The following is a 70,015-nucleotide window of genomic DNA, read 5'->3' on the forward strand; positions in this document are numbered from 1 at the left end:
TTGAGTTGCTGCCTCCTGAATAATGTTACAGACCTCCGTCCATAGTTCCTCAGGTACTCTGTCTATCAGGTCTAATCCCTTAAATCTATTCCTCACTTCCACTGTATATTCATAAGGGATATGATTTAGGTCATACCTGAATGGTTTAGTGGTTTTCCCTATGTTCTTCAATTTAAGCCAAAATTTTGCAATAAGAAGCTCATGATGTGAGCCACAGTCGGCTCCAGGTCTTGTTTTTACTGACTGTATAGAGCTTCTCCATCTTTGGCTGCAAAGGACATAATCAATCTGATTTTGATATTGACCATCTGGTGATGTCCATGTGTAGAGTCATCTCTTGTGCTGTTGGAAAAGAGTGTTTGCTATGATCACCGTGTTCTCTTGGCAAAACTCTATTAGCCTTTGTCTTGCTTCATTTTGTACACCAAGGCCATGCCTGCCTGTTATCCCGGTGATTTCTTGACTTCCTTCTTTAGCATTCCAGTCCCCTATGATGAAGAGGACATCTTTTTTTTGGTGTTCTAGAAGGTGTTGTAGGTCTTCATAGAACCGATCAACCTCAGCTTCTTCGGCCTCAGTGGCTGGGGCATAGACTTGAATTACTGTGATGTTGAATGGTTTGCCTTGGATTCGTACTGAGACCATTCTGTCGTTTTTGAGATGGTACCCCAGTACTGCTTTTCCCACCCTTTTGTTGACTGAGTGCTACTCCATTTCTTCTATGGGATTCTTGCCCACAGTAGTAGATATGATGGTCACCTGAATTAAATTCGCCCATGCCTGTCCATTTTAGTTCACCGATTCCCAAGATGTCGATGTTCAATCTTGCCGTTTCATGTTTGACCACCTCCAGCTTACCTTGATTCATTGATCTGACATTCCAGGTTCCTAAACAATATTGTTCTTTACAGCATTGGATTTTCTTTTCACCACCAGACACATCCACAGCTGAGTGTCCTTTTGGCTTTGGCCCAGCCACTTCACTCTTTCTGGCGCTACTTGGAAATTCCCTCTGCTCTTCCCCAGTAGTATATTGGACACCTTCCGACCTGAGGGGCTCATCTTCCGGCGTCATCTCTTTTAGCCTTGTGATATGTTCCATGGTATCCAGTTTCTTGGCAAGAATACTGGAGTGGGTTGCCATTTCCTTCTCCAGCGGGCCACATTTTGTCAGAACTCTCCACCATGACCTGTCCGTCTTGGGTGGCCCTGCACGGCATAGCTGATGGCTTCACTGAGTTACACAAGCCCCTTCGCCACAACAAGGCAGTGATCCATGAAGGGGGCTGGCAAGTAAAGCAGCGATTAATTCAGGAGTGCAGAACACTGGGGCCCCCGATGCAGCCCGCGAAGCCTCCTGGGGTTGTTGCATGATCAGTCTGATTGCAGCCAGGGCAACGGCCAAGGTGAGCCAGGATGGCCCATTCATTCCGTCGCACGTTGCATCTACGACTCGGGGGTCAACGGAGGCAAACACTGGGAGGGGCGCTAGCATGAGCAGCAAGCAGGGTCGTTCCTGAGATCCTGAACATCAGAAGAGCCCTGTAGCAGAATCAGATCAGGTTTCCCCACAGTAGCCAGCCAGATGCCTCCGAGAAGTCTGAAAGGGGGACAGGAAGCCAAACAGCCCTTCCCCCACCACACCTTCTGGTCTGTCCAAGTTATTGGTCTTCAGAAATAGACTGTGCTTGAGCATGGAGGTTCCATGGAAGCTATCATGTCTAATGGGCACCGATGGATTTATCTTCCGTGGATGTGTCTGACCCCCTTGGAAAGCCAGGGCCCATTCAGCGCATCTTGTGGCAGTGAGTCCCATGTGTTAACAGTGCAGGCTGCAAAGAAGGACTTTTTTTGGCCTCATCAGCTTCATTGAAAGGTTCTAGTGAAACAAGATGGGAAGAAAGTCTCCCCACCAAGCACAATTTCATAAACCTCTTCCCTGTCCACAGTGCCCACCCCCCACCCCCTGCTCCAGCTTAGTCAACTTTTTCCTAAACTAAAAAGCCCCTAACATTTTTTTCTCTTTTCCTCATAGGGAAATTGCCTCATGGGCAAGATTCAGACAAATAGCTGAATAAGGCATCCTGTGGTTCAGCAGGGGAACTTTAGCATCCTTCAGTAACAGACACAGTTGTTCAATTGCATAATGTTTGCAAGCCATACAATTTGGGGTGACATTGGGGAGGAATTTGGCGGGGGGGGGGGTCCAAGAATTTCATACTAACACCTTCTCCTCTGGTCCACACCGCCTCAGAGAACAACTGGCAATGAAAGTAGATAATGGGTTGAATGGACCAATCGGACAGCTCTGGAAGTCCTCCATACTAAACACCATCAAGTGTCGTCCGCAGGGGAGCAAATGCTCTGCCTTTCGCACTGCGTGGGATGATGTACCTTGCAGCTCTTCTCTGGAGTGGAGGCGAGAGATGGAGGAAGGCCACGCCCAGCCCCCGCCTTGCTGTCTTGGAATAGAGGGCCATTCCCACATCGCTCCACTGCTGGCTTCCCCCACCTCCGACTTGCGTGTGAAATACGAGGGGGCATAAAACCCCAAACTAGCTTCCTCCTGGGACCGTGTGCCAGCTTTACGAGGCCAGAGCATGGAGAGAGCACAACTTTGCTATCGCGCGAGCCCTGCTATTTACTACCACGTGCGTCCAGCCTGCCACGGGTTTAATTAACGTCGGTTTAAAAAAAAAGTTATCCTCGCACGATGGAGGGCAATGAATGCAAAGGGCTGTTGTCAATAAAGACAGAGTTGCCTGTGTGGGCCGGCGTGCGGCAAGGGAGCAGCGTATCAGCCAGGCAGTCATTACAGGCTTGATAAAACATACAGCGTGCTCCAGGAAGGGTACTATATATGAGGCTCTATAAAATGTGATCACGAGCCTGGGACCGCCAAGGGGCTGTGTGGTATAGCTGCTGGAAGGTCTGGATGCCAGCAGCAGGAGAAAGTGCATTGCAACAAATCAGCACAGTGCTTTGTGTGCTCCAGAAACTGGCCCGACTTTTGAAAGCATTTTTAGGGCCCATCCATGTAGGGCAGTAGTCCAGGAAATTGCAGCCTGATCTATTCCAGTTCCACTGGTAGGAGCCATGACTTCCACTAGAAACATTACATGTATAGAAGAACAAGCTTTGCCGAGGGAGAGCCAGCAATGCTTCTGCAAAGGGAAGTTACGCTGGATAGCTATGACCATTCGGAATGGAACCTCCATGCTCAGAGGCAGTCTGCTTCTGGGCACTAGTTGCTGGGGGAGGGGAAACAATGGGAGGGGGCTCTTGACCTCAGGTCCTGCTTGTGGGCTTCCCGGCGGCATCTGTTAGGCCAGTGTCAGCTCCTGGTTTGTGACGGCCCTTGGGCAAGGCACCTTGGTGGGCTCCCTGGGCGAGTCAGCCTTCTCGCCACCATTGTCACCAGCTCCTGCTGCTCCCCTTCCTCACCATGGCTACCGCTTGCTTGCTTGACGAGCAGAGAGGGAGGGAGGGAGCAAGCAGGCTGTGGCATCTCCTGCCCCTCCTCTTAGGCCAGAGCCAGAGGCAGGTGAACAAGCAGGGGGCAATGACGAGAGAAACACGCTTGTCAGTTGGCCCCTGCTGGGGCGTGGGCCCTCGGCCGGTGCCCCACCATGCCTACCGCTGACGCTGGCCTGGCTGCTCTGGGATACAGGATGGTGGATCAGATGGACTCACCTTGTTCTGATCCGGCAGGTCTCTTCTAATGGCCTTTCATCCCCCTACCATCTCACTCTTGCTCTCAGAGCTGAGGCTACTCTCCCCTGAGCCTGCAGTCCATCCTTCCATTTTCCATTGTGGCTACACCTTGAAACACCCCCAGGCCAGCACCAGTGCAGCAGCCGGGGCTGGACTGTGGGGCCAGAGCCCCCCCAGAGCATGGCAGGCGATGAGGGCCCCAGAAGCAAGCTCTGCGTTATTCCAGTCAGCAAGAGAGTGCTCTGATTTCAGTGAGCTCAAAATGCAAACCTCAGAGGATCCTTTCCTTATCAGGGCTGGCAAACAGTTATTGTTCCAATGCCTCTGGCACACAGGAGCAGCTGGAAAGCATGGAATGGCCATTGCGGGGGACGGGGGGAGGAACGCTAGCTGTGTGCTTCACCACTCAGGCAACACGCAGGCCCTCGAAACGGGGGCCCATGAGATCATTAGCCGCTCATGCCACAGAGCCACCTGAAAGCCCACAACGGCCTCTGACTCCCGACACAGGAGATGAGGTGGCACGGTCCTCTTATGGCCCTTCTTTAGAAAGAAAGGCACGAATGGGCAGTTTTCCTGCCTGAGGCAAAGGGCAAGGTGGCTCCCACCTCCCATGTCACATGCGGATCGGCAGCTGAACCATTCTTCAGCCCTGGCCACAGGACGGCATCTCCCACCCACCCGAGGCAGCAGACCGGCCTAGGGGGCGAAGGCAGCACACAGGCCGCTCTCCTCCAACATCTCACCGCCCCCGCCCCCATAATTGGATCTCCCATCTGAGGTAGCCAGCGGGGCCTCCCCAGGCCTGCCTGCTGCCAGGGCTTGTCTGGGGGTGCCGTCACAGACCATCCAACCTTTCTGGGTGATCTCTGGGGTCATCAGGAGAGTTGCCACCTCCTACGCATTGCTGTGATAGTCCCCAGGGGCAGCTTCCAGCAGAGAAATGGATTTCTCTAAGCCAGGGGCTGGAGCCTTGGTGGCTGCCAAGACAGGTGGCTGTGGGCCCTACGTTGCCTACCCTTGCCCTAGGCTCTCGTAACCTCGGCTATTCGCTATCGGGCCAAGTTTCAGGTATTAGTACTAATGTACAAAGCCCTAACCCACTTGGGACCAGGACACCTGAGAGGGCGCCTCCTTCCTTACCAACCTGCCTAGTCACTGAGGGCATGGGAGGGCCTGCTCCTGGTGGTTCCACATGGACCTATGGCCTGGCTGGAGTCCACCAGAAGAGCCGTCAGCGTGGTGGCCCCCTTCCTGTGGAACTCCCTGCCTCTGGAGGTCAGGCAGGCGCCAACATTGTGTTCCTTCCAGCACTGCCTGAACACACTGTAATTTCAAGAGGCCTTCCTTGAGGGGCCAGCCACGGTTTATTAAATTCAGCCTTATTGGAACTTGTCTTTTTAAAAATGTTTTGACTGTTTAACGTGGTGTTTTATTCTTTCATCCTTGCTGTTCATGGCTCCAATGGACTTTTAGGTTCCTTCCAACCCCACTGTTCTATGATTCTATGATGTGGAGCGGTATATAAATATTGTAAATAATAAAATAATAATAATAACAACCTGTACCTCCACCCACCTGTGTTTCGGCCAATGTCAGGGATGGCAAACCTCCTGCCCATTGGCCGGATACGGCCCGCATATCCAGCCTACCAGCTTCTCTCCCAGGCCCCACCGCTCTCCCCAGGCCCCACCCCCTATCCCCAGGACGCTTCATCTCTTCTTGGGCATGTCCCTCTAGTCTCTGGATTAAGCAGTCTTGTGGGTCCTGATCTGGGTGGATCTTAACTGGCTTATTTGACCCCATATTTGCGTGTTGAGTAGGTGCCCTGGTGCCCTCCAGACATTTTGGACTACAACTCCCATATTCCCCACCCATTGGCCATGATGGCTGGGGCTAATGGGAGTTGTAGTCTGAGGCATTTGGAGGGCGCTAGGTTGCCTGCCCCTGCTTTGGGGAGCGGCAGAACAAGAGACTGCAAGCTGGGCAGCCTCAGAGTGCATCTCAAAACAGAAGTGACTGTTGCACCACCCTGATGGCTTCTAAGCAAAGGTGGTCTATAAATGTTAACAACAAATAATAACTAATAGCTAAGCCTCGTTTTTAATCACAAAGTCCTGCTGCTGTGTAAGCCAGTATGATGACAAATGACTGATTTATGGTTTGTGCTTTAGCATTGTTTTTCTGGCCACAGTTTATAATTTAGAAATGTCCCCTTATTTTGGACACCAGTCAATCCATTCTTAGAAAATGGTAATTTGTAGACCCCCAAATCATTACAGTTTTACAGTGCAATCTATGCAGTCTATTCAGAAGTAAGGCCCACTGAGTCCAATGCAGCTTACTCACAGGTAAATATGTAAGGGATCGCAACCTTTGTTCTGGCCATATATCTGGACTGACACACCCCTCTACCAATTCATTTTCCCGGGGGCCCCTGGGGGCACGAGGGTGAGAAGTGGAGGAAAGACCCCTGGTGCACCACAGGGGCAGTCATTGAAAGTTTGGCCCGTTTCCTTCTCTCTTAATTCATAAACCGGCTGGCGTGAGTAATATTCCCAAGAGAGCATTTAGACGGGAGCCTGAGTGAGTAATTTAGTGGGAACATTAAGACGGCACCGGATTACTTATTTATGGGAACTTCTTGACAGATCTGTCGCTTAATAATTTATACCACTCAGCATTTAGCCAGGGTCGCCAGTAAATAATTCACTTATTATAAACTAAGGGATGTTTTATGATCTGCTGAGTTATGGCCTCCCTCCTGATTCGGAGCCATAAATATGAGAAGTGACAGTGGACTGTGTAATAGCGAGAGCTCCCATCCTCCCATTGTCTGCGTCTCAGAACAATGCCACAAAAGAATCCGCCCTGATCCTTTTTCTGATCGTGGTGCATGGAGCAGCCCTCCCCGGGCCAACCCCAACATTGTGTGCTGCTGGAAAACGTCGCTTTGTTTCACAAAACCTCAGGATGAACCACACATTAACATAATTAAGACCACCTTGCACCAGGCCCTGAGCAACTTGGAGGCTCTGCAGTGCCCCTGCCCACGTTTGCATCCTGCCGATTGCTCTGGGCTTGGAAGATCAGGCCTCGCACTGCAGGAGACACAGGCGCACACGCACACGGATAGCCATGGTCCCAGCAAGGGTGTTTGAAAATGTGGCAGCACACAAGAAGCTGAAGAGCTTGCTAAGAACTTCTCAGGGTGACCTTTTCCTCTGTCTCAACGTCTGAAAGCAAGGGGGAGTGTAAACCTTTTCTGTAGCTCAGTGGTGGAGCCCCTGTTTTGCACGCAGAAGGTCTGATACCCAGCAGCTCCGGGCTGGAAAAACTCCTGCCCCAAACCCAGAGAGCTGCTGCCAGCCAGTGTCGACAATACTTTGCTAGATGAACCAAGGGTATGACTCCATATAAGGCAGCTTCTGATGTTCCTATGTGTCTATTTTAGCTGGAGGGCCAGAATCCACCTGGGAAAAGCTCACGGGGGGAAGGGGCTCATTCTGGTGGTGGGCTTAAAGCTTTCACTGCCGGTAACTAAACAGGAAATGATGGGAATCGCAGTCCAACAAATCTGGAGGGCACTGGGTTGAGGAAGGCTCACACACACACACACACACACACACAACCTGCCAGATGAAGATTATACTTCTGAAGATTATACTGAAGATTATACTACAAAAGCTTCTGCCATCATAAATGTGTTAGTCTTTAAGATACCATAAGACCCTTGGTTGATTCTGAACATTGATAGAGTTATGGAAATAAAACTCACTGTAGTATCTCAACATTGCATGATGGGGGCTCCTGCATTCACATAATAAACCGTACCATGAATGTATCCATGGTTGCTTTCCTGTGCCCGAGGGCTGGATGGCATGCAACCTTGCTTCCCTTGCCACCACTCCTACCAGGGTCCCCACATAAGGAAGCCACGTGCAAGGCTGTTACTGGTCCTGCAGCCACACATGTCATCCTCTTGCATTCCAAGGACTGGATTGGTGGGGGAAGAGAGATGTCGCACTGTAGATTATTCTGTGCTCATCCGCCCTCGCCCTGCCTGCCCCCATGGGCCTTCTCCACTCTTCTGAAGCTCAAACGGGTTTATTATCTCATCGTCTCACTGCGACCAAATTGATCAATGTTTCACACAGCTGGAAAAGCAGCAGGCAAAGAATCGGGGATTAAGCAAGGGAGAAGCATCTGATTTTGCTAAGCCTCTTCCCCCTCCCCCTTTGTGCTCTGCTGCTTTCCCTAGTCAAAGGTTGGTCTCCCTACCCGTCTGAACTCCTACAAACGGCTGCTGGATCGCGCAAGCTGTTCTTCTCACGGCTGGGCACCCATGCAGACTAACTCCGCGAAGGCTTCCCCGGAAGGAAAGCCTTCTTGCATTCTCTCCAGAAGGTGCTCAGGATCAAGCTCTGGAAAAGGGTTCCAGAATGGCTGGATGTGGAAGGTTACCACAGGTTGCCCTCAGCATTCGTGATAAGATGCAGAGAAGGAAGTTGACGCTCAGATCAAAATATGTCTGACTCTCCATTCTGGAAGCCTCGTGTGCTGCTGTTGTAGACAAAACATGTCTCCAGACATGTCCGCAGCACCTTCAGCAAAGGAATTCGACTTCTTCCGCTGTGTGCGTGCGCTTGATCTGAGCTGGTCCAGGGCCAGCATCAAGGGTCAGCATAGCCGGGCGCCTGCCAAGGGCCCACGCCCCAGCAGGGGCCCACTGACAAGAGCCCCCGCACCCTGGCCCAGGCAACAGAGGTGGTGAGAAGGGGGAGCAGGAGATGCCACCGCCTGCTTGCTCCTGGCCCTCTGCCTGTCAAGCAGAGGGAGGGGCCCATGGGAGGAGTCTCGCCCAAGGGCCCCCAAAACCTGGGGCCGGCACTGATCCAGACAATCTGATAGGCAGGAAACTGCTGACCAGTGTTGGGTGTGCGCGCGCGCGCGTGTGTTTTAAAAAGAACATTTGGCTTACACGGGTTTTATTTTCATTTTCAAGAAAAAAGGCATCAAGGGAGATGGAAACCCAAGAACTCTTGGCTGTCACCTGGGCAGCAGCATCTCATTCAGCAAAATGCCCAGAAGGAAGATATTAGAAGAGGATGCTGGCTGGGGAATCTGATGGATTGTGGAAGGGGGCCTAGAGTGCAATCACAGGAAAAATTGCAGCCATGAAATATGAACGCCTCTTGGCACGCCAGGCTATGGGAGAGCAGAATTCCTCCGCTCCACGGGTGCCTCTGGTCTCCACATCAGGAACGGTGGGAGAGGGTGATCTGGGCACAAAGGGGAGGCCACCGCTTGGCACGTGGGATGGCCCTCAGGCCTGGCCCGGGGGGAGAGGCTCCAGCACCACCCGCAAACACCAAAACGCCAGTTGAGCCATGCAATTCCTGTCGAGGATGACTCCACAGAAAGCTGCCAACTCTGGCTTCATATTTCCATGGGCAAAATGCTCCTTGGAGCACCCCCAAAAGGAGCCTAAACTGAGCAAGGCCTGACCAGGAGTCTTGCTGCTCCAGGAACTCCACAGCCATGAGTCACAAAGGCTAAATGGAGCCTCCATGCCCAGAGGCACTTCACCTTGAAATGCCAGTTACTGTGGGGTTGGGGGAGAAGGGACACTGAGCAAGGCAGATTCTCTTGTGGAGGAGGAGGAGGAGAAGGGGGGCTGATCTTTCTGCTGCTGCTCCCCAACCCAAACAGGGCTTGGCTTGGAGACTTTTGCAGCGGGGGCTCCAAATCAGGCCCTGTTTGCAGGCATCTGGTTGGCCCCTGTGGGGAACAGAATGCTCAGCCAGTTGGCCCTTGGGCCTGATCCAGCAGGGCTCTTACTGTCATGCGCAGCCTGCGTTTCCAAGTGGTTAGAGGCTCCGGGCCGGGGTTTGATGCCCTTTGGGTGGAGGGCACTGGAGACGCTTTGGCGCTCTGGAAGGTTTGCGTTTATTTATGGGTACCCAGGTTTTGCCTAGCTGGAGGCACATGGCTCAGATGCTCCCACAGACAGCCCAGCCCCACAGGTCCCACATCAGATCTCCTCAGGCAGCCTCCCCAACCTGGTGGTGTCCTCCAGATGCACTGGACGAGACACGAAGGGAGCTGTAGTCCAACATGTCTTAAGGACACCAGGTGGACGAAGGCTATCCAAAAAGAGGAAGTGCAACACTAGAAAAAGAAGGCAAATGAAGAACATGGACCTGCAGAACATTTCCATGTGCAGCTTTGTATGTATAGATGCCCATTCGGAAATAATTACCTCATTTAAATAGAAATGCACCCTGCCTTAGCGGGGGAAACTGTGAGGGGGTGAGCTGTGTGCTGCCACCTGTGGATGGGTAACTTTGAGGCCCCGGCTCCGCGCGCCCTTCTTGGGGCTTTTGGATCTTTAAACTGGACTCAGACCAGAGCACCCTTCATGTAGAGGGTGGCCCTCTTTGAAGTAGGGTACCTGGCCACCTCAGAACACAGGCTGCACCCAAGACCCCAGCTCAGCTCCCTGGCTCTCTCCCAGTCTCTGCCTAGAAGTGGGGCTTGTTCTTTGTTTCCTTCACAGACACAGAGGCAGCATCACCCTCGGCCTCAGGTCGTCGTCGTGCCGTGTCCAGAACAAACTCCACTCCGCCAAAGCGTAGCCACCGCCCCGCCGAGCTGCGGTTCGATCAGGTGGCGGGAGGATTAGCCGGCGCAATGCACTGTGCCAGGGTACGCCCGATTGTACGACAAGCTTCGAGGAGGCTCCTTCCGTACACCCCTCAGCCTCAGGTGATCTCCATCTACGTCCTGGTCCTTGTGGGCCATTTGCCTATAATGCCCTAACAAAGGAGATTCCTGCCAACTTTGCCAAGGCCATTAAGGGCAACCCTGCCCCACCCCCCATCTTCCATCCCCACCCCCATCCATGGGGGCCAGTCAGTCAATGGCTGTTTGCAAAGGTACATGAATGGCAGCCCTGCTGGGGGGGGGGGGGGGCTGGCGAAATGCCTCCGCCGGCCAGGTGGAGAAAGGGCGGGGGGGGCGCCCATGTCCTGTTTGGGGATTTACTGGAGGCCCCTGGAACGGACGTGGCTCGTGCCCAGAGCCAGCTCCTTCTCTTCCACCCTCCAGGCCTCCATTTCCCCAGCCCAGCCTCCCCAACCTGATCCCCTCCAGACGTTTTGGACTTCAGCTCTCATCAGCCCCGGCCAGCGCGGCCAATGGTCAGGCGCGGTGGGAGTTGTAGTCCACAGCGTCCGGAGGGCGCCCGGGTGGGGAGCGGCTGCGCCCGCCCATCGCGGCCATCGGATCGCGGCGCCCGCCCTGCCCGAACGGGCCAGCCGGGCCCACTGCGGCGCGCGAGGACAGGGGTGACGGCAGCGACTCGCGCGTCCCCGCCCCACCCGGGTGCTGCGGGGGGGGGGCATAGAATGGTGGGGTTGGAAGGGGCCCACGAGACCCTCGAGTCCAGCCCTGAAATTACGGACATATCCCACCCTCGGAATACCCGACGGGCCTTGCACGCGTCCGCCGCCCCCACGCGTCCTCCAGGCACAGCCACGTGTTCCCAGGCGTCAAATTCCGGGCCTGGAATATTTTTGGGCCCCCACACCGCCCCCCCAGCCGGCCCAGTAATAAAAACAACGCCCCTTCCCCACTTCGGGCACCTCACTTTCCAGTTCCATCCACAAAACCGCCCCCCCCCCCGCCCCGGAATTCAGCCCAGCCGGCAGAAGTAGCCATCAGCTCCGCGGGTCGCGGGGGGCGCAGGATAAGCACATGGATTCCCCGGGCGGGGAGGCCAGAGCGCCCCTGCAGAACCAGCCGGGCCTGCTCCGGCCCGCAGAAGAGCCGGCCGCGCGGAGGGCAGCCAGGCCGAGGGGGCCAGCTCCGCCGCAGACCCACGGCCCGCGATGGCGCGCGGCGCGCCTGCCCGAGGCACGGGGCTGGCCTGGCGGCTCCCCAGCGCTCCGGCGCGTCCTGGGGAGGAGAGGGGCCCAGCGCTTTCCGCAGCCGGCGGGGTGCGGGCCTCGAGGGGGCCGCACAGGTTCCCCAGGGGGCTGCTGGACGCGGGGAGCGCTCCTCGCGCCGACCGCCCGCGGGCCCGCGCGGCTCTTCCCTCTTCTCTCCTTTAACAGATTTTCCGCGCGAAGAGGGAAGACGGAAAAGCGGTGGGAAAACACGGGGGGGGGGGCTGTGAGAAGAAGGCGATGATGTCTGCATCCCTGGTAAAGTCCCGTGAATGCGGCAGGGCGAAGTCACAATAAAAGCCTCGTCTGGAAGCACCCAGCGACAAGAAGCGGCAGTCCCACTTCCTTCTGCATGAGTCTGGAGTGCTGTTGCTTCTAGATGCAGTTTTTATCTTTGCTTTCTCCTTCCCTCCCTCCAGGAAGGTGTGCCTGGGTGTGATCCCGTTTCTTTATCCTCCCAACAACCTTGTGAGGTAGGCTGGATTGTGCAAGAAAGAGTGTGAGTGGCTTTCCACTTGTAGGAGTTTTCTATTCAGCCTGGTGATTACAGCATGAGCTCCCCCCCCCCCCCGCCATCCCAGCCTAACCTACCTCACTGGGTCATTGTGAGGATAGCGTGGGATGGAGCCCATAGAGAACCGAGCACCCTGCCTTGAGCTCCTTGGAAGAAAGGCAGGATTTTAAAATGCAATAAAATAGGCCAGCCTCATCGGGGGTCCTGTGTCCAGTTTCGTGTGGCACATTTTAAGAAGAATCCAGACAGACTGGAACAGGTCCAGAGAAGGGCAACGGAAATCATCCGGGGTATGGAAGACAAGTCCTATGAGGACAGGTTGTAGGGACTGGATACTCTTAGCCTGGAGAAGGGGGCAGGGGCTGTCTCACAGAAGGTGGCCCTGAGTTCTCTCCTGCTCCAGAGGTCAAGAGTAGATGTAACAGGCTTAAGCTACAGGAGGGTGGATTTTGGTTGAACATTAAGGAGAAATACCCTACGACAAGGCTGCATATTGTCGCCCTGCTTATTTAACTTATATGCAGAGTACATCATGAGAAACGCCGGGTTGGATGAATCACAGGTCGGAATTAAGATTGCCGGCAGAATTATCAACAACCTCCGATACGCAGACAATACCACCCTAATGGCAGAAAGCGAAGAGGATCTCAAGAGCCTCTTGTTGAGGGTGAAAGAGGAGAGTGCAAAAGCTGGTTTGAAACTCAACATTAAATAAACGACTATCATGGCATCTGGCCCCATCACTTCCTGGCATATGGAAGGGAAAGAAATGGAAGCAGTGACAGATTTCATTTTCTTGGGCTCCAAGATCACCGCAGACGGTGACTGTAGCCATGAAATTAAAAGACGCTTGCTCCTGGGGAGGAAAGCTATGGCAAACCTAGACAGCATAGTAAGAAGCAGAGACATCCCCTTGCCGACAAAGGTCCGTCTAATCAAAGCTCTGGTTTTCCCAGTAGCAACATATGGCTGTGAGAGCTGGACTATAAGGAAGGCTGAGCGCCGAAGAATCGATGCTTTCGAACTGTGGTGCTGGAGAAGACTCTTACGAGTCCCCTGGACTGCAAGGAGGTCAGATCAGTCCATCCTAAAGGAAATCAACCCTGAGTGCTCATTGGAAGGACAGATGCTGAAGCTGAAGCTCCAATATTTTGGCCACCTAATGCGAAGAGAAAACTCTCTGGAAAAGACTGATGCTGGGAAAGACTGAAGGCAAAAGGAGAAGGGGACGGCAGAGGATGAGATGGCTAGATAGCATCACCGATGCAATGAATATGAACTTGAGCACACTCCAGGAGAGAGCGCAGGACAGGAAGGCCTGGCGTGCTATGGTCCGTGGGGTCATGAAGAGTCGGACACGACTGAACGACTGAACAACAAAGAGGCATTTTACTATGGGATGTGCTACCTAGAGGGGAGGTGAAGTCTTCAAGCAGGCTGAACAGCCATCTGTCAAGGATGCTCTAGCTATGGATTTCCCACATCGTGCACTGGGATGGACTAGATGTCCTCCAAGACTCCCTCTAGCTCTAGGATCCTATGTTCTTGGGCGAGCTCCAGATGAAGGACCAAGCCAAATGCTGTTCAGCACCCTGGATGCCGATGAACATCACTTCATGTGGTCCATAGCTTTGTACATGGGGATAGCTTACTGGGGGATGCTGGGAGATGTAGTCCAAACCTCTGGAGGGCACCAGGTGGGGGGAAAGCTGGACTAGACAGGCCTTTGAGCAGATCCAGCGGGGCTTTCCTCAGGAGCCATGGGAGCACGTGTTGCCCCCAAAGACCCTCCTTACTAGGCTAGTCTTTGCAAAATCACACTGAGTCTTAACGCTTCCTTTTAGCTCATCCAGGCTTACAGGCAAGAGAAAATGCCAGAGGCCTGTCCGGAAGCAGCTGTCGAATTCGTCTTGGCCTCAGCTCCTATACCTATGGGGCTGTCCTCGCACGCAGCCCAGGATTCCCATCTCTGTCAGACAGAGAGAAGCCCAATCTTCCACTAGACCCCACCCCTCCCCCACAGTTCCCACGCAGCCCGAAGCCGTCCGAAGCCTCTTGCAAAGCTCCAGCCGCCTGTCGTCTCCAGCAGCCACATGCCGGAGGGGTGTCGATATGTCTCCATTGCAACATCTCCATCCTGGAGGGTCGGCAGCCAGCCGGAAAAGTCCCAGAGCTGAGTTGGCGCAGAGGAGCTTGACTAAGCCGCTCTTGTGTAAGAATTCATGACTTTCTCGAGAAGAGGGTAGTGAAAGTTCTTCCGTGCCCTGGATCACCAGGGCCTGGCCCTGCCGCTACAACTCAAGACGAGTCACGCTGCCCACCCCCTGCTACACTCACAGCCCTCTCTTGTTCCCTGCCCTGGTCTGGAAGGGGGAAGCCAGAGGATAGGGCTGTGCAGGGACTCCCCAATCCAACTCAGAAGCTGCTTCGTGGCATCAGAGTCAGGCCCGATTCGGCTCGGGCTTATTCAGTGGGGCCCCGACCCGACTTGACCCCGAAGCGGGATTGGGATGCACCCCCCCAGCTCCTTTCCTTGCCGCCGCCACTTCCATCATGGCCTTCTCATTTGTTGCAGCGCCTCCTCCTCCAACGCCATCTTCTCACCGCCACCTTCGCCGCTAGGGATGGCACAGAATTCTGCCACGGACCTTGGTGAGGCCGAATGCCAGTGCATTCGGCCCCCCGAACTCCGTGTCGGAACAGCCTACCTCCCCCCCGGGACGAGACTTACCTGGGGTGGATCGTCCAGGCGGTGGCGGCTCTGCCAGTGGCGGCGGCGGCCGGTCTTCCGACCGGCGGCCGCCACTGCCATTTCCAGTGTTAAAAAAAAAAAAAAAAGACGTGATAGGCTATGTAAAGATTTACGTAGTCTATCATGGCTAGGTTAAAAAAACAAACGAACAACGTGATAGGCTACGTAAATCTTTACATAGCCTATCATGTCTGACTTAAAAAAAAAACAAAAACGCGCGTATGCAAATGGCGGCTACGGCCGCTGCCATTTGCGTTCCTTATTTTGGCCCGTCTTAGTCTATGTAAATATTTATGTAGACTAAGACGGCAAAAATAAGGGGAACGCAAATAGCGTCCGCTAGGCTATTTGTGTTCCCCTTATTTTCGCCGTCTTAGTCTATGTAAATATTTACGTAGACTAAGACGGGCCAAAATAAGGAACGCAAATGGCGGTGGCCATAGCTGCCACCATTTGCGTACGTGCGTTGTTGTTTTTTTAAAAAGTCAGACGTGATAGGCTATGTAAAGATTTACGTAGCCTATCACGGCTGACTACAGGGACACAAACAGCGGCAGCTACAGCCGCCGCCATTTGCGTCCCTGCTAGCCAGCGGCCGGATGTCCGGCTGCTGGCGGAGCCGGCCAGCGGCTCCACGGAATCCCCGCGGAGTGGAGCCGGCTGGCCAGGTTTCTGGGGGAGAGGCGCAGAGCGCCTCCCCCCCCGGCAAGGATTCCAGGGGGAGGGACAGAGCGCCTCCCCCCCCCCCCCGCGGAACCCGGCGGAGACAGGTAAGGGCAATTTCGTACATCCCTATTCGCTGCTGCTTTCACCGCCTTTGCCGCCACCTTCTCCTCACTGCCGCCTTCGCCGCCGCCGCTGCCACCACCAGCTCCTGAGGCCCGGATGCACGCCGGCTCTTATTTCAGGGAGTTGCCATTTTTAAAATGGCAACCTCCTGGAAGTTCCTGGTAGTTTCCCTTTTAAAAATGGCAACTCCCTGCATTAACAGTCAGCACGCGTCCAGGCCACCGGACCTGGTGGCGGTGCACTGAGCTTCGGAGAGCCCCCAACCCACTCTGAGTCGTTTTGTGTCCCCTTTGCTTCACTTCAGAAGGGGATCAAAGTGACCCAAAGCAGCCCGCTTCAACTCGGGGTTCAGGCCTCGGGCTGAAGCAGTACACAGCCCTGCCGGAAGAGGCACCTCTGCCCATCACCTGCACCTACTTGGGCCATCCTAGCTCCCATTGAGACGCGTCCCCAGAATCTTACTGCCCGCCAACTGTCCTTTGACACGCCTTAACAGGTACCCAGGCTGATAGCTCTACATACAGAAATCTTAACATCAGAGCATGCAGAGCTGGAAGGGACCTCGCAGTCAGAAGCACTGTGCTGTAAGGGCCCCCAAAGGCCATTCAGATCAACCCCGACCCATTGTAATACTTCAGCTGATTTTTCTACTGGTCTTAAGAATGTTGTGTGAGCTGTCTGGGAGGATGTGCATGTTTAAATAATAAGCGTCAGGAGAAACCTTCTCACGGTCAGAGCGCCAGACAAGGGGACCCACTGCCTGGGGGTGGGGCTCTCCGTCGCCGGAGGAATTTGAGCAGATACTGGGCAGGCAGCTGTCAGGGAGGCTTTAAACCGGATTCCTGCACTGAGCAGGGGGGGGGGGGGACCCAATGCCAAAAAGGCAGAAGAGAAAACAACATTCTCAGGTGCTAGAAAAAGCTCTCATGAGTTGGACGCCTTTCGGAAAGGCGTTTCCTTCCTCAGGGGTGACTCATCTTTCTCCACGGATACCTCAAAAAGCCTTGCCAATGCTCCCCCCGCCTCAAACTGCTCGAGGTTGGACTTCATGGCCCAAACGGCCTCTTCCAATGCTGTGCTTCTGTGAAACCCAGCATCCCCTCCCGCAGGCAGGCTCAGGAACAGCGGCCACCAGAGCGGTGGGGGGTGTCTCCTGGCGCGGCCTCCCCTGCTGCGGGCAGTGCTGCTCTTTGCCTCTCGGAGATCCGGGCCATCCGGTTCCTGGGGCTTCTGCGGAGGAGGAGGGATGGGGGGAAGGAGGAGAGCAAGCTTCTGTTGCATTTCTCAGGAAGGCCAAGACTTCTGTTTGTCTCTTAACCTTCCTCTGTGTGGAAAGAGGAAGGCCTTCAAAACAGTCACCCTCACATGCATCCCAGGAACACAAAATCACAGCATCACAACTGTTCAAATGATCCCCCCACACACGCTCCCCGGTAAGTGGAGGCAGGGGCGGTGCTGGCCCAAGAAGCAGAGCCCAAACGGTGTCTGCACCCGCCCATCCCCGCGAGGGACGGCGCTGGCTGCACCACTCAGACCCCAGTTCTTGCCTTCATCTGCCTTGCCGCCCTGCCCCCGCCGCATGGCGCTGCTGATCACCGCCAGCCGCAAGGCTGGGCCGGCCCCGGCTGGAGGCCCTCGACCCCTCTAGTTCTTAGACCTGTGCAATCTCCAACCAGTCCCCGTCTGAGCACAGAGCAACTGCAGAGAACTCCTGGGCATTCTGGATCTCCACCCCGCCTTCATGTGCACACCCCGGCAGATGTCACCTCCTAAGCAGGCGCATGGCAAGGGCTGCATCGTGCACAGGGTGGTCAGGGCACATGGCCAACTGGCCTCAGGCTGCGGGATGGGCCCTGCAGGGTGTGCAGAGCCCTTGCTGCAGTCCTGCAACTAAGATTTACACCACCTCGGAGTTCTCAGCACTGTGGGGTGCTGCTGCAGCAGCATTTCCATGCTCCTTGGGTTCAGGGCCATGGCGGCAGTTTGATGGCGCCGCACACAGGGGCTAAGGCTGTGGCAGGCAACCTGGCACCCTTTGGACTACAAGTCCCCTGAGGCCCAGCTGGCATGGGCAATGGTCAGGGCACATGGCACTTGCAGTCCAAAACATCTGGCAGGCTCCAGGTTCCCTACCCCTGGGCTCAAGCACTTGGGACTGCAGTCTAGATAAAGAGGTGCTGAAGGCTGTGCTGGGGGCCGGGCGGGACATGGTAGATGTTTATAAAATTATGCATGATGAGGATTGAGGAAATCTGCCCCCCACACTGGAATTTTATTCCATAATATTCCAGAATATTATGCTGGAATTTGAGCCCACGCAATGAAAGGCACTGGATTCAGGACAGTAAAAAGAGAAGCCCCGCTTCACGTAACCAGTCATTGACTGCTGCTGGCTTTTACGCCAGGTTTATTCTATTTTAAACTTCTAAAGGTGTTATATTATGCTTTATCATGCTATATTTTATGATTTTTTTGGTTTTGGCTATTTGGTTTTTGTGATCCACCCAGAAAGCTTCAGCTTTTGGGCGGTATAGAAATGACGACTCACTGCCACAACATGTGGCCATGGGAAGGGGAGGTGTCTGTCAATGGCTACCAGTCCTGGTGGCTGTGCGGAACTGCCACATGCTGGTTCCTGGGGGGCCGCTGCAGGAGACACCCGCTGCCTTCACGTCCTGCTCACCTGCTTTGGGGAGAGCACGGCCAGAAACAGCACACCAGATGAGATGGTCTGATCCATGAGCAAGGCAGACATATGATGCCTGTACTCAGATCTCATCAGGCCCACGTTCGCGGAAACGGCCTTATGTGCAGGCCCTGGTGGAGCCAGGCACATGCTGTGGGTCATATGGGTCCTGCTGAGGTGGTAGTTGCCAAAGCTGTGAGGAATGGAGGGCCAGGGTGCATTCCGGAAGCACAGACACGCGATTCGCCTGCAGGCGACTTTGGACATCTTACGTGGATGTTTGAAAAAGGTGAGCAAGCACAAGCGATGTTCAAGCCCAAACCCATGAAAAAGAGGGTCCAAGGGCTCCCTCCCTCCCTCCCCCAGCCAGAGCACCAGCAAAAGGGGATGACAGCCTGGCCTCCGCAGCAGACTGAAAGGCCTCTTTAAAAGCACGCCCCTCCGACCTGGCCTGCCCCGCATCTGGACCCTCCTTCTGGAGCCCCTCAGACTGCAAGCCCTGGGGAGGAGGCCACGGGCCCTGATCCTGACTTTGGTACAGCGCCTAGTTAACATGGGCATTCTAATAAATAAAAGGGTAATAACGGATCATAATAGTCACTTTAGATGGCAGTACACGGGTGTCATTGCACCAGTGTCTGGGGCAATGCTGCACCATTTCACAACCCATACTCCTGCTGCGACTGTAGCGTGACCTGTGTGCTCTGCATCGTCATCCTTGGAGTGTGTTATCTCCCGTGCATGCATGTATGCGTGTGTGTGTCATCCCCAGTGAGCCAGCCTCCCTGTACCCTAGAATAAAGGTAAGCATGGCCAGGATATGGCATTATACACACTGGATTGTGACTAGGGCCAACATTAAAGCATATTTACGAGGGAGACAATCCCATTGGAATCATTGGTCTACACACACACACACCCCATCCCTTTCATCTACACAGTGCATGACTACAGGAAGGAACCAAACAGAAAATCTCCTGTTAAAACCAACAGTTTATTACTGCCATCTGCTGGGCAGGTTAGAGTTCCTTATTCATTGCAGAATTGCTAGTTGCATCAACCAAAGATCTCCTTGTACACACAGGAAACACCCCAGATAATATTCTCACCCAAGTTGCAGAAAAAACTATCGGAGTCACAACTGAAGCCATTCAGGATCCCAGAGGGCCCCCACAGAGGAAAATAGGGCTATGCTCGGAACACCTCAGTGTGCATATGTATGCCAAGGATTACTTGGCATGTCCTTCTCCCTCCTACCACAATTACACAGTGCTGAAGGTTCAACTGCGATATGCTGCATTTGTCTGCTCAGCCCCAGGCTTCCCTTCCGTTGATTTAAAAGCCACGGAATTGTTTATTCTTTCGATTAAAGATGTGTTAGAAAAAGAGAACCATCCTGCAAGGGGTTGCAGACAATTCAAAATATACCTCAGCAGTGCAGTGGGTGAAATGGCCCCATGCACGCCCCATGGCGCCTTTAGTGTTTATGTGCACGCATGGATCTAAAATCTAGATTCTATGTTTTCCCCACAGACAAGATGTATCTACTCGCTCCCGCCCACATTTAACTTGTGGCACCTTAAAGACTAACGAATTTATTCTGGTAGAAGCTTTCTGTCCACTTCTTCAGATGCAAGAACTGTTCAAGCTTGCAGATTTATATACACATGCTGAGGGGAGCTGGATAGGGGGGCCGTGCTTTCAGAGGGAACTGAGATGCAAAACATCCAGACAATGCTAATCACCTCAACAGCTGCCATTCACAGAACACTGTTGGGTGGTAAGAGAGACATCATTGCTATGGTGAGCCAATTAACATATGTAGTGTGATTTTTTTTAACGCCCTTGCTCAAACCACAGAAAACAGAGTTGAATCTCGCCTTCTACCTAGTGAGACTGTTCTGACTGGCAGTAATGGCTCTCCAGGGCTTTCAGGCAGGGGCCCTTCCCAGCCTTACTTGGACATGCCTAGGACTGAATCTGGGACCCTTTGCAGGCGAAGCAGGGGCTCTCCCGCTGAGCCACAGGACGTACCCAATCCCAGAGAAGGACAACACTAGCGCTGCACATTTTAGCAGGGTACCACCAGCTGCCCAAAGGGACAAAATAAGAGGCAGTACTTTACAGGGGCAGAGACCAAAAAATAAGGGAGCAGGAAACCTGAAGGCACGTGTGGCGTCTCCAAGAAAAGCGATGTGCAATGAACAGCTGTGCTCAGCCAGGAGATCCTGAGATGCACCCCTGGTCCTGGAGTGCCGCTGCCTGGGGTTTCTGGCCCCGCACCACTGGCAATCCAGCCATCCTCTCTCTCTCTTTGGTTTTGTAGTAGGGAAACGAGGGTTTTAGCAGGTCGCATAGGGAAAGGGAAGCAGAAACACACAGGCGGGGCTTGAGAGCCAGGGTGACATTTCCGTGTCTCTCAAGAGCTGGCATCACAGCAGCCCCAAGAGGGCAATGGCGGCGGGCAGGATGACAGCTTTGGCGAGGAGGTAGTAGGACAGCAGGCCGGGCAGGACTTGTCCTGCAAAAGGAAAGCGAAGAGACGTTTCAGACTGATACTCCCCACACTGCCCCGACGAAATATCCAAGGAACGAGGCCGGCTGGCCCGGAGAGAACCGCTCTGCAAGGTGCAGGGGAGGGGCAGCCATCCCGAGGGAGCCTGCGAGGCCCTCTCAACTCTTGCCTCCACCAAATCAAGTGGTTGAGCTGAGTAGCGCAGGGGGGGCAGTGGGGACATTTCCCCTACAGCCCACCCAAAATCCCAAATACCCTCGGAGGCACGAACACATTCCATTTAAACAACCGCCGTCCTTCTGCATTGATTGGATCTTGTCCATTCAAACAATCCTTGTGGTAAGATTGAGCAAGGGCACAACTTGGCTTTCCTCCAACCCCCAGAGTGTGTTCCCCAAAGGGCATATGTGTGTGTTGAAAAAGTTGAATGTGGCAAGAATGCACATTATTCCTGAGTTTTCCATGGACCGAGAGGGTGTCTGGATTGAGCTGACCAGTCGCGTAAGTGGATGGCCTTCTACAGCTTGCAGAATGGGTTTGCTACACTCCTAGACCTTTGGAAACCGCCTCCCTACCAGGGCCAGCCCTACCATAAGGCAGGGTGAAGCATCCACCTCAGGCAGCAGATGTTGAGGAGGAGTGAGGAATGGCGGTGAGGTGTTGGAGGACAGAGCTGTGCGGGGTGACACTCAGCCTGCCCTGCACCCCCTCAGCCTCTTGTCCTTCACCTCAGGCAGCAACATTTCTTGGACCAGCCCTGAATCCCATGCATGTTTACTCAGACGCAAATCCTACTGTGTTCAGTGGGGCTTAGGTAAGTGTGCATGGGGTTCATTGCTCATTTTGGCACTCGACCTCTGTGTTGTCCCCTTGGCCAGGTCTGCGATTTGCTTTGTGACATGCCACAATGCCGTTAGATTGGAGGCTGCAATCACTTGCATTCCCTTAGAACAGGGGTGGGGAACCTCAGGCCTCGGGGCCAAATCTGGCCTGCCCGAGGTCTCAATCTGGCCCTCAGAGGTTCCCCCAGGCGGCCTCTCTCTCTCCCCCAATCACCAATCATCTCGTTGTTTCCCAGCTTTTGTGCAGCTGTAGAGCTTTACGCTACATTATGCTGGTATTTTCCGACTTCTGGGCCGCCCCGTTGCCTTCGGCCCTGCCCACCACTGGAATGCGGCCCCCGAGACCTTCTCCAAAATGGAATTCAGCCCTTGGGCTGAAAGAGCCCCCCCCGCCGCCACCACTTTAGCACGCGGACACAGCTGCTTTCGATTAGATCCCGTTTCAATCCTTTGTTGTTCTGACTGCAGCTTCCCTCCCGCCTTCGTCCTTTGCCTCCCATTTTCCGCCACAGAGCTTCTGCAAGCCTCCGTTGCAGCCTCGCGAAGTGCTACACAGACATGCCTGCCGCTGCGTGAATAATTACCCTTTTTCTTCATCAGCATCACCATGTGGCATGGGATAGCCAAATAATGACTTAAAGAACTTCAAAAAGAATTGCTGAATACCGAATAATGAAGCAAATGAATAATGCAGAGGACAACTAAAAAGCTGCTAAAGAGAGAACATTTGCTTCTGCAAACTTCAGAAATGGAGCTATTCTAAAAACCCAGCTGACAAATTCGCTTAGATCTCAAAAAATGTTAATTTGGCAAGCTATCATATTTGTTCCACTGTTTGGATTTTGTGTACCCCGATGGGATGGAGATTTCACAGCTTTCTTTAGCCCTTTGCTCCCTTACTCAACTTTAAAACATCCTTTAGGATATTTCTGTCCCTTGAAACGGCTGAGCTCTCCCTTCAGCCTGTCTGCATACTTGCCCATCTGGAGGCACGAGGCAAATTGTGAACGAGCAAATTGTGAACTGCTCCGTTCACCTCCGACGACGCCCCTTGTCCATGCAAGAGAGGTCGCTGGATTTTGCTAAACTCCGGCTGATGGAACGCTTTGCCAGGCCTTAGCTCCTCTGCGAAGGAGAAGTTGCCCTCATGTTGCCTTTCATGAGGGCAACAGCAAACGGAAAGAGCCGAATAACAAAGAGGCCTCCAGCCTGAGCGCAGCTTCACATGCACCGGAGACTTAAATCGCCTCTGGAGCGGTGGCAGGCAACCCGGGAGGACACCCAGCTGCCTAGCCCTGCCACGGGGCGTCTCTGCCATGGCAGAGCCAAGGCCGGCTGAATCATTGCCTTGACCCAGGAGTGGACGGGGCCCGTTGCCGGGACGGGGCCTTGTGCTGAGGCCCAACGAGCGGCAGGCAGAAGCCAGCCATCTCAGGCCTGCCAGTGCAGAGGCGTTGTGCTCTCTGCCAATCAGGAGGGCCGGTGCTGCCCGCCCCAGTCCCCTTCCGTGCCCGCAGAGGGGTCCAAGGCTGGCACACTAGCTTAGGTCCCCGCCCTCAGCCCCAAGAGGCTCTCGATGCCCGCCCTGCCCCCCCCCAGTCTTTACGCTGCTCATGTGGGCGTTTGGCTGCTCAGGTGGACTAGGAAGCAGCACAGAGGCACTTGCAGAGCAAGCCCGCCTCCGGCCAAGGTCTACGTTTGCATTCCCAGCCGCAACCCACCGCCAGTGTCAGACCCTGGATTTGGGGGCCCTTGGGAGGGACCCCCCCGCCCGCACTGCGTCTGCTCCCACACCGCTATGCTCACCAGTTCCTGCTGTTGCTGCTCCTCCCCTCCCCCTCCCCTCCCCCTCCTCTCCTCTCCCTCCATACCCCCTGCTTTGTGGCCACACAGAGAGCCACGGAGTGTGCGGGCAGAGGCAGCCCCTGCTTCCCACCATGGCTGCTGGCTGGCTCACTCACCCCCCACTAGAGCAAGGGTGGGGGAGCAAGTGGGCTGTGCCGGTGGAGGGGAGGGGCTGCTGTCCTTGGACCCCCTTATGCGCGGCGGGCCCTCGGCAGGTGCCCAGCCATGCCGCCCTCGGCGCGGGGCCCCTTTAAAGTGCTGGGTGCAGAGGCCTCCCAGGCGGCATGATCAGAAGCATTCCGCTGCCTCGGACCAGGAGCCCCTGCCTGCAAGACCCCAGCTCCGGGGACCCGGGGACGGCTGGAGAAGGCGAGGGTCAGCACCCCTGCTGAGACTTACCTGCAGCCCCGGAGGGCGTCCCGCCGCAGCATTTATACGGAGCGACGTCTGCAGCGCTCTGGATGCCATGGGCCTGCGCGGTGCAGGTGTACACGTCTTGGCCGCTCTCGGGGTTCATGACGACGTGGAGCCAGGCATCTTGGGAAAGGGTGACCCCTGTCACTTTGTCCTTCCAGGTGTAGTGCACCCGGGTCCTCCTCCCCACGCCTGCCTCACAGAACAAGTCAACGCTGCAGGAATGGTTGGCGAACCGTGTTGCACTGATGCTGACGTCTGCAGTGGGGAGGGGAGAAGACGGGCAAGACTCAGAGAGGGAAGGATCAGGAAACGTATCGGCATGGACAGTTCCCCGATGCCTGCGCTGGAGAGCCACGATCCCTGCCCCTCCCGCCTCTGCGTTAGCTTCCGAATGGGCTTCCGAATTAGCTGGTCTTATTTTGGAAGTCAATGCATTAGAAAAGCACTGAGTTGTAGCCAGCGTTAGTCCTACTTAGACAAGATTGGGTGAAGTAAATGGGACCGAAGTTCAATGCTGGCTCCAGGTTTTGGGGCCCCCTGGCAAAACACCCCCCGGCAGCCCCCCCCCTCCATGAGTCTACTTTCTGAACCCGTGTCACCCGCTGCTCTCCCTCCTCCGCCTCCTCCTCCTGTCGTGGCTCCGCTTGCTTGAGGGACAGAGCCAGGGAGCCAGGCGGCCGCAGCATCCCCTGCTCCTCGCCCCCACTGCTGCCTGGGCCAGAGCGAATGGCAGGGGAACAAGCCGGTTGCAGTGGGGAAGAGGAGGAGCAGGTCCGGGGCACTTGGCAGTGGGCCCCTGCGGGGGGGGGGGGTCCCGGGCAAGTGCCTGGCCATGCCCACCGTCGACGCCGGCCTTGCTTAACTTCAACTAACATTGGATAGAACCCATTGGGTGCAACCCGCTGAGAACACACTGCAGCAGCCAACACCAGGAGAACCTCTGTTGATGCCGTGGGGCCCACAGTTGCTGCAAGGTTCTTCTCGTGTCCCACGAGCATGCAGGAACAGCGCACAAAAGGGAACTTGACTGGTGCAGCTGCGTGCCTGACTTCATCAAGATGGCTTTTGTGGCAGTGGTTTATCAACATCCATGTTGTCAGCAGAAACATATCCTGAGGGTGTGTGTGCGCGCACGCGCGCACACACACACACACACACACGAGCTGGGTATACATACTTGCTCCAGTTCTAAAACATGTATGTTAGGCATTTCCCTTGCTTAGTGGGAATAATATTCAGGAGGAGTGGGATGCAAGCAAAGCAAACCCTGACCCCAACCAGAAAAACAATCAAGGGAGGAGTAACAGAACTGGGGGGATGCTCTCGCCCCCTATTCCTGCCTGACCTCTTGAACATATGCTGGAATATTAGGAGCTGCCTCATCCCTGGTGAGACTAATACAGTTGAGCTCCCCAGGGTTTCTGACAGGGATCTTTTCCAGCTCTGCTTGGAGAACCCAGGGCCTTTTGCATGAAAAGCAGGGGCCCCAGAGCTAAGGGCCTTCCCCAAACTGGAGATGCCAGAGTTAGGTGTTAACTGCATGGTAGAAAAGAGAAACAGCCACATAAGCGTAAATGCTCCATTGACAAATGACACCTCTCAGGCTGAAATGTAAAGAGTGAATTGTCTTTTAGCAGGAGGGATCCAGGCCTGTAGGGATGTGGGTCTGGATTTATATTATCCTGTTGGTTGTATTTAATATTAAGGCCTGTGACCACCGGACTTTGGTCTGACCTAAAAGCCAGATGTTTCTGGCCTTCCTTGCAAAAGACCTGTGGTGTAACAGTTATTCCTGCTGAGCAAAGACCCTGGAACTCATTATAAGTTTGCTTTAAGTTGAAGGTTGAGTCAAGTCGATAAGATCTGCAGAAGAGTGTTAATTTTAGTTCTTGCAAAAGCGAGTTTCCCCTGTCTAGCACCCCACAAGTCTTGGCTGAGGAACTGAGGATTTCTTGGAAAACCACGGACTTTAGACGTTACTAGTAATTCAGGCTGCATCTTCACTGAAAAGATTGCTTGGTCAACATGGGATTTCTTGCTCAAAATCAGGCTAAGTGCAGGCTGGGGCTGGTTGACATGATTGCTGTAGCCCACAGTGATTTATTTAAGCCATGGTGGGTTGTGGCTGGCCATTGGGAATATTCAAGCCGCAGCGGGCGGCGTGGCTCATTGTGGCATGCAGACCTGGTGCAGGGAGATTTTATTTTTATGCTAGCCATGGCAACAACCCACCCTTGCTGGGTTCACACGTCATGATAAGCAACCGCCCGCCTCAGCTTGAACAGTCACAATGGCTGCGTTGCCTTCCTTCATCCTCTCCCTCTGCAATCCACACTCTCCAGAAAGCAAGGCTTTAAGCGACACTTCTTTATTAGGTAACTAGCCCAGAGAGCTTCTGCTATTAGGTGAAATGCAATCAATCAATCAATGGCATTTCAGGAGACCCGGATCAGCTGCCGGAGGGACGGTGCCTCACGCTGCCTAATTGTAGGGCTGGCCTGTTCCCTTCTCCTGTGCCAGATTTTAGATTACAACGCCCTGAAAGGCGGGGACCTGTCTTCTTGCCCTTCACGTAGGCAGCTGCTTTAGACTAGGTCAGACTCTTGGTCCATTTGCTCAGAAGCATCTATGCCAGCCTTTTCCAACCTGGTGAACTTCTGATGTGTGGGACTACAACTCCCAGCATCCCCAGCCAGCCATGATGGGAGTTGTAGTCCAACACACCAAAAGGGCACCAGGGCGGAGGGCGCTGATCCACTCTGGCTGGGGGGCACTGGGAGTTGTACTCCAACAACCACGTAGTCTCTCTTGCAGCTGTTCTTCAGAGCTGAGAGAGGGGCCTTCTCCGGCGTCTTCTGCCTGACTTCGTTCATTAAGGATCAAACCAGGGACACACACCCCTTCTCTCTACACACACACACACACACACACACAATTCAAGGTGGGCCTAAGTTCTGACAGTTACTCATGGCTCTCAGATCTTACTTACTGAATACAAACAGCATGTATCTCTGCAGTACTGTCCCACTGGGTTTTGCCACCGTCCGGATCTCAAATTCGTAGTTTCCCCCGTCTGCCATGGTCAAGTTCTGGATTCGGAAGGAATCAATGTTTTGCTGAATGGTAATTCTTCCAGAATAACTTGGGCTTATTACTTTGAAAGATTTGTCCGGTACCCAGATAACCAATGCCTCTCCCTTTGTGGAAGACCTCAGGATAAAATCGGTGTAATTGGCCCCTTTTGGAATCACCATGGGAAAGTCCACGAAGCCACCCGACATACGGGCAAAGTTCTGGGTGGGGTCCACCGCGCCTGGGGAAGCAGAGAAAAGGGGGGGCAGAAATTGGAGGGATTGGGGGTGATGAATTCCACATCCTATCCATGGGTGCCAAGCAAAGACTTCAAGCCAGGACCTTTAGAATTATGATGCATGTTGAAATGCCTTCCTGCACGCAAAGTGTGTGTTTGCTTGTTTTTTTGAATATTAAAATTGGGTTCATCTACTGATTTCAAAGCAGCATTCACAAGTAATAAAACATAAAATATAAAACCAATACATAGAATTAATATACAGCATCTAGATTTCCACAGGAATAAAATTCAAGTTAGGCAAAATTGCACCAGGAAAGAAAGCATGCATAAATAGAAGTGTCTTCAGCACGAGCCTAGAAATAAGAAGTGTCGGTACACGCCTAATCTCTGGCGGAATATTATTCCACAAAGTAGGGGCTACCATGCTAAATGCCCCCCTAGTCTGAGCAACCATGAAGCAGACCTCAGGAGCACGTGGCCCCGGCCAGATGACCTCAAGGACTGAGCAGGTCCACAGGGAGAAGGCGCTCTCCCCGCTGCTGAGATGCAGCTGCCTGGCTGGCTCTGGCAGGGCTCGTGGAATCAAAGGCCAGCATGCTTGGCTCCCACAGCTTGGGAGGGGCAAGGGGGGCATCCAATAGGGCCGTCGCCCAAACAGGTAAAAACGCAGCCTGGCCATTTGGGGAGGGGGCGACTGCCAGAAACACAAGGCGCTCGGCCAGTCGCCCCCGCCCTCCCCAGCTGGCCTTTCTGAGCCGCATCCCCGCGCCGCCCTTGGCCTTCCGCCGCGCCCCAGATGTGCCGCGGCATCCGCGCGCGCCCTCACCCCGCCGCCGCCCCGCCGCCGCCTCTGCCAGGCGCTGCCCGGCGGAAGGGCGGGCTTCGAGCGCGCGGGAAGGAGCCCGCGCGGGGCCGATGGAGCAGCCGGCGCGGGGGGCGAGGCCCCTTGCTTGCGGGGGCGCCCCGCCCGGCCCGGCCCGGCCCGGCCCGCGCCTCGCCCTCAAACGGCCCCTCCCTCCTGCAGCGCCCGGTGGGGCCTCCGGCTGCGGGCCCGCGGACGCGCTTTCCGGGGGCGGCGCGCGGGCCGACGGGGGCGTCCGGGGGGGCCCCGTGGCGGAGGGAGCCGACGGCGGCGAAGCCCTCGGGCCGAGCGGGGGGAGCGCTGGAGAGGCCTGAGCGCCCGCGCGCCCCCCGGTAGGTCTCCGGGCACGGCGCGCGTTTTGGGGCGGGCGGGAGCACGCAGCCGAAGGCGCCGATGCCTGGCCACGAAGCCGCGAGCCCAGGCCCCGCTGTGCCGCGCCGGTGCCCGGTTTGGGGGGCCCTCGGGCGTGGTGCCCGCAAGGCCCCCCCAGGGCGTCCCCCTTCTCGCTGCCCCTGCCGCCAGCTGCGCTCGCTCCCCCCCCCCGCGCCCAGTCGCTTGCTCGACGGACAGAGAGCCGGGGAGCGCGGCGGCGAATTCGCACCCCGCAAAATCCCGGGTCTCGTCCCGTTCGCTCTTTGCACTCCAGCAGGACGGGGGGGGGGCAAATGCGGCGCCCAGCCCCGCAGCGCACAGGGAGCGGACGCTTCCAGGGAGGGGGCTCCCGGCACAAGCAGCCTGACGGCCTTTTGCAGCCAGCCCGGCTCTGGCTCCTTAACGCATTTTCTGCGTTAAGGAAAAGGATGGAAGGCGCATTAAGGAAGCACGGGGGGGGGGGGTCATGGGTTGAAGATAACGACGCCTGCCCCTGTACAGTTCCAAGAATGAGGCAGGGTGATGGCACCACAAAAGCCTCGCCTGGAAGCGCCCGAGGTCTCTGAGCATGTCAAAGTGCCGCCCCGCAAGTTACGCAGGAAAAACCACAAGTGTAAAAATAAGTTTTTTTTTTTTTTTCATTTCTGCCCAGGGATTGTCATGCAGCTTCCGTGCAGGAATTAGCTCTGAGCTCTTGCATTTCAGGGAGTAAGTGCAGGAGGGCGCTGCACTTCTTGCATCAGTAGAGAGTGCGGGATCTGAGTTGCCTTCTTCCTGCTACCTCCACAAAGGGGCAAGGAGGTGGAACTTGACCCCTCCCCATTTATTTATTTGTTTACTCACAGAATTTATAAACTGCTCTATATCTAAAAGCAGATTCCCAAGCAGTAAACAGTAAAGAAAAAATAGGAAAGAATAAACATGCTTACAATCAGGTTATACCAATAAAGCAGTGGATGGTGATTGAGGAAAAGCTTGCTTAAATGCAAATTCCTTTAGCAGATGCCAAACACGAAGCAACTTTGGTGCCTGCATGGTATCAAGAGGCAGGAAGTTACATGGAGAGGGATCCCATGCCCTAAAGGCTCTACTCTGAGCGGGCTGCAAGCGGACTGCAGGTCCATGCAGAATCACTGATGGCCTCAGTGACTGGCAAGGCCAGAGGCAGGCTGTCACGTGTCCTGGTCCCCAGTTCTGTAGAGCTCTACACCCCCATAACAAAACCAAGTTACAGCCCGTCATGAGCACCTGAGAGGCAGGGTGGAAGAGGGACTCAGATTCCTACACATCAGTGTGCTCGTCTGTGAACTGCAAAAGCTTCCTGAGCTACAGAGGGCACAGAATTATCGGCAGAGAGCAACAAAGAGCTGAATTTGACTTACTTGCAGCTTGGAAGAGGAAAAGGGAGATGAAAAAGGTGATGGGAGCAGGGGATCCCATGCTGGCGTCCTCACGGCACAGCTGGGCCCAAGGAAGATGCGTGTCGAAACTGGGCAGCCCCTTGACCAACTCAGTGGGACAACTGCCTCTTCTTTCTGTGATTCAGCAGATGCTGGCAGCAAGCGGGGATGTCAAGAAACTTCCCCATTCCTGCCTTCTTATAGCTCAGAGGCCAGGCCAACAGAAGATGTCATGCAGGGTGGGTGTCAGCGCATGTGACCGGCTAGCGTGTTCAGAGTGGCCAAAGTCCTTTGTCCTCCAGCCACAGCAAAGTTTTGGGCACCCCAAAAAGTGGAAGGAAGATCTCCATGGTTTCCGCTGAATGAAAGAGCAACCGAATGCTGGAGATGGCCTGGCACCTGGTTGCTTGAGGTTAACACTGGATGCATCTGATGAAGTGGCCAGTGGCCACAAAAAACATATCACAGAATAAATCTTTCTGGTGCCACAAGGCTCTTTGTTGTTTTTGCTGCAACAGACTCATCCAGCTACCCTTCTGGAAAATGGCTGCAGAAAGCGGAGGAGCTTTTGCCACATTTTTACTGCATCACAGAACTTGGCACAATTAGTTGTTAGGTTAACTTTGGGCTGTTTAACTCACAATTAACCATTGTGTCTGGGTTCGCATGTCATGGATCAGGCCCATCAGAGGTTGCATATTCAGAATATCAGTGGCACGCACCAGGCATGCACCACAGCAAATTATGGGTTAATTAGCCCATGATTTGCCACCGTTCCTTGCGAATGGGGCTTGTGTGTACCTTTTGTATTTGAATTCCCTCTGATGGCACAATTTGCATCTTCTCTCCCTCCCCTTAGTGAGTGCCAATTTGAGGTCAACACTTCACGTGTCTGATAAAGTAGCCAGTGGCCATGAAAACTTATGCTAGAATGAATCTGTGAGTCTTCCTGATGCCACAAGGCTCTTTGTTGTTTTTGCTGCAACAGCTAGAAACGGAAAACGGCTGCGGAAAGTGAAGGAGCCGTCATCCTGGCTCCCGAGCACAACTTTGTAGACTGTTACGGAAGTTGGAATGACAGATCCCTGGGTTTGTTAGTGCCCAGATTGCAGAGATCATGGGATAAAGCCGGAGGCTGAGCATGAGGCTTCCTAAAAAGAGGGTTCTTGGGAAGCGTAAACAGTGGCAGATTTGAGGAAGCAGCAACTATCTTGTAAAATGTGCGGTTGCTGAGAAAAAGAAGATGTGGAAGGAGGCCGTCTGCCAGAGAAAGCAAAAGATCTGGAACCAGTTGTCAGGCACTAACCTGGGATGCCTCAAGCAGCAGAGGGCTCAAAAGAATCCCCACCACCACCATGTTGTAAATTCCTGATTGAAAAACAGGTTAAAATCATCTAAATAGTATGTAAAGAGATAGAGGAAGGGGAAAAAAGGAAGTTGGAGTTGGGGAGGTGGAGTGAGCATCATTGACAAATTTCTCTACAAGATTTCTAGGTTGAGTCTAAAGCAAAGAATGTTCACAAGTTGTTTGCCAGAAGGAAAAAATACACAGATACAATAAATTTTATTAAGACAGTGAAATTTTAAAATCAAAGAAAAGCAACGGGAAATATCTCAGACTAATTCTCAATAGCTTGTTGGAACAACTACAAAAAAGGGTTCTCCTGCCTCCAGAAAGAGATCAGGGAAGAACTCGGGATTCTATAGTGCATTCCAGAATTCTATGGGACCACCACATAAAAGACCCTGCTCCTAACAGAGGAGCAGGGTCTGATAGGCAGATCTTAAGATCTGGGGAGGAGGTCTCATACAGGAGAAGGTGCTCTCTGAGCTAGTCTGTTCCCAGGCCAGGAGGGCTTTAAAGGCCAAAAGCAGCACATTGAACTTGAAATGAACTGGCAATCAGATATTACTGGCAAACATTTCACTACTGGTGCAATGTGGTCACCAGTTCACTGGAGGCAGCGATCTGTGCCAGCTGCGTTTTCCAAACCATCTTCAAGGACAACCCCACATACAGCACATCACAGTAGTCTAACCCGGAAGGCCCTAGGGCATGAATGACAGTAGCTAGGTCTCTGTCTCCTAGTAATGGCTGCCACTGAAGAACCAACTGGAGTTGGGAGGAGGGAGGGAGGAGGTACTCTGGGTTGCAGCTAATACCTAAGAACCCAGGAGCAATGTTGGATTCTCCCAAGCGAAAAACCTGCTGCTTAAAGGAAGTTTATGATCCTGTCAAGGACAGGCATTTCCTAAAGAACATAAGCACAGCCCTGCCAGGCCAGACCAAAGGCTCTCCAGCGTAGCCTCTGTGCCTCTGGGAAGCCCACAAGAAGGACAGGAGCCCAACAGACCTCTCCCGGGGTTGATCCCCAGTGCGTGGCAGTCAGAAACATGCCACCTCTGAACCTGGAGGCAGCCCATGGCCTCCGTGACAGGTAGACGCTGATAGCCTCATCCTCCTCCAGAAATCACCCTACTCCCCTGTGAATGCCATCTAACCTAGTGGCCATCAACGTCCCTCGTAGCAGCGAACACCATACGTTTCTTCCGCAACGCGTGAAGAAGCCCTCCCTTTAGTCTGCCCTGAATCTACTGCTGTTCAGTTCCATGGGATGGCCCCACTGGGTTCTCTTGTTATGAGAGAAGGAGGAAAACATAACCTCTACCCACCTCCTTCACACCAGGCACCAGGGACAGCAAAGTGGTACCTGGGGACACCAGTGCACCTCCGGATACCTTTCCTGGCACCCCGCCCCACCCCCAGTGTTAGACCGAGTGACAGCCATTCGTTAAATCCACTGGGGGGGGGAATAACTGGCTGAAAAGCCCCTAAATGGTGAATGCATATACAGAGCTGGGGTGCTGGTTTTAGTTTGACTTTTGCCTGCTTTAGGTGTAAGATGCTTGTTAATATTAAGTAAAGGTTCTGTTTAAAAACTGTCATTGTCTTCTGTGTCCAGTGTGGTCAGACAAAGCATACTCCACAATGCCAGTCACCCAGCCTCCTCCCCACCTCTTTTTTCTCTCAAAAGGATTAACACATTTTCTTATCAGCTGTAGATTCAAAGATGCTGTTTAGTATGTTAGAGCTCAGGCCTCTAACTTGCACTCAGTCATTGAGGCAGGTTATTTGTCCTTTGTGATTAGCCATGCCTTCCATGGCAGCCATTTTGTGGTGGTGCCCAGGACAGTTTCTCAAATGGCCAAACGTCCTCATGGGTCCAAAAAGTTTGCCTATCCCGCCATACTTTATTTTATACACCACTATCATGTCCCCCCCCATGCGCTTACTGGCCTTCCCCCCCCAAACTTAAAAGCCCCAAATGTTGCCAACTTTCCCTTCAGTTGCCCAATGCACTGATCCACACACACCCTCGCCCCTGCCCATCTGCTCTGCTATATCTGGACTGATTTTATGTTTATTCACTCAAGCACAAATTTCAGACACCTGGCCAAGGAAACCAGAATCTTCTTTTTTCCTGGTCAGCAGGAAGAGAGGTTGGAAGAGGAACCGGGTGGGGCAGGGAGCATCATGGGAGCCAGAATGGGTTTTGAGTCAGCAAGAAAAGGAGTTAAAGAGGAACTGCAAGTGGAGAAGTCCATCTTGTAGGACCAGAGCCTTTTTAAAGTCAGCAGGAAATGCCATTTCTAGTTGATCCCACAACAGCTCTTTCCTCTGAAACTGGTGTGATTTGTTCACTCAGTTGTAACAGAGAAAATAGATGATGTCACTCTAGAGTTTCTGTGTCATCTCCCTATTTTAAACGTACGTTTGTGATGGTTTTTCTGATGTCAAACACAGCTGCAAGCACTGGCCTGTCCAATCTAACTAGCAGTAGACACAAAAGCCTGCTGCAAAGGGTATTTATTTCTGTTTACTAAATTTGTATCCCTCCTTTCCATTGTAAATAGTGGTCAAAGCAGATAACCAAAGACAACAACAAAACTTAGGCAAGGATGTAGAAAGTCTCACCTCTTGGGGCAGGTGTTCCACATGCAGGGTCTGCCAGAGAAAAATCCCTCTTGCGTGTTGCTGACAACGGCACGTGCAAGAGGTCGGCATCAGTAGATCTCAGAAAGTGGGGTTTCCCCAGCGCTTCCTGGCTTATGCAGGCCATTTAGAGATAAACCATAAGGTACATTGATGCACATTGCTCAGAAGGTGATGAGGGGAAAGAGCTGTGGGGGTATTCGAGTAGGGAGCTCGACATCTGGGCGCCTTTGCAGTGTGCACTGCTGCTAGAAAAGGGTTGCCACCTTTTTGCTGTTGTTGAGGTAGGGCTCGTAGGCTTTGAATAACTGCAGAACAGGCAGAATTCTGAGAGGTACACACTTCCCCGATCTTCGCTCTCTCTCACACACACACACGCACAACCAGAGCACATATATTTGTATACCAGCTTCTTTTAATTTTAACATCGGAGGCAAACTGAACAAAGCAGTGTGCCAAGGAATTACCCAACCAGGCTACAATGAATGACCGAAAAGGAGGAAGGGGGGATTGTTCAGATCCATTCTGACCAAATGGAGACCTCTGTCCTAGCCAAGGAGCCAAGAGAGACCCATGGAATTGCTGAGCCTGAACTAACAGTGGAACGACAATCGTAAATGGCAGTGACGAGCGGGCTGACCCCCTCTACTTGTCCAGGAAGGCCGTGGGGATCTCTTGGGATGGGAACTGAAAATGGGGGCTGCATGCCCAACTCAGGAAGAAAGGATGCCACTCTGTAGTTGGATCCCCTGTAGCTAAATACTGCTGCGTGCATGAAAGTGTGTGTGTACGCAACTCACAGTGTGTTTTTGTTCATGCTTAGTGTCTGACCAGTCTGAACTGGCCATTTCCTCCCACCTCTGCCCTCGTGAACATGTCTCCCCCACGACCCCATCCCTCCTTCCTTCCCCTGTAGTGTGACTCGGCTGAAGCCTCTTGCTCTGCAGGCAGTGTTGACCTGCTAATGGCCTGTTGTGAACGGAGCAGAATCAACGATGGGGAGTGTGTTATGTGCGGATGGCCTGAGTGATGGGACCTGATGGATGGCCTGCTCCCTTCTGGCCCTAAAGCACTAGAAGGCTACACAGGCCCCCTTCCCTGAGCACAGGATGGGCCATGATCTGTTCTCATACGGAGCTCACTCCAGTTTTCTCTGGGGAAAGAGCCCATAGAGTTCACTTCCATCATATGACACAGTTACAAGAGGTCAACTGTGGCAGAAACAGGGCCTGCCCAGAGGCAGAATGTGACAGGAGGGATGGAAGCCGCAGAGCCAATTGCAGACTGAGTTCAGGGAGAGCAGCTGCCTCCCCCAGTCGTCAAAGGGACGGGGAAGCGGGTCCCGAAGCGGCCGGCACTCGCATGTCCTGCAGAAGAGTCCTTCCTGATGGCCAGTTCATGGTCAGGCCGGAAACTAGTCTCCTTGCGCTAGTGGACTCTCTGGTGGTTGGTGAGGTGTTCTCTGCGCCCAAACCGTTTCCCACACTCCAGGCATCCAAAGGGCTTCTCTCCCGTGTGGGTTCTGCGGTGCTTAGCAAGGTCTCCTTTGTCAGTGAACCTTTTGTCACATTCAAAACATCCGTAGGGCTTCTCCCCCGTGTGGGTTCTCTGGTGTCTTGCGAGCTTTGATTTCACATGGAAGCTTCTCCCACACTCGGGACAGGAGTGCATTTTTCGCAAGCCGTCTGCTGGAATGAGAACCAGACATAAACGCAAGTCAGCCCCCTTCAGTGGAGAGGGAAGGAGGGAGGGAAGAACCATTTAAAGACAGGAATAAGAACGGGAAGTCCCTTTGCAAAATGAGCCAGAGAAAAGGGGAAACATTTGGGCAAAACAAGCACTGAAAGGGCAACAGGCAACGTGCTTCTCGGATCTGCAGATGATACAACGTCGGGGAGGGCTGCGAGCGCTTTAGAGGGCAGGCTACAGACCAACAACAGCATGGATTTGCTGCATCCCATCTCGGGCCAGCGGAGACCGTTTCCTCACCGTGGTGCGTTATCCGATGCTGAGCCAGCCCTGACGGCTGAGCGAACCTTTTCCCGCATTCCCGGCATTCAAAGGGTTTCTCTCCTGTGTGGATTCTGTGATGTATGGCGAGGCTGCCTTTGTCTACGAACTGCTTCCCACAGTCCCGGCACCCATAGGGCTTCTCTCCCGTGTGGATTCTCTCATGGATAACCAGGCCCCCCCTGGCAGCAAACTGTTTACCACAGTGGAAGCATTCGTGAGGCTTCTCCCCGGTGTGGATTCTCTGGTGTTTCAAAAGGTTGGATTTCTCAACAAAGCTTTTGCCGCACTCCGGGCATGGGTGTTTTATTATCAAGTCACTTCCTGCAATAAAGAGGAGACAGATCCAAGTTTCACACCACTGACACTGAGGAGAGAGGGGATGGCAAAAGGGGGCAGAACAAGGATGGGAAGAAACCAAAATGCCTTTGGGAGGGAATGCAACACAGAGGCCCTGCCCAGGCAGCTGCTTCAACTTTTTCTCACAAAACCCTCTGATTCCACCAGAGTGTGGGTGGGCCTGGAAGTGAAAGAAGTGCCTCTTTCCCCGTGTTGGCCAGGAGCCAAAGCAGATTGTGCTGCTGCTCTGAGGGGGAGAGAACTGGGGCAGCACCCCTCTCTGGCTGCAGACCAGGGGAGCCAGAGGCTCAGGGCCAGCACTCGCCATCGAAGCACGACTGGACAGGCATCGTTCCAGGTGGGGTCATGCTGCTGAGTTATTCTCACCCAGGTGGACTCTCTGATGCTTGATCAGACTCTGCTTCCAACTGAACTTCTTCCCGCAGTCAGGGCACTCATAGGGTTTCTCTCCGGTGTGAATTCTCTGGTGCGTACTGAGCTCTGACCTGTGATAAAACCTCTTCCCACACTCCGGGCAAGGATGTTTCTTCTCCCACTTGCTGCCATGGCCGGCCCCGTCCTCATCAGTCATGCAGTTAGGATCACGCCCTGCCGACACGAGAAAGGAACTTTCAGGAAGGGAACCTGGATCTCCCACCAGCTGCTGGAGCCCTCTTACGGTGTGTGGGGGGGTGATCTATCCCTCCCAGTTAGCGTTGGCTGGAAGGAAAGCCCTTATTATTGGGTAGCAAAGCACCCACCAGTGGCTGGAATGTGGGGATAAGAGTAGTGGACTAATAGCCAAGATGCCCCCGCCCCACCAGTGCCATCATCCCAGCAGCCAACAGGACCAGTTTCTTCAAGTTCCCCCAGGCCCTAACAGTGGTGACAATATTTGGGGAAAACTCAATCATCATATAGGAAAAAGAGGGCTGCTCACCTCTCAGCAGTCATCAGAAAAATAAACAATGGGGCATTAATTACAAAAAGGAATAACTGTGCCAAACAGGCAATGGCCAAAGAATGACCTGCCAGCTGCAAACACACACGCCACGGCTATCCATGTATCCCTAATGTCTTATATTCTATCTTTGTGATAGATTTCAGACATTGGGGACATTAGATTTGGGGAGCAAGGTTTGGCTGAAAAACAGGATATAAGAAAAGGAAATAAAATAAATGCAGGAGGATATAATGCAAAGTCGATCCATAGAAGCTTGGGCAGGGGCAGAGCAGGAGGTGATGCGAGCAGCCCCTCCTTGGGGCAACCCTTTCTCATTGCCCCCAGGCCCACAACTGGAGCAGGTACTGTTTGGCCTGGCAGAACCCTCTTTGGACCGGATACGTCTCCATCCAGCTCTGTACAGCAAGTTGGAGACATACGACGAGTTGTGTTACAATTCTAACCCCATTTTTAATCCTCCCCGCCCCATTTCCTTCTGGATGTCACAATGACAGTTGCAAAGAGGGCCATGTCAGGAAAGACCTAAAGAAAATCTCTGCCATCTACTGGGCAGAAGGGGCTTCGTGGGGCAGCAGGAAGGAAGTGTGGTAATGGAGGCAGGAAGCCTCGCAGCAAGGCAGGCATGAGGGAGATAGTCCGTTTCAACGTTTGGAAAGTGAGAGATGTTGGGTTCGCCTGGCACCTCCGTTGTGCTGTTTTCAGCGCCAGGTGAAGACCTTTTTATTTTCCCAGCATTTTAGTACTCTAGTCTTTTAGCTCTGCTGTTTTAAATCTGAATTTTAAATCTCTGCATTGCTGCTAGGTTTTATTCCGGTTGAACTGTTATACTGTGGGTTTAGGGTTTCCTATTGTATATTGTTTTATGCTGTACCTTGTGGTTTTAATTTCTGTGAACCGCCCAGAGAGCTCCGGCTATTGGGTGGTATAGAAATTTTAAAATTAAATAAATAAATAAATAAATTGTTGCCGTTTCCTCACCCAGGTGAATTCTCTGGTGTTTAACCAGGTTTCCCTTGTCGTTGAACCTTTTCCCACAGACAAAGCAGCCATGGGGCCTCTCTCCTGTGTGCAGTCTCTGGTGTCTTACCAGCCCGGCTTTCTCCGTAAAGCTCTTGCCACACTGAAGGCACGTGTGCTTTTCCCTCAAGTCTCCTGAAGAGGGGGAACAAGAGTAAATACAGACCAGGGAAGCATCCCTACAGTGGGAAAGGAAGAGCCAGGGCTCGGACTCTGACGAAAGAGAAGCAACTGAGACTGATGCCTGACTCTGGCCACTGCACCCATCCTACTGAAACAGCGTGCGTCTTCCCCATGTGACTTGCGGGGAAGCCCCGGTCAGCTGCACAGTCGCTGCCGCAGGCCACACACCCAGTCCTGCAGGCGTGTGCCTTTCCTTTCAACAAGTGGCACATCGGAAACCGCCGTGTGCGGAGTCAAGCCCTTGGTCCGCCTAGGTCACTACTGGCTGCTCCGACAAGCAGCAGCGCCCTTCTCTGGGTTTCAGACCAGGGTCATTCCCAGCACTGCCTGCGATGCCAGGGATTAAACCCAAGGCATTTGCATGCAAAGTAGGTGCTCCACCCGTGAGGTGTGTTACCTTTTTAACACACGCAACAGAAGTCCACTTAAAAAAACCCAAACCCATCGGTCTCTTCTCCTTCATACTATCTTCAGCAAACATGCATTCCATGGCAGGTATCAAAAGGAGGGTTCATATATTTTGTCTTAAGTTTGCAGACCTCGTGGTGAAGGAACTAACTGGAATACATCTTTATGATTTATATAGGTGCGCCAAAATTGGCTTTCCTTTCTGCAAAACTGGGCACTTTGGTTTTGGTGCAAAGTGAGAACAGCCCTAGTTAGAGCACCTTCCTCACCCAGATGCGTTCTCTGGTGAATAGTGAGAGTGGACTTCTGACCGAATCTGTTCCCACACTCCAGGCACTGGTAGGGTCTCTCCCCCGTGTGGACTCTCACGTGCCGGATGAGGGAAGATGAGACAGAGAAGGCTTTGCCACACAGAAGGCATGAGTGCTTCTTCAACAGAGCGTTCCAGTTTAGTGGATCTTCACCTGTGGGTGTACAAAGACAGAGGATTGTGCCCCATGCCTGAGAAATCAAGCAGTGTTTCCACTTGGGACACCAGTTTTCCTCTGTGCACCATTAACTGATTGCCTCATTTGCTATTCTAGCTTCGTCCCGCAGGTGAGTCCCCGAACCTCCCGCGTTCGTGCCAGACCTCCCGTGTTCCTGACAGTTTCTAAACAGGAGTCTACCAAAGCCCATTCTTACAAGTTTTCAGAAATGTGGTTAATGTTTCAGCAGGTCTTCTATGGGTTTCGATTAAATGTGATAACAGATTACTATGTTTATTCTGTTGTTTATTATTTGCATTTTTACTCCGGTACTGTAAAACAAAATTAACTTGCACACTGCCTTGGTTTTCTGTTCAAAAGCAAACTGAAATAAACCAGATTGTCCCTGGTTTAAATTTCTCCTCTATCATGAGCTCCCTAGATGATCAGTGCCTCTCACCCTCAACTCCTCATCTGTAATATGGGAATAAGAACACCAGACTACGACAGCGTTGCCGCGAGGATTACAAGTGCATGGAGCGCTGTGAATGTGATTTAGGCACCACTCTCAGTTCTTCTGCACTTTCAGCTTTGCCAGCATTAAGCGAGGTCAGTAAGCATCTCACCGCCTCTGTGGGTTCTCCGATGTGTGATGAGATGCGCGCTGACTCGGAAGCATCTCCCGCATTCGAAACAGGAGTAAGGTTTCTCGCCCGTGTGTATTCTCTGGTGTTCCACAAGTTTTGATTTGTGGTGGAACTCTTTCCCACACTCTGGACACTGGTGTTTCCTCTCCCTGTTTGTGCTGTCCAACATCCTGTCACCTGCTGAGAGAGAGAGAGAGAGAGAGAGAGAGAGAGAGAGAGAGAGAGAGAGAGAATGACTGTGTCTCTGAAAGGGACAGATGTAACCTCTGAAAGGAGGTGACTTTCAGACTTCCCGGCCTTTTGGCATAAATCCACCAGAATATTCGGGATCACAGAGCCCAGGGAGAGCCTCATCTCTCTCACCTTAGCGTGCAATATCCCGCTTCTCTGTGCATCGCTCTCCCTTGCAGCTCTCCACCATCACTTCCCTGGTCACCTCTTGCTCTTACCCATTTTAGGCCTCTGAGGGGCCGGCCATTCAGGTTCCCCCTGTCCCACCCTATGTGGGTCCACCAGCTCAAGATCTCTCTGCTGAAAATTCTCTTCATGGTCCACATTCACCATCCTACCATCTGCCAAGAAAGAGAACAGTGCCTGAGCCATTCCCATGCTGGAAATTGCGAACTATTCACTGGGAAGCATTGATTTTCGTTCCAGGGAAAGCGTGTCACTGGGAACTGGGAGAACCTGCCTTCTTTGATCAAAATTCCATTAGGAGATGGAAAATCAGGGAAGCAGGAGACATTGCCAAGGGGTTAAAGCACTGCAGTGCCTGAAGGGTCTCAAGCTGAAAACAGGGTGCAGGAAACAGAAACAGCAAACAGAAAGATTGCTCACCCAGTCTTGGTGGGAGCTCGAGGTCCTCCTCAGTTCTCTGTAGCAACCAAGGAGGTTTATTGCAAGCCATTTCTGAGGAGATGGGGCTTTGCTTGTAGTGCTGGAGCTGCAGGATCCAGGGTTCTTCCTCTCTAACCAGCCAGGAGACCATCCCAGGAAACCCTGGTTACACGGGGAGATTTGAGAATGACATTCAGGAACTCCCTCGAAGGCCTGTTCCATTGCAGGCTATTTCTAACGATCTGCAATAGCTGAATTTTCCACACTAACACAGTCCTGAAATGTATCTGTTACTAAAAAAATATCCTTTCATACTTTCCCCCAGCAACTTGTGTGACCCTTCCTACACACTCATGCCCCCCTCTGATTTGTTCAGAATTCATCAGTTGGTTTATTACAAGTTGTCATAATTCCCCCCAGGAATAGAACCAGTTCAGTGTAGTTTAAGTCAAAACAGATTTTAAATACTTCCAGCAGCAAACTTTAAAAACAGTGTGATGTGAAATACAATACAAGACAACAGTCCTAGTACAGATCATCAGCTTAACCATCAACCACTTGAAAACCCCATGAATTCCTTCCTAAATTTCCAAAGCTGAACAGCAAATCTGGCCTTCTAAATATAAGAAATGTGTATGTAATAAATGTGTGACAGTCAAGAAGTAAGAACCTAAACTTATCCATATCATCATGTCTCCTGACCTGAGTTAACCATTCTCCAAGAAGTTTCTTCCTTGGCAAATCATAAATGGTCAACACCGTCGAGACATGGTAAACACCACCAGTTTCGCAATTACTGCTAGCGTCTCTGAGATGTTTTTCTCCAGAGCTATCCACTGATTTTTTTTTTGCAAGGTGGACGCAGGATTAGATGCACATTGCCAGAATTTTGATCCGCATTCCAAAATGGGGATGGTTACAAATCCACTGCAGCGTACGCAGGGGTGGCTATACCACAAGAGCTCCTGTCTCCCCAGAGTGGCCAAACAGACGCCCCTGGGAAGCCCACAAGCAGGACATGATGAAGGCAACGGATTCTCTTGTAACTTGCCCCCCTCCCCAGCAACTGGTGCCCAGAGATAGACTCCCTCTAAGCATGGAGGCTCTATCCAACCATGGGTAGACTCCTCCTCCTCCATCATCATGAATTTGTCTAATCCCCCTTTTAAACCCATTTCCATAGGTGGCCACGAACTGCAACGATGAGGGGCGGCCTTAACCATTGTCTCTCCTACCTACCATCTATGGTGGTGGTTGTAAATCATCTTGTCACAACCCCTTGATTTATTTTATTCAAAAATGGAATGACAGCAGAGATGAAAAAGAGTCTGTGTCCATGAGGTCATTGGTGTTAAGCCAACAAGGACCACAGTGAGATGAGGCATACCTGCATCACCGCCTCCCATCTACCCCCAATACGTTCTGTGCTGGGTTTGCCCCAGTCTCATCTCACCTGAGTGCGCAGCAGTTGAGAAAATGCCATGTTTATCATAGCCTGCAAGATCCAATCCCTGCTGTTCACCTGCTTGTTTTGGGACACGGACAAGGTCAGCAAAGCCTGTTTAAAAAGAGGGGATGGTGGTGAGAGGGTCTGTGGGATATCCAACTGACTGTCCTTACAGGGACCTATTTCCAATTGCCTGTCTCTGCACACTGGTCTCCGTTTTGTCTTCTGGGGAGATGCGGGGGATGGTTTTTCACAATTTCATTCATTGTGCGACATGAACACACGTGCACTAGAGTTGTCCAGGGTTCAGACTCTCTCCCGGGTCTCTGATCAGTGTGTCTCTGAGAGGGGAGGAAGGAGATGGCTATATCTTGACTCCAGTGCACATGCATCTAAACGCAGGCAAAGAGTAACAAAATTTCCTTCCGTAACCTCTTATCCAGATAGCAGATGCTGCAGGACGAGTTTGGAATGGCAGCTGTTTTCTGAAAAGGGTAAGCAGATCCAGTGTGAGGTTAAATTTTCTATTAAATATGCTTAAGTTTCCCTCTTTAAAAAATCAGGTTACCAAGGGTGCATGTAAGCATGCCTTAAAAAGAAGACACACTGCTCTTGTTTTCTCCTTCCCAGGACTGAGACTGACTTTCCTCTACCTTTGCAATGCCTTTGACAGACGTATCAAACAATGATGGTGTTGTCTGCCTTGCACTTGCCTGACACTTCTCCAGTTTCACATTTGTGTGGTGCCAATTTGTAAAATTTAAAACAGCAATAGCCACACAATGTTTACAGAGCTGAAAAACTGTTCCCAGGGAGAGAGAGGGGTTGGTGACATCACAACTCCTAGCCACTCAGTGCAGAGCACAGCCAGCTTCTGCCCCCCCCCCTCCCCCCGGTGCAGGGTTCATTTTCCTTGAGCTTGGGAAGAAGACTGTGGGGGCTTCCAGAGGAGGCTTATCTCGTGCCATCACCTTGCCTCATTCACAGAATTTTAGGGGAGGGGGTTTCCAGATAACGTCATCTTCCATGCACACTCACACACACCAATGTTTTCCCATAGTTTCTTCCATCTTTGTTCTTTCTGCAGAAAATCCATTAAGGAAAAAAAGACGGAATTGCTGCACAAGGCCTTGTGATCGGTAGTGCCAGAAGCCCTCCATCTGGAAGCACCCTCTCTGTTTGAACACAACGCAGTGAATTCACTTCTACAGAGAGCGAGATGAGAGGGTGAAGCAGGGTCGTGCCCCCTGCTCTGCTGAAAGGCTTGATTTTTTTCCCCCTCTTCCCTCCCCATTCCTTTTTCCTCTTTAGACGGCGCGCCTGTGGGCAGGGACTGGTTTGTTTTCCAGATATATGCAAGATCCTCCAGGAGCCTTTTTGGCCGAGGAGTTGGACAGAAATACCTTAAACAGACAGCCAGGCAGATGCAGTGGCTCCACAGCTCAAGGGATGCGTGCCTGGACACAGCCAAACACCCCCGCCTCGGAAAAACCCGTGCAGGACATGCTATTGCAGAGTAAATGAACGTGACAGAGATTGTCGTTGGGGCTGCGGGGTTGGAAGCTCAGGGTCATGGTGGGCGGAAAGGTGTTACGAAATGCAAATACATTTGTCCCTGTTTCCATGTGCAAAGCTTTGAAAGGTATTATATTGAGTTCTTGCTGTGTAGAGGCCCCATACTGATAACAACAACTATGTATATTTTTAGTTGGTTTAGGGCACAATCCTACGCATGTTTATTTATTTATTCATTTCATTTCTATACCGCTCTGTCTAAACATGCATAGGATTGCACCCTTGTTGGATGGTTCACCTGAGCTGGCATCTGGTGGGGCCTCCGTGTCCTCCAGGACTTGGCGACCTGGCACCCACGGCGCTTCCCCTCGTTCCAGCAGGACAATCAAATCAGGTTTTTGAGCTGGAAATTCTGCTTGTGGGGGAGGAAGAAAGAGACACGGGTTGAGGGGGTGTTCGGCATCTGCAGCAAGATGAACAGAATCAAAACGCCTTTCCCAACTCCAGACCCAGCCACTCCCTAGGGTTGAAAAGACCACGGTAGGGGTGCGCCGGATCTTTGACAAGTAGCCTTGCACTGCATTCTTCTCCTGGGTTATAAAAATGCAGCTGCAGGCTCTGAACTAAATGAAAGGGGCGAGGAGTGCACAGAAAGAGGAAGGGACCCAGGTGGGAGCCAAGGGTAGATCCACATCGGCAAGTAATCGGCACAAGTGGCTATGCGGCCCCCAAACCCTTCTCTGGGAAGCCTCTGACTCAGCCCCCCAGGTCCTATGCCATGCTGCAACTGCGTCTGTGACCAAGCCTAAGCATTTGTAGAGTCAATTAACCCGGTGGCGGGGGGGGGGGGTGTCTCCTTCAGTGGAGTAGCAGATGGGGCAGCCATCTCTTGGGGACACTCTAGATTCCCTGCATCCAACAGGGGGGTGGGCAAGGCCCTGTTCAGCTGCATGATGTGATGTGGCTGCAAAAAAGGCAAATGCTATTTGGGGCTGCATTCATAGAAGCATAGCTTCCAAATCCCGGGAAGTGCTAGTTCCCCTCTACTCAGCACTGGTGAGGCCTCATCTGGAGTACTGTGTCCAGTTCTGGGCACTGCATTTTAAGAAGGATGCAGACAAGCTGGAGAGGGTTCAGAGGAGGGCAACAAAGATGATCAGGGGACTGGAAACAAAGCCCTATGAGGAGACTGGAAGAACTGGGCATGTTTAGCTTGGAGAAGAGAAGACTGAGGGGAGGCAGGTTAGCGCTCTTCAAGGACTTGAAAGATTGTCCCAGAGAGGAAGGCCAGGATCTCTTCTCCATCATCCCAGAGTGCAGGACACAGAATAATGGGCTCAAGTGACAGGAAGCCAGATTCCGGCTGAACATCAGGAAAAGCTTCCTGACTGTGAAAGCAATACGACAATGGAACCCATTACCTGGGGAGGCGGGGGGCTCTCCCACACTGGAGGCATTCAAGAAGAGACTGGACAGCCACCTGTCAGGGATGCTCCTACTTGAATTCCTGCACTGAGCAGGGGGTTGGACTCGATGGCCTTGTAGGCCCCTTCCAAACCTATTATCCTATTATTCTATGATTCTATAAACCTGAAAGAACGGCCTGTTCCTCTCCTGTTCATCCCTGCCTGCTGTCCCCACCCCCCGCTTCCTCTGCTGCTTAGGGAGGCCAGGTGCAAAAGAGGACAGGCCTCCAGCACCTTGAGCAGTTGTGCAGAAGAGGGGATTTCAGCAGGCATAGAAGCAGGACCGGTGTCAAGGGTTAGCATGGCTGGGCACTTGCCGAAGGCCCACCCCCCAGCAGGGGCCCACCGCAAGAGCCCCCCGGAGTTGCTCCCCCTCTCCACCACTGCGACCTGCCTGTTCATCTCCCTCTTGCTCTGGCCCCGGCAACGGTGGTAGCGAGGAGGAGGAGGAGCAAAAGCGGCGGGTGATCATGGTGGTGAGAAGGGGGGCTTGCTGCGGGATGCGTGTCTTGGCCAAGGGCCCTCCTAAGCCTGGAGCCGGCGCTCCCTAGAAGGCCTGGGGACCAGCTGGGGTAGTGGACTCAACATAACCAGCCACTAGCTACCCAGGTAGATAGGATGTGGACCAAACCGTCTCCCTCCTTTTTCTCATCTTGCGAGGGAAGGGGTCCTCTCCCAAAGACAGTCTGGACACTCCGGGAGTTTCTCATCTTCCCAAAGCTCTGGGGTGGGAGGCAAAGCTGAGCTGTGGACATCAGAGGGGTCAAGAAGCCCGCTTACCCAGAGACATAATGTTCTCATAATTCTCCTGCATGACGTCCTTGTACAGGTCTCTCTGTTTCGGATCCAACCCAGCCCACTGGTCTTCCGTGAAATACACAGCCACATCCTCAAAGGTCACGGGCCCCTGAAAGAAGAACACACTCTGTGCCACAGAAGCGACCCTATCCAAGTCCCTGAGGAGGAGGAGACAGCACTTGCGAGGCCGGGCAAAGACCGTTCGACAGCTCAGGAGGGGCAGCAAATGGGCCCCACCCCAGCACGCTGAGGTGCTCTCTCTCCAGCCAGACAGCTCATTTTGCCTCCTGAGAGGCAACCTTCCACATGCACTTCTCCCCCAGCCTGGAATTTATTTAAGAAGCTGGGCAAAAGCAAAGGTCCATCTTGGCCAAGATCTGGCTTGCCACAGTGGCCAGCTGGATGCCTCTGGGAGGCCCACAAGCAGGGCGTGAAAGACGCGCATACACCCCGCTGTTCATCCCCTAGCCACTGGTACACCAAGGCAGACTGCCTCTGTCCATGGAGGTTCCATACGGCCATCAGGACTCCACAAATGTGCCTCATCCCCCTTTTAAAGCCATCTAACCTGGTGAGTGGCTATTATTGGCACATCTTGTGGCAACGAATCCCATATGTTTATTTATTTCATTTCTACACTGCCCAATTGACGAAGCTTATTCTCCACTGCACAAAGAAGAACTTCCACCTTCTGGGCGTCCCACATCTGCTGCCCTTCATTTCCACTGGATGACCCCCTTGCTCTCCCAGCCAAGTCCTTAGGTGATGAGGAAGAAAAGCGTCTCCTTATCCACCTTCCCCATCCCATGCATCCTTTCATAAATCCCTGTCACATCCCGTTTTGTTGCCTTTTTCTAAACTAAAAGGGACTCACAGGAAGTTTAGCTCAGGTTTGCCCAACCTGGTGCTCTCCAGATGTGTTAGTCTACAATTCCCAGCATCCCCCAGCCAGTAGTCCAATGCATCTGGAGGGCACCAGGTTGGGAAAGGCTGCTTTAGCCTTTCCTCCAAGGAAAGTGGCTCCAAACCCTGGATTGTTCTGGCCTCCCTTGGCGCCCCTTTCCCAGGTCTACAGCATCCTTCTTGAGGCGGGATGCGCCCAGAACGGCATGCTACGTTCCAGTGGGGCTGCACCGTAGATTTTGATGAAGGCTTTCATCGGGTAGAAGGAACATAGGAACACAAGAAGCTGTCTGACACTGAGCCGGACCCTTGGCCCATCTAGCCCAGTACTGTCGACACGGACTGGCAGCAGCTCTCCAAGGTTTCAGGCAGGATTCTTTCCTCGCCCGACCTGGAGAAGCCGAGGATCGAACCTGGGACCTGCTGCATGCAAAGCATGCGCTCTGTCACACTGAGCTGCAGCCCCTCTGAGTTACTAGCCAGCATGCAGGTCTGTCCCCAGCCCCTCCCTGAACCCCACATGAAAAGCCCCTTACCTGGGCCACCCCTGCCATGTCCCAGGGGGAGAGAGACCCTCTGGAAGTGGGAGCCATCATCGTTCCACAGCCTTTTGGGGTGTGGGGGAGAGGAGTGGGGGATTAGCCCATGAGTATCCTCGCCCCACTGCGGCTTGCCCATCCACCCACCCACCTTTCAACCACTTGGCTTCAGTACATGCAGCCAGAGGTCACCCAAGAGGAGCTTCCCCGCTCCAGGACACCCCGTGAGTGAGCATGGCGACTGTGTGGCAGGAGACAAACTCACATCCAATGTTGCTTTCTCCCCCCCCCTGCCCCCGCCCTGCACCTGTGAATCTCTCCTTGGAGATGAATAGCCACAGGGGCTGCTGTGAAAGCCCCATGCACCATTGCCCAGTGAAAGCGGGGGGGGGGGGCTGCCAGAACAAGCACCGGATGCAGCCCCTCTGATCTAGGAAGCAATTGGAGGCCTTGGAGCTGGGAGAGAAAGAAGGAGCGAGAGGAGATGCCTCTGTCTCTGGCAGCATCCCACGGGCAGAGCCATCTAGCGGCCCCAGCCCAGGGGGGCCCGATCCTGCCATGTGCAAATCTCCTCATGCATAGAGAGGGCAAAAAATGTGAACAGCTGGAGCGGCCTTGGGCTAGAAGCTAGGAGGGCGTCTGGACACTTTTCGCCAACCTTTCATTTCATTAAAGAAACAGCGACAACCCAGCTGTCCCCCTTTGGGTTTGATTTGATGCTTGGCTGCGCAAGCCACCTTGAGAACACTTCTGCGCAAGGAAGGAGCCCAGCAGGGCAGCTCCGTAATTTTAGACCCTGGGCCTGTAGACAGGCATGGTGTACTACTTCCGTTGTGAATCCCACAACTAACATTTCCTTCTCGCCCCGACCCCTCGACTCCATGCTTTACAACTGCTTCCACAATCCTAGTATGTCAGAGCAAGAAAGCCAGACTAAAAAAAAACCCTGATGAGAAAGCCCAGTGCTGTGAGCATGTGCAGTTGTGCATTTTAAATTTATTTAAACCACAGCACCATCATGACTGTACAGGGACACCGCAGGATTTGCTTCTGTTGCACGGATGCGAGACACCATTACTTGGGAATAGGCACCACTGTGTTGGGGGGAGGGGAATACAATTTTAAATTCAAAACAATAACATGAGCTGGCTGCCCCGTGATTATACAATGTTTTTAAAAGTACGAAAGGAAGGAGGCTGCAGCAAGCACTGTCAGTCCCCGTGGGCCCTCACGGGCCCGGGTGCTGGCGCTAGGCACGTTTGCCGCTTCCGCCCTCCTCTGGCATGCTCTGGGTGGCCGTTTGGGCCGTCCCTGGGTTGTGGGCCCTGGCTTCAGCTGTTCCACTGGAGTGGCCTGGTAAGAAAGAAGAGAGCAGCCCTCTTACACCTTCTTTTTTTGTACTTGGGTAGAAGAGGGAATGTCAGGAGCTGCAGCCTGTCATGCAAGCTGCCACACCCGCTGAAATTCCCTCTTCCACACAGCCATGAGACGTGCAAGAGCCCTGCCCTCTTCTTTGGTCCCCGTAAGGGTATAGATCCGTTTAAAATAAATAAAACCGTTGACGCTAGCAAATAAACAGGTGCATGTGTTTTGCACCAAGTGAGTACACAAGAGGATTTTTTTTTATGGCTGCTTTTTGCACCTTCCAGCAGAATCTAATATTCTAATTGTTTTTAGCATTAAAAACAGCATGCATTTGTGAGTGAGTGAGTGTGACAGGAATTAATCTCAGCCCAAACTAGGTTTGCCATCTGTTCCTTATTTATGAACTATATTTATTTGTGAGTTGTAGCAGGACTAGAGAAAGCATCTTTAATTTTATATATTATAAAGACAGTGTATTTTTAATAAAGTACTGTTAATGTTCTGACACATGTAATATCGCATTTTCTTGAAGTCTCATGGTGTGTTTCTTATTTTGGAGCTCTTTTTTCCATGTTGCAATTTCACAGTTGTCTTGCTAGGTTTCCCTCCATCTTCACAGGCCTTGCTTTCTTGACAGTTTTAAAACCGTATTGCGTGTGTGTTTGTTTCCTATTGGGAATAGGTCTGTATTCCAGGTATGCATCCCAAAAGGCGTACGTCTAAATGCTTTTTGTACGTTACACAACTGTTGCCGTTTTTGAAGCTGCAAGCCTAAACGCTAGTGAAAAGAAAACCAACAACCTACAGGCATTAGTTACTTACAATCCATACATTAGAGCTACTATGCTAGTTTGGGATAGTGTCAAGAATCTCTTTCTTCATTTCTTTGCTTCCGTCATTTATGTATAATGGAAAATTTTCATTAATTGGTGGAACTTCAATCTGGAGTAAACATAAAGATCCATGCAAGTGGTGAGAAACAAGACGTGTGTTTCCTTACACGACCTTACACACAGAACAGGGCGGGCTCCTCTTGGATTCCAATATAACCAGATATGTTCCTCAATAAATTCTAACATGCGTAATGCTGTGTTGAATTCAGAGGTAGCTACTTTTGAGCAATTAATTTATGAGTGAACGAAGCAGAAAGGTTTGTTATCATCAATTCAGGGTGCAACCCTGTCAGGATAGTTGCCTGCCACCGAACTCGGAGGGGCTGACTATCCGATGCAAGGCGGGCAGAGCATGGAGGGGATCCTCTCCACGGCGCTCCAGCCGCCCTGCATTTGTGGCTAGACAAACGATTTGGGCTGTTTAGCTGGGGGCTTCGGAGCAGCGGTGGGAGGCCAGAGAGCACATAGGAAGCATTGTAGCAACACTTCCGTGGTCCCCTCCCTGCCCCTGGGAATGCTTCCTTTCCACCCGCTCGGTGCTGCTCTTACGAGCACAAAGAAGGGGACAAACCACACTGCTGACGAGGGGGCAGGGGAGGGGGCAGGGAGCGACGTTTTTGGGAACCGAGCTCGGATCCCTGGCTCCAAGCTCAGTTCCTAGAAACCAAAAAATCCTATGGCCCTCTAGACACTGTCTACCGGCCTTAGGATTGCTCCTTTGATTAATTATTTTGGGGAAAAGGCTGTATGTGCAATATCAGCCATTACACATGTTCTGATATCCTGTGACCTTCTAAGCGTTATGTGGATGAACAGAGAGATCCCATATATAAAGAGATGGTTCAGAATCTATTGAACGCTGCTAGGATTTTGGCAGCCAGAAGGAGGAGGAGGAGTAATGTTTTCCTCACGGTGAAGGAATGGGTGTGGAAAGTGTGGAAAGTTGCAGAGATGACTACGTTAACTGAATATGTCCGTCTAAGAGATAGTAGACAAAAGACTACCTGTTTTTCCAATGTCTCACACCCTTTCATTGTCTTTATACAACTAGATACAACTTGGATGTTGACAGTTATAAATGTTTTTCCTTGTTATACTCTGATCAAGAGGTGAAGTGTACCAATTTTTGACAAAGTGTTCAATTGTTTTGCTTTTTCACATGTTTAATAACATACCAACTACCTGTTTAGAATTATACTTTGCAGGAATGTTGTTGTTGTTGTTCAGTCGTGTCCGACTCTTCGTGACCCCATGGACCACAGCATGCCAGGCCTTCCTGTCCTCCGCTCTCTCCCGGAGTGCGCTCAAGTCCATATTGCAGCAATGTTACACGCTTGCTTTTTTGTATGAATGTTATATTGTGTACAGTACTGTTATATTCCCTTATATATATGATTATAATTTAAAAAATTAAAATATGCCTGAGGAGACCCGAGTGGCCATAACTAAAACTAAAAGGAGGAAGAAAAACAGGCAATAAACTGGCTTCCCCCCCCCCTTTTTCGTGGTGGATCCAATTCCTTGACCTCAGACAGCAGTTTAGAACCCCCCAAGTAACTGCAGGCTGGCCCATCTTAGAGTTCGTACGGGATTTCTAGCTAAAAGCACTCTGGGAACGGGTTCTGGGCATCATGAGGGAAGCGGAGACATTTAAGTTGCAATCCTACGCGTGTTCAGACAGAAAGGAGTCCTACAGTTCTCAGCATCCCCGGCTGAAGGGATGCTGGGAGTTGTGGGAAGTTTTTCCGTCTCTTGAGAAGGCCTCATTCTCACAAGCAGGAGCTGAGGTGGTGAACTCGTGTGTGTGCTGTACCACCCTGGACCTCTACTGCCTTGCAGGGCGGGGAGCCATATAACGGAAGACTCCTCCGTACAATAAATCCCACGTATAGGGAGTTGGCGTGTCACGGAGGATGGGCCTATATCCCGGGACTCTGTAAATCGTCTTGCTCAGTTATGTGGATATGATTAGCAAGAGATCGATCCTAGGCCTAGCCTGGGTTTCTTGACCCGGTGCACTGGATTTTTTTTTTATTTGTAGGATTCATTTATTTTTAAAGTGGAGTTCGGTCACGTGGACCTCCCCTTGCAGTCTGAAGCGGTACAGGCCACGCATAGGTTTATTTATGCCCCCTTTTGCTGTTTGTGAAAACTAGGCCAGGATACATGGTATGTGCCCCTCTTTTATGCCTTGCCCAGAGCAGGGGTAACCCAGCCAAAATCTGGGCTGCGCCCCAGCTGCGCTCCTGGAAGGAGTGAATCCTTTTGCGGAGGGGGGGAAATACCTTAAATAATAACAACTAAATCCCTAAGGCGTGGCGGGGGGAAGACTGTGCAGACAAACAGGGGTCTGGGCTAGATGGTGCTGTATTAACAATAATTAGCAATATTTATACTCGTTTTTAGAACCATAGAACTATAAAGCTAAAAGACATCTCAACCACTGTCGGGGGTGGGGGCACTCCAGTTTTGCTGTGCGTGATAAAGTGAGGGTATCTCCATATATTAGCCACCCCCTGCCCCTTTAGAAAGATCTTCACTCACACGCATGCATACATCTGTCATGCCACTGGACTGAAATTAATGGATTCCTTTTAAATCAGCACCGATTAAAGCAATATTTCAAAGACGTTTTAAAATCTGTTTTTTTTTAATTTAGTACTTCATTCTAAACAGAAGAAAATACGCAGCTCCCTTTCACCCCCCAATAAAACCAGACTTTTAGCACAAAGTCTTCTTCAGTGGATAAAAATCTTCATATTTATGAAGTACAGTACATAATTACCAGGCACAAAATAAACCTTTTTTAAACCATCAAGTTAACACGCAGCTGAATTCAATGATCAAACATTTGTTCTGTTGGACCAGCCTTCAGGAGTGTTACATAGGATCAGAGACCCTGTCCATTCAGTGCCATAAATACCTAAGCGAGGCTGGAAACCATAAATGGCTTGAGAAATTATCACCTTGGTTAACTCGAGTTGCCAGCTAGTCAGTGCTATAAATCCCCTTTTACTAGGGGCTGAGACTCTGGTATTAAATGCTTTGTTAAAACACACAGCTTTTCATCATAATAGGAATTCACTGAAAATGGCAGATGGGGATTTTCCGTGAAAGAAAGAAGTAAAAGGGTGTGTTGGGCGCTCTCACTTTTTTGTGTTTCATTTTTTGATTATCACTCTGATATATCTGGAATAAGTGCATCAAGCATCACCGCGGGGGACACTTTGTGATTAATTCAGTCACTGTCCTGTGACTCCCCTAAATCTCTCTTTTAAAAAAAATCTTCTGTGGTCATCCACTTATTTGGGAATCGTGGAGCTGATGGATATGCAATGTCATACACGCCATCTTTCTCCCCCATGGAAATCAGGGGAAAATGTAACCTACGAAGCCTTTCCATTTTCAAGACAAGGAACCGAGGCCAAGTGTTATTTGGCCAAGCTTACCCCTTAAGGTGGAATTTGAACTCAGCACAACTCTATACAACAGACAGTCTCTTGGGCAGTAGTCTGGGTGTAGTCTTCCCACACACACATCACACACACCTGCCCCACAACCCTGCAAACAAACATAATATGGGCAATAGGGCCCTATCGTCCTGAATGCATCGCCCACATCAAAACACACTGACCTTCACACATGATGCTAACCCATGGTTTATTTAACTCATGGTTAACCCATGGTTTGGTGACCTACACAGGATTCGTCTGGCGGACATTGGCTGGGTTCACACAATCAGTGGAGGAAAAGAAGCCACTGTGGTGTCTTCCCCCGCTCCCATGCGTGTTGCTCGCATTTGCCTAATTACCCACAATGCAGCGTGGGTTATTCTGCCATCCGAACACAATAACCTGTACCACATCGCAGGGGTGCGAATGCTATGCACAGGGCCGGGAAAGAAGCCATGGCGGCTTTTCCTTCCCGCTGTTCATGTGAACCCGGTCACTCAAACAAACTGTGATTTCTTTTCTCAGTCCCTGGATTGTTTCCACCTTCCTTCACCCATTCGCTCCCTGTATCCCAAATCACCACTCTTGCCCACTATCCCTGTAGCCTGGCAAAACAACCCATGAACAACCCTCAGTTCACACATAATGACAACCCACAGTTTAAAAAACCCAGAGTTCACAACCCAACAACGAACCATGGGTTCTCTTTCTGGGTTAGAGTTCATGATGAACAAACCATGGTTTGTTAGTGCAGATGGGTTCGCACATCATGACAACCCAGAATTCAACAACCCATGAGTTACTGGTTAGCATTATGCGTGAACCTGGTCATTCTCTGTTTGCACTGCTGTACCAAGGGACGGGACCAAAAAATGTATCACCACATTGCAAATGTGGTGTTGCTAGTAATTGGTATCAAACTCATGTGTAACTTGTGTGCTCACTTCCACCATCCTAAGAATTTCTATTTGTTAGTCACAATTCAAATATGAAAACTTAATTTTTCTGTTGAAAAAAGTGAAGTGATTCTGGGCGTGGAATGGGAGTTTTCCACTGGAAATGTTAGAATTTAGGAAGGAAGGACGGAAGGAAGACTGGATCATCTCTGATTAACTTTCTTTTTGGCTTTGATAGCATTTTGCATCCATTCTTCAATTTGTTGCTGACAAAGTGCAAAGTAACTTACTCTTCTTTTCTTTTTCTTTTCTTTACAAATAACAATATATATATATCATTTATATAAATAGATTTTTATATATTTCATAGATATTTTCCTATGGAGAGGAAGTTCCTCTCTCCCTCTTTCTCAGTGTACATAACACCATTTCAGACTCCGTTCCTGTAAGAAACCATCTTAAGCCCAGAACAATATGACTCCTAAATAGAGCCAATGACCCCACCCAAACCCCTGAATCCCATTGACCCGCAATACTATCTAGCCATAAGTAGCTGCAATTGTTTAAAATGGTTTCGATACCACTATGGGCCTCCTCCCAACTCCAAACCGCATTGGCATGGGAGACCTTGCAGGGAGAGAAATAATTGGCCTCCTCCCAACCCCAAATTCAGGCCCTTCCTTCAGGCTGGAAGGTTCTGGATGACAAAGAGGTACGTCGTCCTCCTTATGCCCGAATAGCCATACAGCTGCATATATATGTATGTGTATAAAGTGATTCTGAGAACATAGAAAAGTAAATCAGTGTCTCGTTCCCTCCAGATGGATCTATTTTGACACATTCTTCATGACTGGGTTGTTCCCTGGTTCACGAGTCTTATGATTGACCTTGCCTCTAAGTCAAATGAACTTTTCCTAAGCTTGTTGTCAGTTTCTTCTACAGTTACTCAGATGTTTGGCCTACACCTTAAAAACAACAACACTTGGGTTGAGTTCTGGTGGATTAACGTTAAAAGCCAGAGTGCAAATACGTTAGCTTTACAACGATGCAACTTCATTGTTTTTTTCGTCTTCTCCTTCCATACGGAGTATCTGTCCATGGACTCTGTCTGTCTTCACAATGGTTTACAAGGACTATTTTTGTTTTCTGTCACAGACAACACTGGCACCGCCCTTTCTGAGTTTTTTGTCAGACATGAAATCTGTTCTCAGTTCCAAATGGCAGCAGGTAGGAAATACCACAGTGGGAAGCCTAGGAAGAAGATGGGCATCAGTTTTCCCAAATGATGGATCGTGTTTGTTTCCCATACCCTTAGCTTCGAAGTTCAGCATTTCTGATGTTGATAATTTACAGTAATAATAACAAATACAGCAAGTCTGTTGTGATCAGAGGCTCACCTGTAGCTTAAGGAACTGGCCGCCCCAGTGGGACTAAGGAGACAGAAATGCCATCAGGCTCCGCCTGCATGTTGCTGACTACAGATACTCGTGCGCTGTGGGCTGCTGGAGAGGTAAGGAGTCATACCCCTGTAGTCCTGGCAGTGGGCTCTTTTTAGGTTTCAAAACAAGGATTATGATAGTGTGGAGCCAGTGAAGAAAGAGAATGAGACTCTCTTGCTGGAGTACAACTTTATATGTGGGGCAGCTTCCAGGTTCTAGGTGTCTCTGTAACGTCTAGGTTCCAGGTAATTCTGCAACGCTTTTAACAGAAGTGTGGCTGTCTCCATTTTCCACCTCCACAGTTAACAGGGAAGATCAGGAAGGACTGTGTTTTAGGAAGGACTTCATAAATGGAGTAACCAAACTTCCAGGTCAGAAAACACACCATAGTCATTCCTAAGACATGATGACTGTGTCTTTTTTTCATATAACACCTCTGAGAGTACTGGGATGAGTGTGTGTGCATGCGCGTGTGTGCGCACATGCGCACACACACACACACGCGCGCTATTTATGAAAGACAAAGGGACCTGATATATACATTTCAAACAGAAGGCTCTATGTCATGGAGGAAGGAGCTGCAGAGTGGTTTGGTAGAATGCAGAATCTTGTCAGGTACACATGCTGTGGAAACATTTCCCAGCGTTGTTGGAGGTATCCAGTAGTGACCACAACTGAATTTTAATCTGGGCAGATGGACTAGTAGGATTAAATCTAGCAATTCACAGGGTCTGGTGTTGCAAGGCATTGCATCAGCTCTGGCTGCATCAGTTTTGTTTTCCATGCCTCCATTTATCGTATATCCATCAATGTTTTTCAGGTTAGACTGGGATTAAGCACTAATCTTCATAGTAAGAGTTTCCAAGGCAAACAACAACAACAAAACTTCCAGATGTTTGTATAAAATGTAGCATACTGCGCAATTTCCTCTACCCTGGTAAGATGTAGTCTTGCTGGTGTATATTCAGCTGCCTCTTGAGAATCAGAAACCCTGAACAAAGGTTTCACCGCAATGTGTATTTTAAAATGAGCACAATGAAAAATACTTCCAGCAGTTGGTCAAAACCATAGAGCAGACGTTTAATTCTGGTGTGGACTGAGAGTTGCTGTGTCAGGAGGGAAGCTAACACTGCATTCCCGTAACAGATTCCCAGAGAGAAGAACGGTTGCTCCATCTGCATCTTGAGAGATTCTTATGAAATGAAGGAGCACAACAAGGGAGGGATGCGAAGGAAGTCTGGAAACTAACAAAGACATTTAACATAATGTTTGTGATGCTGGCCTCACAAGTCCTCAGCATGATCAAACATTGCTGATCCGGACACTCAAGGGGGTGCCTTCCCGCTCTGCTTTCTCAAGAAAGGATTCCTCTAGCTTCAGTTTCTCAGGGTCCCCAAACCGCACAGTTTCATGCAGGCAGCAAGGAGGTGATACTTTGACCACTTGTTCAAACAGACTAAAATCAGCTACATACTTCCCACTGGCTGAGACAGAAATGACAGGGGTAAACTCATAGCCCCATAGGATCTCCTCGGGGAGGTAGGAGGTCCGAACTTGGCACGTGGCACTGGTGGATTCCACGGTGCCACTGAGAATAACCACAAGCTCAAAGTCTCCTTCTCCTGTGCGCAGGGCCATGTCCCGGAAGGGGCTGTTTTCATTCACCACATGGTAGAATGTAAGGGGCAATATGAGGAAGGGGCTATCAGAAGATGTGTCCACTTGGAAGTCCACATTGACCTGGTTGAGTCGGACATTCTCACCTTCTTTGGTGAGGTAGGTCTGCAGGAGTTTGCCGGTGACCTGGCAGCCAATCAGCAGGCTTTTGCGCATGTTGGCCACTCTGATCATTAGGCAGGTCTTGCCATCGTGCTGTGCCACCACAGCGTGCTGGCTAAATTTAATGGTCTCCGCCCTCTTTTTGGGCCTGGCGATCTTGGCCAAGAAGGTGCCAGTGATGAAGATCTCCATGATCGTGGTGAGGACCAGCTGGCTAATGAGCAAGATGATAGCCAACGGGCACTCTTCGCTGATGTAGCGGAAGCCGTAGCCAATGGTGGTCTGGGACTCCAGGGAGAAGAGGAAGGCCCCCGTAAGCGTATGGACCTGCACGACACATGGCGTGTGGTTGGCGGGAGGGTCGAACTCCAGCAGGTCCCCATGCAGCACAGCCACAAGATACCAGATGACTCCGAAGATGAACCACGTCCCCGCAAAGGACGCCGAGAAGAGAATGAGCTTGTAGCGCCACTGCATGTCAATGAAGGTTGTCCACAGGTCCTTCAGATAGAGGAACCTCTTGTCAGCAATGTGTTCCATCCGCACATTGCTCCGCCCATCCTTCGTCATCACCCGCCTCTTACGCAGGGCGGAGCCAATGAGGGGCCGGCTGTCGGTCTGTGTCGTCTGGCTGTAATACACCTTCGTAGCAGAGGTCATCTGGGGTGGGGAGAGAACAGAAGGAAAGATGAGAGGGCCGGATGGAGGTAACAAAGGCCAAACTATGTTGACAGAGTATCAGCCATATGAGATTATTATTACTGACTGGAAACCGAAGGGAAGTGTCCTGCAGAAGGACTTAAAGGAGTACTAGATGGGTGCTTCAACAAATATTTAGGGATGCTAAGTAAATGACGTCCTTAATCTCTACATTAAAAAATCTCATTCAATTATCTCTGAAGGATAAATTAGATGTTATTTGAAACATGCGGCCACCAGCAGTCCACATCTCTTCCCTGATGACCTGGAATGTCGAGATCAAGCAGGTGTGTGAGGTGATATCATCACACTCAGCATCCCCCGTCTCCCCGCTCACATGTAGGAGCCAATGACATGACGTGCGGATGAGAAAAGGCAAGCCCCCAGTGTCATCCATGTCAGCTGCATCAACGAGATGCTACCAGGAGCTGTGGACTGGCTGCAGCCATGCATCTAAGAGACTTCTTGCCCTCAAGGTGAAGGAATAAAGGGAGATGGATAATGTATCTGCCTTTAAAACTAGGCCTGCAGAGACCTGGGTTCAAATCCCCCCTCAACTATGAAGTTAACTTGGGCCAGTCACTCTCAGCCTAATCTCCCTCATGGGCGGTTGTGAGGACAAAACGAGGAGGGGGAGAAAATGCATGCTACTCTGAGAAAGGTTGGGATAAAAATGCAGCAAACACATAAACAGGCACCAGCCGATGTCTTTCCTTGGCTCCAGCAGGTGTCCCCATAAGCCTAAATATGATAAAGTGGCCCTGGTTTTGCCTAGCAGTGCTGAGGCTGCAGTCATCACAAAACACATATAGGGCAAGCAAAGGTTTGTTGAGTTCCTTCAGGCATCCAGCATAAGAGTGGCGTCTGGGCCTCTTTAAAGCAACCCTGCCCCCGTCCCCCTTGCTGCGCCATTTTGCCAAGGCCACGTTGCAGCCACTGCGACGGGATGGGGCCGCCCTGGTTGCCTTTTGGACGATTAAAGCAGTTGCGCCTGGAGAAGAGCTGCAAGGGCTAGGAAACCCATTGGGCCAAATTAACTGTTTTGCAGCACGTTTGAGGTCCCAAGCCTCTTCCACGCAAAGGGCACAGCAAACGTGTGCCGAACTGGGATAAGTTCAGCTGCCCATGTCAGAATCTCGTCCCTTACGAAAGACAGAAGAGCAGCACTTAGAGCACCGCCGTGGATGAAGCCTCGAGGGATGGACACAGAACATGCACAATATCCTCTGTGGGCGCCGAAAGTCAGTCGCGACTCCCCTTCTCACTTGGAGCAGAAGAGCAATGGGCTGTGAGCGCGAGGAGCCGTCTGTCTGAAAGCGCCCGAGATCTCTATGGGCACCGCAGCCAGTTCGCTGGAAATGGCAACCTAGTGCCCTGTGCTGTGGCCCGAGGGCCCACACCCCCGTGGCAGCCCACCGAGAAGACCGTTGCTCCTCCTCTTCTCCCCGGGAACCAGCTTGTTCGCCTGCCTCTCACCCTGGCCCAGGCAACAGAGGGGGTGGGGAGGAGGAGCAGGGGATGCCCCGGCCTCCTTGCTCCCGGGCTCTCAACCTGCCACGCAAGCAAGTGGCAGCACTGATGAGAGAGAGAGGAGGGGCAAGAGCAGCAGGTGACCAGGGCGGCGCGAGGGAGGGGGCCCGGGGGGTGTCTCACCCAAGGGCCCTCCAAAAACCTGGGGCCAGCATTCCGTTTCCACAGCGGCCGACCCGGTGTCCCAGTAGGATGCCCACAAGCAGGACAGGACAATAGCACCCTCCCACTCATGTTCCCCAGCAACTGGTATTCAGAGGTACATTGCCTCTGAACATGGAGGTTCAGCTTCATTGAGTGTTACCGGGTTCTAGTATTATGGGAGAGCGAGGAAGTCTCCCACACTTCTCTTGCTTTTATTCCCTTCTATACCGCCTTTCCCAACCGGCTGCCCTCCTGATGTGTTGGACCGCAAGTCCCATCGTTCCCAGCCAGGTTGGGCAAGGCTGAGCTAGAGGCACTTAGCTTAGCAAAATGACTGACTTGGTGGCTAGGAGCACGCTGCTTCAGCTTTGGCTGCCTTTGGCTTGGGGGTGTCACCGCAGTGGCGGGCGGGCCGAGCTCTTCGTTCTCTTCTCCCGAATTTCCCGGAGGACTCTGTCTGGTGACCTGTCTTGGCAGGTAGGAAGGATGCCCGACCTGGCACAGCAGTGCTTGATGTTCTGACGCCATCGTTCTTGGTCCCCCCACCCTGGCCCCCCTTCGGAAGCAGCCGCTGCCATGCCTCGTCAAATGCAGAAGTGGCCACTGGATGGGCCCAGCTCTGCCACGCAGCAAGCCTCGCCCCTCGGCATGAGGCGCCCTGCCCCAGGAGGTGCTGCTGTGGCCATCACAGGGCAGCTCCAGGCAACCTTTTCTCCAGACGCCGCTTCTTTGGATAACATCCCCTCACATTCCGTTCTTCACACAAACGGGGGGCTGCCGAGCTGCCAGGATCTCCCCCTGCAGCTGGAATTATGCTAGCAGTGCCTGTTTCATGTGGCACAAACCCAGATATCTGCAACAGGGCAAGAGCCACAGACCAGCCCAGGGGGTAGCTCAGTGGCAGAGCCTGTGCTTTGCATGCAGACGGCCCCAGGTCGATCCCCGTCAGCATCTCCAGGCCAGGGCTGGGAAAACGCCTGCCTGAAACCTTGGAGAGCTGCTGCTGCCGGTCAGTGTTGACAATACTGGGCTAGATGGACCCAAGGTCTGTTAAAGGGAACTCCCTATATTTCCTATGAGGGAGACCATCCTAGAAAGAAATGGCAATGCCTCTGCCCCCCAACGATGGCTCTTGTAACAGCCAGGCTGTATCCATCATGCTTGAGTTACAGGGGGACAGAGGGGACCCGCCTTCACCTTTTGAGAGAGCCCCCTTAGCTACTGCCTTTAGAAGACTCCAGAGTGGGGCCTTGATTTGGCTGAAGGCGGGGTGAGAGAAGGTGGCCACGTGGATCTCACCAAGGGCCCTTGTGCCTTTCTGTTCATTATCCAAACACTGAGAGAAAAGTACACACCTTCGCCCTGGTCAAGGAGGGAGCAGCTGGCAATGTTAGCAGCAATTCAGGCTGGTATATTATATTACTGTATTAGCTGAAATAATGTTGATAATGCTAGTTTGGAGCTGTTTTGTATGTTTTATTTATTCCTGTTTCATTGCTATTATAAACCCTTTGGATCATAATTATTTACGGGAAGGAAGGAAGCAAATAAACTAATGATGACATTATATTATTGCATCACTTTATGGAATACTCTTCTATTCAAAATATACAAAGCAATGCACAGTGCAACTGAACGAAAGCGATTCAAAAATAAAGACAAGGATCCAAATGCAACAGAGATACACATTATAGTTCGACATAAAAATAAGCCACTAACCAAGCCCAAGGCAAAGCTCTCTAAAACCGCCAGGTTTTAAAAAGGGAAAGGTTCCTCCTGTGCAAGCACCGAGTCATTGCTGACTCCTAGAGGGACGCCGCTTTTGCTGGCATTTTCATGGCAGACTTTAGCGGGGTGGTTTGCCATTGCCTTCCCCAGTCGTGACTACCTTTCCCCCAGCAAGCTGGGTACTCATTTTACCGACCTCGGAAGGATGGAGGGCTGAGTCGACCTGAGCCGGCTACCTGAGACCCAGCTTCCGCTGGGATCGAACTCAGGTCGTGCGGAGAGTTTCGGTTGCAATACTGTCGTAAAAGATGTAGTTGGCCATTTCCCCTGAACAGGGGCACCGTCAAAACTGGGGTGGAGAAGGTTTTTGACAGAAACAGCTGAGAGGAGTTACAAATGCAGATAATGGCTTAGGAAAAGTCTTAAATTATGCCATTATTTCTCTTCGGCCTTGTCTGACCAAGTTTATTGGAGGTAATATGCCTCTTGATGCCAATTTCTGGGGAACAAAAGTGTGTGTGTGGGTCACATAGCGCCCAAGTCCTGCTTCCTATAGGCATTTGGTTGGGCACTGGAGGAACAGAAGACTGGACTAAATAGGCCTTTTGATATGATCTGGAAGAGCTCTTCTTATGTTCCTAAGCAGGGGCGTCATTTTAAAAGGCCCACCTGGGCATGGGCCCCCGGCCCCAGATCTTTTGAGCTGTCCTAATTGCCATTTTTTTACATTTCCCCATTGACTTGCATTGGAAAATAGAAATGACCATAACTTTCTTAGATTGTAAGATAAATACAGGACATTTGGAGACCTGGTAGCCCCCATGGAGCTGATTGAGCCTGCCAGATTTCAGGCAGTTAGGACCAGCGGTTTTTGTGCTAGTCACAGGTAAATTTGGCTATTTTCAGGAAAATCTGTCAAAGCAAACAGCTATAGCTTTTTTGTGCTTCCACATAAGTGCATGGAATTTGGGGACCTGGCAGCCCCTACAAAGCTGACTGAATCTGCCCAATTTCAGACAGTTAGGCCTAGTGGCTTTTGTTCTAGCCATGCATAAAGTTTCCTTTTCTCAAAGACAAAAAAAGTAAAAACTGTCAAGCCACACAGGGGATTGGAGATCTTAATCAGAAGGGGTTTAAGGTGACCATGAGGTCACTATCCCTAATCTCTGGTGTAGGTTTTGTTTTTTGTTTTTTTGAGGTGCAAAACTTTCCCCCTACTTTTCTGCTCTTACATGCCCACTGTTGGGAGCTTGCTTGCAATGAGATTTTGAAGAGGAAGATAGATGGGAAGAAAGAGCTCCATGTGAAATAGTGGTATTTCAGACAGCATCTGATTTCACTGCCCCAAACTGGAGCCTTTTGCTTCCGCAGAAGTTTAGTATCTTCAGTACAGCAAAGGATCCAATCAGCCTCCACAAACTTCTTTCTCCCCCTCCACTTTAATTTCTCCTAAATAGCTGTAGGACTCAAATTTTTCCAGAAGGAAGGTTAAGACTGTGTGGCGTCATGATCGAGGAACTGCTGAGCCTTTTAAATAGGTTCTAGAGTTTTTTAAAAAGCTAGAAAAAGCCCTCAGTCACCTCACCTCATAAAGTTAATTTAAGTACTGCAATCTTTACAAACCTTCCACAGCCTCCTAAATTCCTCTGAAGTACCACCTCTCTGAAAGGAGCCACGTGGCTTAGGGAATTCCCTCTACACCCCCCGCCCCATGCATGCATTTCCATTCACCATTCTTCTTTTCTTCTTCCCTCCCCTATCCTGATCTTTCTCTTCTTTATTCCACCCAGAACATATCTGGGGGAATTCTTAAAGAATTCTCTTCGGCAGGCAAGAGAAGTTCTGAACTGTATTTGACTTTATACAAACAGACAAGAGGGCTGGTTTTTCTCCTCTCCTCACTCAAGCCTTTGAGAAAAGTGGGTTCACATGGCTGCAGAGAAACAAACCTGGGGCTGTTTTGTTTCAGTCGCCATTATCCAGCAACAGGAAGGGCTGTAGCTCAGTGGCAGAGCACATGCTTGGCAAGCAGGAGGTCCCAGGTTCAATCCCCAGCATCTCCAGGCAGGGCTACGAAAGAATCCTGCCTGAAACTCTGGAGAGCCGCTACTGCCAGTCAGTGTCAACAATACTGCGCTAGATGGACCCATCCTATGTTCCTATGAACAGAAAGCTTTAATAAAAAATAGGAGTTTGGGTTTGTTTTTTAAGTGGAAGGGAGATAAATACTGCTCATTTATACAATCCTATGTATGCCTACTCAGAAGCCCCAATATGTTTAATGAGGCTTACCCTCAGGAAAGTGTGCATAGGATTCCAGCACAAGTTACTTTTGCAGGGAGGTTTGCACCTTGATGTTCTGCAAGTTTACTCAGAAATAAGTCCTGAGTTGTGAGCATGATACTGCAGGCTTAATGCAGTGCCTACCCAATTCCAGTCCAATGAATTGACTACCCTTTCAGTTCAGTCCTATGCATGTTTTGACATTTTGGCGGGGTGTGTGTGTGCATGAACTCTAGCTTCAGTGGTGAGGGAAAGGTACTTAGTACATGCTCAGAGTTTGTCCATAACTTAGCCCTAGTTTTGAAAACAGACTCATTGGCTGAATCCTGGTGAAGTCTTGGCACAAATGAAGTTATGGGGAGGAAGATACAATGAGAGCTTGTGTGTAACAAGGAGGAGGTAGAGGAGAGTTGAACAAAACAAGACATTTGTTTTTATGAAGAGTTGCTGGAGGATGGTAGGATGAGGAGGGATGGTTGCATGGAGGGGAATAGAATTGGTAGGGGGAGAATGTAAGTGCTCAGTGGTGAAAGAAAAGCATTCTGCACATGCTCAGAGGCACTCTGTATTGAAGAACATAAGAAGAGCCATGCTGCGTCAAACCAAGATCCATCTAGTCCAGCATTCTGTTCACACAGTGGCCAACCGGATGCCCATGGGAAACCCACAAGCAGGACATGGGTGCAATAGCACCTTCCCACCCATGTTCCCCTGCTGCTAACTTTGGTGAAATGTAAATAAATTCTAGTAATTCTAAATTTGCATGCATGTATATCCTTCAGAAACTGTGCAGGTTTCTTGCCTGGGGGACACCTCTAATGACCTGTGCATCTTCACACCAATCTACCCAAAAACTACTGGGGAAGGGGTAAAGGGAAAGGAAAGCACTCCCTCCCGCAAATTAGAGAACTCCCCTTCCACATGAACTGCTGCACCTATCCTTCTGAAACGTTGCTGGTTTCTTACTTAGGGGCACCTGTAGGCTGTCTGTAATTTTTAGAACAAGGGTGCACAAGGAAAATAGAGAGAGAAGTATGTCCTCTTTTGGAGACCCCAAAATGTCAAAGCCACCCTTGCACAAAAGCCCTTGTGGCCATCATTCTGAAATTGGGCAGACATGATCTCCTCTGATGGGGCAACGAATCCTGAAATTTTTATCCAATTCTTCCAAGGAATAAAAATGTTATTGGCAGTTCCCTTTAAAAGAAAATCAAAATACAAACCCTGCACCTGTTTTTCCAACATTGGGCAGGTGTAATCCCCTTCTAGGGGGCTACTGTGCCTAAAATTACGATCCAGCTCTGGCAAAGGGAAAAAAGTTACAGGGTTTTTTTTTCTCATTTCCCATGGTGGTCAACAGGAAGCATAAAGTCTCCTTTTTCCAAACCTTGACTCAGGTTTGGTGCTGAGCTGGTGGACTGAGAAAAAGTGGGGTGTTTTCCAAAATGCTGAACTGGGGTCTGAGTTGAAGGGGGGTGGGGGGTCAGTGCACACTTCTTATGTATGTATGTAATCTATGCACACACATAAGCACACCACATGCACACACACCACACACACACACGTGTGTGTGTGTGTGTGTGTGTGTATATATATATATATATAGAGAGAGAGAGAGAGAATCATAAAATAGGAGGGCTGGAAGGGGCCTACAAGGCCATCGAGTCCAACCCCCTGCTCAATGCAGGAATCCAAGTCAGAGCATCCCTGACAGAGGGCTGTCCAGCCTCGTCTTGAATGCCTCCGGTGTGGGAGAGCCCACCGCCTCCCTAGGGAATGGATTCCACTGTCGTCTTGCTCTAACAGTCTGCTCTAACTTCTAACAGAAGTTTTCCCTGATGTTCACCCGGAATCTGGCTCCCTGTCCCTTGAGCCCATGATTCCGTGTCCTGCACTCTGGGATGATCGAGAAGAGATCCTGGCCTTCCTCTCTGTGACAACCTTTCAAGTACTTGAAGAGCGCTATCCTATCTCCCCTCAGTCTTCTCTTCTCAAGGCTAAACATGCCCAGTTCTTTCAGTCTCCCTTCATAGGGCTTTGTTTCCAGTCCCCTGATCATCTTCGTTGCCCTGCTCTGAAATATATATTTCAGATATATATATACCTCCTCTAATATATATATATATATATTAGAGGTCTGCTTAGACTCAGAGATATATATAGATATATATATGCATGTGCAAATTTGTGTTATGGGCCTGGGCCCTGCATATTTTAAGAACCTAGCAATGCCCCTGTTCCTAAGTGTCTTATTCTGAACATGTTGTAGGATAGCAGCAAAGATGTGTGTACACAAGCCCTGTTTTAATCAATATACTAAATCCTATACCTGTCTACCTGGGAGTAAGCCCCATTTAACTCAATAGCTACGTACTTCTGAATAGATTTGTACTGAACTGCCCTGTAAATGGCTGTATTACAAAGGAATTAAGTCTACTTGGTTGTAGGAGCAGCCTTTCAAGGACAGAAGGGTAAGCCTCAGGTGAGAGAGGATAGCGAGTTGGGTTTCTAAGCAAACCAAGTCACGGCCTATCATGGAAAGGGAAAGATAAGGAGAGAGAGAAAAAAACTGGTGGAAGATTCCTTTGATCCCAAATATGATCAGCCTTCCAGTTAATTGCACCAGAATCCCCATGGAAGTGGGCTGGATTCTGCACTGACAGATACAGCGGCATCCTAGACCATCTTCCTCCCTCCCACCCTCCTTTCCTGCTTCTGAAATGTTCTGCATTTTCAGGGGGAACTGAGCAAGCACCCTTCTGAGCATGCTAAAAGAAGTTAGGAGTGAAATCACAGTGAACCAGGCTCTGCTACCTCACCCACAGAGCCCTGCGGTGCTGGCCCTCTTGACAGGCATCCGGTTAATGGCATCTCCTCCTCCTGTGTATGGAGCTAAATAAATAAGCGAGGAAATAAAAGAAGGCAGAGAGACAAACCCCCGTGTGTTTCCGACCAAGTCGCTGCCCATTCTTCAACATGCCCCCCTCCCCTTTAACCTTGTTCCCTGCAAACAGAAAACAACCCCCCCCCCACCTTGGAAACAAGAAAGGCCCTTTTCATCCTGACGCATCCATGTTTGGAAACGTCTCAGTGAAGCACAGCACTGAGACGGGTCCGAGTCACGCAGCCAGTCCCTGCGTGGCGCTTTCATTCTGGCGGAAGAGGCCAGGAGATGTATTCCTGCTCGCTCACCCCCAAAGTCCCTGCCATATCTCCAAGGAGCTGTTTGCCTGTCCCCCTCTGTCCGCTGCAAAGAGGACCCAGATTCAAGCCTGGGTTGGCATGAAGGGTTTCTGCTTGGCTGGCTTGGTGTTGCCAAATGTCTCAGGGGTCACGTTGGTTTGGGTGAGGATAAAATTTCCCTTCAGTCGAGATGAGGGGCAGCTAAGATGGTTCCAAGGAAAGCCACAGTCCTTGGAGCCAAAACAGGACTGTGTTGCTGTTCCTTCTTGAGTTCTCGTTGTCTGAACTGGCCACTGCATTGGGGTTTTCTGAGGCCTCCTGTTGAGCCATCAAAAATGGCCAAACTTCCCCTGGCATTCCCCGAACTTCCCATGGAACATTTCCTCAGAGAAAAGCGTCTGCTCCCATTCAAGGCTTCCCCGCAAACTACCAGCCCTGCCTTCCAAGAAGCTAGGAGCATTAGAACTGTTCAGCAGGACCCCCGGAAGGGAGCTTTTGGGGCATCATCCAGCTGCCAAACCAAAGTCCCACACAAAGGCTTCCTTCCCTTCCATGGCCTCCTTGGAAACTGGCCATCATTTCACGCCTGCTATGGCCACTTGGGTAACCTGCCTCTGAAGAGCTGCTTTGTCTTCATGCAATTGACACCAGCATTTCCCCCACCTCCCCCAAAGCCCACAGTGGCCCAGAGGGACAGGAGAAGGCTGGAAGGGGGGAGAAAGGATGCAGGCTGAGGGCACATGCAGCCAAGAGGGAGGCCGATTATGTCTGCACCTCAAGCTGGACTAAGCTGCCAAGTCTTTGGCGGACAGTTCCTGGTGTTTTGGGGGAGGTGGCGCAGATGACTCTTCCACGCTCCTGCGCTTGCCACCCCTCTTTCTCTCCACCTACCTCTACGATGCGCCATGTCTTTACATGACACCCCAACTCTGCTGCTAGCATGGCCCCTGTTTTTATGATGGCAGCAGTAGCCGTGGCTGGCGTGGGGGTGCCACACTGGAAGAACAGCAGCCCTTGCACCAACTCTGCTTTTTAAAATTTTGTCAAAGCATCTTTCAATAGGCTTAGACTTTAAGTCAGTTCTTGGTGTGTCGGGGCGGGGGGAGATGCCAAAGTTCTGGCAGCAGATCTGGACCCTCTGCCATCACTTATCCGAAATCTGAGTTGACCATCTGCCTTGGCAGGAAATGGGCCCTGGATCTTGTTCCATGCCACCTCGTGCCTGGGACAGTCTCCAAGCAAATGTTTTTAAGGAAGAGGTTTTTAGAGTTACCAAAAAGAAAGAAGGGGGAGGTGCATTTCTCTATCGAGATTGGCACCCATCTCCCCGTGGGGCCACGGGGAATCTTGCAAACTTAAGTAACAAATCGCATTTCTTTAGTGCTAATGGGGGGCTGGGGACACTGCAGTGTCTTGGTCCCTGCCCCCAGAGTCTGCAAGAGGGGTCGAGGCAGGTCAGATATTGGTCTCTAGGCACTGGGGACATGGAGTGAAGTCTTAATCAGAGCTAGGCCCCAGTCCTGGAACAGCTTTTTACTGTAAGGGCAGTTACGTTAGAGAGGAAAAGACTATCAGTGGCTGATGGCTATGTGGTACCTCCAGTACCAGAGGCAGTGAGCCTGTGTACACCAGTTGCTGGGGAACATGGGCAGGAGGGTGCTGTTGCGCTTATGCCCTGCTTGTGGGCTTCCCGTGGGCAGCTGGGCAGCCTCTGTGTGAGCAGAATGCTGGACTGGATGGACCCTCGGTCTGATCCAGCAGGGCCCTTCTTATGTTCTTAGAGTACCTTTGAGCATATAGACAGTGCCTTTCCCTCACCACTAAGTAACACAACCAGCTTTCACGCAGCTGAGATAAGGGGGGCTCTCCAGTCAGAGGGCAAGTGTGGAGGGGCGGAGGCCGAGAGAGTCTTGCCTAAGCCCACCCAGCGAGCCCAGGGGTCTGGCACGTTTTGCACTGGGAGCATCCTGGCTCATTTCTGCAGACACTCTGCTTCGCTCCATCACTCCATCAGTTTATTTGCTTGGGTTGCTGAGCCAGAAACTGAACCTGGGTCTCCCTCCCCATGTCCACCGCCAACACTCTCTACTTCACCTCACTCTGGCTGCTGCAATACCTGATTCACGAGTCTTACGAATCAATAGCAGCAAATTTTTTTTACTCAAACTGACTAGGACAAGAAGCTTGCATTTGCATCGCAGGCATCTGCCTTTCAGCCAGGCATCCCTTGCCAGAATTCAGCCTGCGCTTTGCTACAGCTCTTCTCCCTGAATCCATCCTTATCCATCAGCCCAAGAGTATTCCTTCTCCGGCGCTTCCTCGCCCAGCAACCTGGGAACGGAGGCTCGCTTCGAAAGAACTCCTATACATCTGCCAGGCAAAGTGTTCTTAAAACCCAGATGTGATTTTTGATACATGACAGGGAGGGAGGCCAGGAACTGAAGAGAGGCTGGCATCATGACCCAAAAGAGTAGGACAAAGGTAGCATTGTGGAAAGGCAGATCAGTTTTCTCACCTGAAGACACAGGAGTGGATGGAAGGAGTTTCTGCCGCTGCAGGAAACAGAGACGCATGGCCAAGGAAGGCAGGCTGGCTTTGCTGCAGGACAGGAGGGGAACTGAATGCAGACCTGGGGGAAAGCACACCGTGTTCCCCTTCCATTAGGACCCCTGCAGAATGTGGCCATGGATGAGGAATGATATAGAAACTTTGCTCAAACTCCCAATCCTCACATGTATTGTGGCTTGAGATTTTGTGGGTCAGAGCCAGCTTTGTCAGATTCATCCTAGGCTCAAGAATGCCTTATGGAGGGGGAGATGTTCTTACGCCAGAAGGAACATGGCAGCAGAAGCTTCTGTCCTTGTCATGCCCCCTGACCAGGCTATCTCACAGATCCATGTGCCCTTTTGCTTTGAAATGTCTGGGTTTACTCTCATTGGAAGATGTCCCGGTTTAAGTCCGGGCCATTGGCATTCATCCACTCCCCCCGCCCCTGCCGCCCATGGCTTGATGAAAGAGCGCCCAGTCCCCTGATCTCTTTCTTCGCTCTGTAGTACAATCAAGTCATTTCTTAAGCCTCCTGATAAACTGAAAAAGATCAGGTTCATTAAAGACATATTC

General features: G+C 51.5%; 3 protein-coding genes across 4 annotated transcripts; all 3 read right to left on the reverse strand.

Moving 5' to 3' along the window:
• Window positions 1–19,384: 19,384 nt before the first annotated feature.
• On the reverse strand, window positions 19,385–30,143 carry LOC146334725 (T-lymphocyte surface antigen Ly-9-like). The gene is made up of 4 exons (XM_084824495.1): window positions 29,953–30,143; window positions 27,013–27,336; window positions 24,006–24,278; window positions 19,385–20,925 (listed from the first exon to the last, which is right to left on the reverse strand). The coding sequence occupies exons 1-4, from the start codon at window positions 30,008–30,010 to the stop codon at window positions 20,837–20,839; spliced, it is 744 nt and encodes a 247-aa protein (XP_084680621.1). The 5' UTR covers window positions 30,011–30,143; the 3' UTR covers window positions 19,385–20,836.
• A 4,221-nt stretch (window positions 30,144–34,364) lies between these two features.
• Window positions 34,365–47,925, reverse strand: LOC146334726 (uncharacterized). 2 transcript variants are annotated; one of them, XM_084824218.1, is made up of 13 exons: window positions 47,812–47,925; window positions 47,502–47,572; window positions 46,045–46,171; window positions 44,097–44,210; window positions 42,290–42,394; window positions 40,837–40,998; window positions 40,449–40,571; window positions 39,979–40,176; window positions 39,155–39,349; window positions 38,256–38,429; window positions 36,701–36,922; window positions 35,954–36,298; window positions 34,365–35,652 (listed from the first exon to the last, which is right to left on the reverse strand). In XM_084824218.1, exons 1-13 carry the CDS (start codon window positions 47,864–47,866, stop codon window positions 35,393–35,395), a joined length of 2,151 nt encoding a protein of 716 aa, XP_084680344.1. In that variant the 5' UTR covers window positions 47,867–47,925; the 3' UTR covers window positions 34,365–35,392. The 2 variants fall into 2 exon arrangements, with proteins under 2 accessions (XP_084680344.1, XP_084680343.1); XM_084824217.1 differs by having other exon boundaries at window positions 39,979–40,179; window positions 47,812–47,888.
• Window positions 47,926–56,851: 8,926 nt separating this feature from the next.
• KCNJ10 (potassium inwardly rectifying channel subfamily J member 10) lies at window positions 56,852–57,988 on the reverse strand. Its single transcript, XM_084824537.1, has one exon. It carries the CDS (start codon window positions 57,986–57,988, stop codon window positions 56,852–56,854), a length of 1,137 nt encoding a protein of 378 aa, XP_084680663.1.
• Window positions 57,989–70,015: the final 12,027 nt, after the last annotated feature.

This window comes from Heloderma suspectum, chromosome 17, assembly GCF_057233095.1.
Source record: "Heloderma suspectum isolate Gila_16-S chromosome 17, 16-S_ref, whole genome shotgun sequence".
NCBI lineage: Eukaryota > Metazoa > Chordata > Lepidosauria > Squamata > Helodermatidae > Heloderma > Heloderma suspectum.

Coding starts and splice junctions, on each gene's coding strand:
- LOC146334726 (XM_084824217.1), bottom strand. CDS start 47,866: ATGGGGCTTTCACAGCAGCCCCTGTGGCTATTCATCTCCAAGGAGAGA. Junction 38,430..39,154: donor TCACCAGAGAACGCATCTGG/GTGAGGAAGGTG, acceptor CCCCCTCTTCAG/GAGACTTGAGGGAAAAGCAC. Junction 35,653..35,953: donor GCATCGGATAACGCACCACG/GTGAGGAAACGG, acceptor TTCTCATTCCAG/CAGACGGCTTGCGAAAAATG.
- LOC146334725 (XM_084824495.1), bottom strand. CDS start 30,010: ATGGGATCCCCTGCTCCCATCACCTTTTTCATCTCCCTTTTCCTCTTC. Junction 24,279..27,012: donor ATACATGCTGTTTGTATTCA/GTAAGTAAGATC, acceptor TCCCCACTGCAG/ACGTCAGCATCAGTGCAACA. Junction 20,926..24,005: donor GACGCCCTCCGGGGCTGCAG/GTAAGTCTCAGC, acceptor TTCCTTTTGCAG/GACAAGTCCTGCCCGGCCTG.
- KCNJ10 (XM_084824537.1), bottom strand. CDS start 57,988: ATGACCTCTGCTACGAAGGTGTATTACAGCCAGACGACACAGACCGAC.